Raw genomic sequence first — 72,089 nt, forward strand, 5'->3', positions numbered from 1 at the left:
GATTCTATGTGAAATTCTGCTCCAAACACTACTTTTCAGTTCTAATACTATCCCCGTGAAACGAAACAGTAACCGTTTATACATTTCAAAAACCAATTACGCCAAAGCAAAATTTCTAAGAATACTTAGTTGTGATAAATTTGATTTTGAAAACCTTGAGCGTTTTTGATTTTTTTTTAAATAATTGATCAAAAACGCGATTCGCGCATTCCGCTACATTTTACCTTAACAGATGATACTCGTACAACTAGGACGGTGTTCATAGAGTACTCAAACACAATACATGAGCGTATACGGGCAAACGTAATAACATTTGATTTATCTATATTTGGTAGTTGATAACAGTAGAGTGCTTTAACCACATCTACCAGTAATTTAGCGTCCCTGCAAAGAATTTAACTGTTACTTAGTTTTACCTTTCTCATATAGAAAGGCTATGCAATCACTGTGAAAATCGACTTTCGAACGGAGCCTCGGAGACCCATAGTGCTATATACCATTCGACTCAGCTCGACGAACTGAGCAAATGTCTGTGTGTGTTTATGTGTGTGTGTATGTAACAAAAATATGCACTCACTTTTCTCAGAGATGGCTGAACCGATTTTCACAAACGAAGATTCAAATGAAAGGTCTTATAGTCCCATAGCCTGCTATTGAATTTCATTCCGATCCGACTTCCGATTCCGGAGATATAGGATGATATGTACCAAAAAAGTGAAAAAAATATGCACTCACTTTTTTCAGAGACGGCTGAACCGATTTTCACAAACTAAGATTCAAATAAAAGGTATTATGGTCCCATAGCTTGCTATTGAATTTCATTTGAATGCGACTTCCGGTTCCGGAGTTATATGGTAATAGGTGAAAATTTGAGAAAAAGTTTACACTCAATTATCTCTGGAACAACTCAACCGATTTTTGCAAACTAAAATTAAAATGAAAGGTTTAGGAAATATGCTAAAAATTTGTGGAACATTTTATCAGGATCCGACTTCCGGTTTCGGAACTAAAGCGTGATAAGTGGAAAATTACCAATTTTATAAGTATTTTTTCACGAACGATGGTTAAAAACAGGTACAAATCCCTTCAAACTGCCTGATAAATTCTTTTAGTTTGCAGAGTTTGTTAGTTTGTGGGCATAACTTAATTCGGCACTACAGGTCCCCTCTTTTCCTGTTCCGAGAGCACCGAGAGTGGAGAAGAAAAACTCCTTAAACTAAATTCACTTCGATTTCTCTGCGATGCTTGAACCGATTTTGACAAATCTTGATTTGAATTAAAGTTCATACTGTTTTTAAAGCTACTGTGAAATTTCATCCGGATCCGACTTCCGGTTCCGCAGTTGCAGGGCGATGAGTGTCAAAGTTTTCAAATCGCCATATAGAGTGACAATATGTACAACACCGAAAGAAGAAGAAAACACAAAACGAATAAGGCGTGCTTTGTTCTATTTCGTACACGTTGTGTAGTGATGTCAATAATAATAAAATAATAATAATAGTTATAGTAATAATAATAATAATAATAATAATAATAATAATAATAATAATAATAATAATAATAATAATAATAATAATAATAATAATAATAATAATAATAATAATAATAATAATAATAATAATAATAATAATAATAATAATAATAATAATAATAATAATAATAATAATAATAATAATAATAATAATAATAATAATAATAATAATAATAATAATAATAATAATAATAATAATAATAATAATAATAATAATAATAATAATAATAATAATAATAATAATAATAATAATAATAATAATAATAATAATAATAATAATAATAATAATAATAATAATAATAATAATAATAATAATAATAATAATAATAATAATAATAATAATAATATTAATAATAATAATAATAATAATAATAATAATAATAATAATAATAATAATAATAATAATAATAATAATAATAATAATAATAATAATAATAATAATAATAATAATAATAATAATAATAAAAATAATAATAATAATAATAATAATAATAATAATAATAATAATAATAATAATAATAATAATAATAATAATAATAATAATAATAATAATAATAATAATAATAATAATAATAATAATAATAATAATAATAATAATAATAATAATAATAATAATAATAATAATAATAATAATAATAATAATAATAATAATAATAATAATAATAATAATAATAATAATAATAATAATAATAATAATAATAATAATAATAATAATAATAATAATAATAATAATAATAATAATAATAATAATAATAATAATAATAATAATAATAATAATAATAAAAATAATAATAATAATAATAATAATAATAATAATAATAATAATAATAATAATAATAATAATAATAATAATAATAATAAAAATAATAATAATAATAATAATAATAATAATAATAATAATAATAATAATAATAATAATAATAATAATAATAATAATAATAATAATAATAATAATAATAATAATAATAATAATAATAATAATAATAATAATAATAATAATAATAATAATAATAATAATACTAATAATAATTTAACTACGTTCAAAACTGTTCCAATTTGTAGATCATATTTGTTGGTAGTAAACGAACCAACTTTGGCTTTTCCGTTTATCTGCATCCGGTCTCGGAAGAATTGGAAATAGTGATAAAAAACTGCAAAAAGGATCTCACTGACATTTCTTGGAGATGGCCAAATCGATTTTCACAAACTGATAAGTTCAAAAGAAAAGTGTTACACTTTCTTACAGAATTCCTTAATTTGTTGTGGATACTACTTTCGGTTCCGGAACTACAGGGTAAACAGATTTTATAGAGTTTGTTAGATTAGGTTCGAACAAACTTTTCTTATTTCTATTCAATAAACAGTTGTTTTTGCGAATTTCACGGTTATATTTATGATGTAATGAGTTATATGAGAAAGGCATCATTACACCACTAGGTGGATTAAAATTGTTTTTTTTTCTGATGGTCGCTAACTGTAGCATGTTACATAGTTTAGTCCAATAATTGCAACCAGGTCAGCGCGTTGTGAGGAAAGAGAATTTGAAAATTTACACTTGATTCTTCAACTTCTACTTCATCTTCGGTGTCGCTTATATTTCATTCGTTGTCTTCCTCGGCATCGTGATTGTAAATTCTGTTAGAACGCAACGATGGGTCTATTCCCATTGGTGTCGTTTTTTGCCTGTCAGATGAGCTTTTGTGGCGAGTTGAAGATTGTGTTTCCGGGTATTTGTTGTATGATTTATCAAAAGGCTTGAAATTTTTGTTGGAATTAGGGTGTTGCTCGAACGTTGCTTGGGTGTGTGTTTTAATTTTCTCTGCATTTTGGAATCTACACAAGAATGCATAGGCATCCTCTAAATCAGCGGTTTGAGCATATCCGAAATATGATTTACGGAGTCCATCTATAAAAGCAGCCAAACATTCTTGTTCTAGAAACTGGTTTATTGCTTCCCAGTGTGTCAACTAGATTTGATTTTACTTCGTTAAAGATATCATGTTAACCATAATTTCTTTCGTACGTTTGTAATAAATGTGTAAAGATTCGATCATTTTCAATGACCAGAGTTGTGTTTGGTAAGTCGTAACGTTATTGCGATCACCATAAGCACTGTGTAACATGTCTGCTACCTCCTCGAAGGTAGTAGAGTTTCCATTTACACATATCATGTCTTGGGCTTTGCCTTCGACTTTGGTTATCACCACCTATTCGTACACGGCAAATAGATCCGGTTGGCATAAATTTAAAGCTCCTGTGGCTGTGTGTAGCCAATGAGTCAATTGTTTTATATTCCCGTCGAATGATGGAATCATCCGAATTGAATCAGTGATTCTAAAGAAGTCAGTGCGGCGTTCCTCCATTGCGGAGACTTGCCGTTGTTGGTGTTGCAGTTGTTGCTGCTGCTGTTGTGAAGTGGTATTCTCCATTTGGAGAGCTCCAATTCTTTGCTCCAAGCTTTGAATTTTAACAAAGATGGCTTGTAAATTAATATTTTCCATTTCAGAGAACTTTAAGACTCTTACTTTTCGAATTGGGTTGAATTTGAGCATGAAATTGTAGTAAAAGAAAGGGAAGGATTACTCACGATTCCTCATTCTTGAAGGATTGAAATTCACCGCCTTAGTGTGTTGAAATCATCTAATTGGTTGACACGAATCGCCTACGGGATGATGGATGACGTGCGATGATCCTAGATGGAACTCCTTAGCCGGTCAGCCAATTGTGCGTATGGAATACTAGTTTGTTAGTTGTTTTATTCAAGTATTTTTAAAAATCAGCACAACTCACGTTAAATTTGATTTTAGCAATTGAACTTTCATAACTCTCGAGTCGAACTAACTAGGTTGTCTTGCCTGAATGTTCATTAGACCTGACTATCTAAGTACCTGTCCAAGCATATATATATATATATATATATATATATATATATATATATATATATATATATATATATATATATATATATATATATATATATATATATATATATATATATATATATATATATATATATATATATATATATATATATATATATATATATATATATATATATATCTATATATATATATATATATATATATATATATATATCTATATATATATATATATATATATATATATATATATATATATATTATATATATATATATATATATATATATATATATATATATATATATATATATATATATATATATATATATATCTATATATATATAGATATATATATATATATATATATATATATATATATATATATATATATATATATATATATATATATATATATATATATATATTATATATATATATATATATATATATATATATATATATATATATATATATATATATATATATATATATATACTATATATATATAACAGTTCGGCTGAAAAGTTCGTATCGTTTAATAGAAACACACAGTTTTTTTGCCAAAATTCGTTTTTATTATTCAACATAATTGCCATCAGAGGCGATACAGCGATTATAGAGATCTTCCAACTTTTCGATACCATTTTTGTAGTACGATTTGTCCTTTGCCTCAAAATAGGCCTCAGTTTCAGCGATTACCTCTTCATTGCTTCTAATTTTTTTACTAGCGAGCATTCTCTTGAGGTCTGAGAACAGGAAAAAGTCACTGGGGGTCAAATCTGGAGAATACGGTGGATGAGGGAGCAATTCGAAGCCCAATTCGTTCAATTTAAGCATGATTTTCATCGACTTCTGACACGGTGCATTGTCTTGATGAAACAAAACTTTTTTCTTCTTCAAATGGGTCCGTTTTTTTAAATTTCGTCCTTCAAACGCTCACTGTTGATGGTTTTTCCCTTTTCAAGGTAGTCGATGAAAATTATACCATGCGAATCAGAAAATACAGACGCCATAACCTTACCAGCCGATTGTTGAGTCTTTCCACGCTTTGGGTTCGGTTCATCGCCTGCAGTCCACTCAGCTGACTGTCGATTGGACTCCGGAGTGAAGTGATGGAGCCATGTTTCGTCCATTGTTATATATCGACGAAAAAAATCGGTTTTATTCGATATAACAGCTCCAAACACTGCTCAGAATCATCAATTCGTTGTTGTTTTGATCGATTGTGAGCTCACGCGGCACCCATTTTGCACAAAGCTTTCTCATATCCAAATATTCGTGAATAATATGTTCAACATGTTCCTTTGATATCTTTAGGGTGTCAGCTATCTCAATCAACTTCACTTTACGGTCATTGAAAATCATTTTGTGAATTTTTTTCACGTTTTCATCGGTAACAGCCTCTTTTGGACGTCCACTGCGTTCATCGTCTTCGGTGCTCATATGACCAGTACGAAATTTTGCAAACCACTTACGAATTGTTGCTTCGCCCGGTGCAGAGTCTGGATAACACTCATCAAGCCATTTTTGGTATCGGCGGCACTTTTTTCCATCAAAAAGTAGTGTTTCATCAACACACGAAATTCCATTTTTTCCATTTTTTTTCACAATAACAAAAGTAGCTTCACTCAAAATGCAATATCTCACAAACTTATAATCAGACAGCTGTCAAATTTATACACTTATCTTTTGAAGGTTGGTACTAACTGAAAATGGTATGGATTTAATTGTAGTGGTGCCCTCTCATAGAAACGATACGAACTTTTCAGCCGATCTGTTATATATATATATATATATATATATATATATATATATATATATATATATATATATATATATATATATATAATATATATATATATATATATATATACATATAAATATATATATATATATATATATATATATATATATATATATATATATATATATATATATATATATATATATATATATATATATATATATATATACATATATATATATATATATATATATATATATATATATATATATATATATATATATATATATATATATATATATATATATATATATATATATATATATATATATATATATATATATATATATATATATATATATATGCCCGGGTGGTAGTTCAATGCATAGGGCGCTGGTTTACAAGCCAGTTGTCGTATGTTTGAGCCCCGACCTGGACGGATTCTTAGTATCAGTAGGATCCATAGTACTAGCCATGCAATGATTCTGTACACTACGAATCGGCTGCGAAGTCTGTTGAAACAGAAAGGTCAAATTCCACGGAAGGAATGTAATGCCAGGACTTTGCTTATATATATATATATATATATATATATATATATATATATATATATATATATATATATATATATATATATATGTATATATATATATATATATATATATATATATATATATATATATATATATATATATATATATATATATATATATATATATGTATATATATATATATATATATATATATATATATATATATATATATATATATATATATATATATATATATATATATATATATATATTTATATATATTGCATAGTTTAGTGACACTAAAATAATATCCAAGGGGGGACGCTTAGAACAATGTGCCGTGCCAATCACACATTAACACAACGCGTTGTTGCATATTGGCACTTTCGTTTTCATACAGTTGCGACAAACAAAAGGCTCAGTTTTGACAAGTAACTGTTTTCATCGTATTACTTGCTCTTCTAATCATTGATAGGTATGCCAACGGTAAAATAAACAAAAGTGAATAAATTTTTTCTCTCTTTTTGCATCAAAGTTTGCAATGGATGAAGTAAATTTTTATTTAATTAAATCTCGATATCTCGATATAAACAGAATGATCCAACAGGTTTTGACTTTCAAATACCTCGGCGTGTGGTTTGATTCCAAATGCACGTGGGGATGACACATTAGTTATCTGAAACAAAATGCCAACAAAGAGTAAATTTTCTTCGCACAATAACAGGATCTTGGTGGGGTGCTCATCCGGAAGATTTAATAAAATTGTATCAGACAACGATACTTTCAGTGATGGAATATGGATGCGTTTGCTTTCGTTCCGCTGCAAACTCTCATATTATCAAACTAGAACGAATTCAGTATCGTTGTTTGCGAATTTCTTTAGGATGCATGCTTTCGACACATACAATGAGTCTTGAAGTTCTGGCAGTACTTCTTCCATTGAAAAATCGTTTTCGGGAGCATTCATCGCGACTGCATATAAGATGTGAGGTACTGAATAACCTCGTTATTAATAACTTCGAAAGGCTAGTTGAGATTTAATCTCAAATTCATGACAGTACCCATCAAGATATATTCCTATCAGTGACAGCCTCCTAAATGTCCCTGACTCAACTCTATTTTTCGACACTTCCATGCAGTGCAAAGTGCGAGGAATACCGGAACACCTACGCTCGATGGAAATCCCAAAAATATTAACAAGTAAGTTCAGGCTCTGAGAAAATATTTTACACCGACGGATAACGAATTGAAGAGGCTACTGGGTTTGGGATATTCAACAATAACGTTTCGGCTTCATCTAGGCTTCAGGAACCAACATCTGTTCATATAGCAGAGGTAGCAGCAGTTCTTTATAGTTTGAGTGTAATCGTCACATTATCTCCAAACCATTATTTTCTCTCCAAAGATAGTCTGAGTGCAATTGAAGCCATTCGCTCAAACGCTGCTGGCAAAAATGAACCGTTTTTCTTGGACAAAATAAAACAGTGTCTGAACGGAATATTGAATAATAATTATCAAATCACAATAGTTTGGGTCCTGGCTCATTGCTCCATGCCAGACTATAAAATAGCCGAACGTGCTGCTGTTGAGGGTGAAATTTAAGCGATTGCTTTCAACGATTTCTATAGCGCGTGTTGAGAAAGAACACTTGCCAGCTGGAAAGCTTTTTGGAATATAGATGATCTGGGTCGGTGGATGCAGTAAATTATTCCTAGAATATTGACAAAGGCATGGTTCAGAGGACTGGATGTGAGTAGGGACTTCATTCGTGTGATGTCAAGACTCATGTCCGATTACTAGACGTTAGATGCACATCTCCTTCGAATTGGACTTTCCGAGACTAATCATCGTGCTTGTGGCGAAGGTTCTCGCGATATTGATCATGTCGTTTGGACATGCGTGGAGTATCGTGATGTCAGATCTCAACTAATAAATTCCTTGCGTACCCAAGGTAGACTATCCAATGTCCCAGTTCGCGACATTCTTGCTTGTCGTGACCTTCCTTACATGAGACTTCTTTAACCTTTCTTTGAGGGGCGGGTAGGGTCTAACACTTTTGAAAAATCATTCATTATTTTCTTTATATTTGCTTATAGTAAAACATTTGAAGAATTTTCTGTGAAATTCTCAAGCATATTGGAACGAAACTCTGGAAATTATGGACTTTTATCTATGGCTATCTCATTCTACGAAGAAGCAAGAGCTCGGCGCACATGCCCAAGATTTCTGTTTCGAATGACTTCAAAACTTGTCAAAACATTCTTGAAATGTTTCGTTATAATAAATAATAAAAGAACAAATATGATTTTTTGAAAATGTTAGACCCTACGGGCTCCCTGGAGTATTTTTTTTTTATTATAGAGGTTTTAACATTGTGGTCATTTGTCTCTTCGGGCTAAAAAAGTTTTCTAACCCTATGTGCTGGGTTTGCAATCGAACCCAGGTGGGCAGCGTGAAAGGCATCGACTTACCCATCACGCTATACCCGTTCCCCAGGAGTAATTAATTGTTTCCATTTATTTTATAGACAAAAACCTTTAAACGCATTTTTCCCGAAAGCAGGTTTTGAAAGTCCGTATCCATCGTCATTCAAAAACTACTTCACCAGTTTGATTTCAAATTTTGCACACACTTTCTACATATAAAAACCAGACCCCAACGATTTCCTTTTCGTTGTTTGTTACTTTGGTTTATAGCTAAGAAATGGCGATTTATTTTTGTAAAAAATAGAAGTTTTCACTTTGAACAATAACCAAAACTTAAAAAAAATTAAAAAAAAATCAAACAGAAACGTTGGGGTCTAGAAAAACTTCTACTCTAACTATGCTGCTTTGATTTGTTCACTTCTGATTAGTCTGCGCTGAGATACAGTGGACACCGCAAATCATGATTTTTGAGAAGCGTTCTCAAAAACACCTCTTCACCGACTTATTTTTCAAAATTTTTCCTCGAAAAAAATACAAAATGTTGTTCGAATGATGCTTTTTATCATGCAAAACATTTGAATTTTTTCTGAAATCATTCTGATAAAAATTCGCAAAAATGATGATTTTTTTCATCGTTTAGACCAAACAAACAACCCCAAAAAAAAATAGACCAAACAAAGTTGAAAATTTTTCGTGTGGCGATTATGATAATGGATGAAAATTTAGAACAACGTGCGTATATCAAATTTTGTGTTGCAAATGGATTTAAGTGTTCCGAAACGTTGATAATGTTAGAAAAGGCCTTTGGTGAATATTTTATTTAAAAGATATTTTATTCAGGCCTACTTGCGTACAAGCTTCACGTGGCCGATTTAGCTGAGTTTTCAGATAATTTTTTTTGTATTGGATCTCGTTGTCACCCTTTTGTTAGGGGGAGAGGAGCTTCCAATTTCCTCCTGCGAGGATTGGGGGGCAGTTTGTTCGTGGTTCGTCTCGTCATCCATTGCCGTGGTATTGTTGTTGATTTCGTTAGCAACGTTGCTGTAGATGCGCCTTGTTGTACATTGTTTGCAGTTGCTGGTTGGTTGGATAGTAAGCTGTTAACTGCAGCTGGTGTACTTTGTTCTATAGAGGTTACGTTGGATGGTTTCGTTGAAGGGGATACTTCCCTGTTGTTGGTGACTGTCACAGGTGTACTGGGGTTTCGATAGAGAGAATCTCTCCGTATTGGGACATAGTTGCGCGAATATAAGGATCGGGGACGCATGAGGGTAGATCATGCACACGCACTTCTATAGCACTATCTTCCATATATACTGGAATGTTGTACTTGATATATTCATGCTCCACATAGTGCACATTATTATTGTCTTTAGCGAATTGAATTGCCTCCAACTCTTTATAGAACTGGATAAAAACAACATTATTGGTCTTATTGCATTGAAGTAAATGCACACGTTTAATGTCAAGATGCATTTGCTCCTTAAGCAAACCTTCAAGTTCTCGTATCGAAGGTCGAATTTTGCACTGTCTGAAGTCAACAATAATTGTATTCTTTCGTGCCGGCGGTAGCTTTTGTTCGTTTGGTTCACTCATTTCGAGATCGTTCTATTGTTCACTACACAATACTGTACTTGATTTCTTCTGTCCCGAACGTAAGCGGTTTTGGTTTATCGATACAATACAACGAGATTTATTATAACAATGGGATGCTGTATGTCCCAATTTTTTTCAATTGGTGCAGTTCATGACCCGCGGTACAAAAAGGCGAACAGGTGTACGAACTCGGTCCAGGAGTACGTAGTTAGCAAAGCGGAGCCTGCGAAAGTCACCCGATACGAGTCTGATGAGTCGATCCTCAGCGGTCGATACTGACCGCAATTGCTTGCAATCCAATATCTTAAAACTCTTGAATAGGGGGTTTTTTAAACCGCCTACTCCATGCTCAAGAACGTCTACGCAAGTCAGACTCGAATCAGTGATCGCTCCGTCTATCTCTACTTCGCGAGCTGAAACAAACGATGTTCCCGCGTGAAGAACTCACATTGAACAATTTCGTTAGCCTGTTTTACACTGGCTAACAAGATCCTAAGTTTGTCTTGGCGTACTTTTTTAATTTTTTGTGTTGTAGAATATCGCAAGGCCAGGTCTGTTCAATTTTTTCCGTTCAATTTGGTTCGGATGTAAACCGCGTACGGTCCGGCGGGAAGTGCAAGCGGGGTAATTTTTAACACGAGATTTATTGCCATCAGATGATTCAATTTCGTCATCTAAAGAAGGTCAGGCAATTTGGAACCATTTGTGATGGCACGGAAAAAGTCTGTGTGGGCAAAGATTTGAAGGAAAAAAAATCTAGTAGTATTGAACAACAGGGAAAAAATACCTAGCTTCATCTCTCAAAGGACAAACGGCCGACAAGACGCGGTCCTAGGCAATCGGTGAATATTACTGTTCAATAAAGTGCAAAAAAGCCTCCTTGAGGACAAAGAACTTTTATGCAGTCGCTTGCTGCACAATACAATGAAACTACGCTGTCTAATGTATTTGTAAACAACATAGCAGCAGTGCCCACGGATTAATTCGAATTATCACTCGACCGCACTAATCAGACAGTAGAATACGAAATAACCTTAAAAACGGAATAAAACAATTCACCGCACGATTGGAGAAACACGAATTTACCTCCGATCGACCCGATAGTTACAGTATAACTGAAATGGAATACATTGATAGAGTTTTTTTTTCGGGTAGTGAGTATGTGCCGGACTCATTAGTTCAAGCAGTTGAAGAACTGCCAGAAATACCGGTTCAAACCCATTCCGCAGAATTTAGAAACTATACTGCAACCAATAATTTTTTAACAATAGGTAAAGTTCTAAAGTATTTTCGTCAATATATTAATTTATAGCTTCAAAATTGCCTGATAAATCTTTTCAAAGTTAATAGCCGATTTGTCATCAAGCCCTCTCGTGCAATCGGAATTGCACTTGGCTGTTCTCTGTGTGAAGTTACCTTCCTATCCTAACACGATGAGTTTGTCGACAAAATCTAAAGTGTAGAATTTGTTGGTTTGTATTTTGCTTTTCTCATATAGAAAGGTTATGCAATCACTGTGAAAATCGACTTCTGAACCGAGGCCCGGAGGGCCGAGTTTCATATACCATTCAACTCAGTTCGTCGAGATCACAAAATGTCTGTGTGTGTATGTGTGTATGTATGTATGTGTGTGTAATAAATAATTTCACTCAATTTTCTCAGAGATGGCTAAGCCGATTTTCACAAACTTGGATTCAAATGAAAGGTCTTGAGGTCCTATACAAAGTTCCTGAGTTTGATATGGATCCGACATTCGGTTCCGGAATTACAGGGTGATATGCACCAAAAATATATGGGCGCTGGTCTTACAAGCCAGTTGTCGTATGTTCGAGCCCCAATCTGGAAGGATTCTTAGTGTCAGTAGAATCCATAGCACTAGCCATGCAATGATTAGGTACACTAAGAATTGGCTGCGAAGTCTGTTGAAACAGAAAGGATAAATTCCACAAAAGGAATGTAATGCCAAGACTTCGCTTTGCTTTGCACCCAAAAATGGAAAAAAATTAGTCACACACGTTTCACAAAGATGGCTGTGCCGATTTTCACAAACTTAGATTTAAATGAAAGGTCTTATAGCCTTATACAATTTTCCTGAATTTTATTTGGATTCCACTTCCTCTTCCGGAATTACAAGCAAATATGTGAAAATTTATGAAAAAATATGCAACTAGTTTTCTCGGAAATTTCTTGACCAATTTTCACAAACTAAGAAGCAAATAAAAGGTCTAGAAATTCTTTAAAAAATCTCCAAAAAGTTTATCCAGATCCGACTTCCGGTTCCGGTATTACATTTAGTGCGATTGGTGAATATTTCCAATTTCAAGAGTATTTTTTCACAAGCGATGGCGGAACGAGGTGCACATTTTCATAAAACTTACTGCTAAATTGATCTAGTTGACGGATCTTATTAGTTAGTGATTATATAAAACTACTTTGGGACTACTAGTATCCGGTTTCCGCTTCCTAAAGCACCGGTAATAGTAAAGAAAATCTCCAAAAACGGAGCTTTCGTCGATTTCTCAGCAACGGTTAAGCCGTTTTTTACGATTCAATATTCAAATTAAAGCTCTCGTTGTCTTTAAATATACTGTGCAATTTCATCCTGATCCGACTTCCGGTTCCGAAATTATAGAGCGATGAGTGTCAAAACATTTAAATTCAAAATGATGATGCAGGGTAACGAGTATAGCGTGATGGGTAAGTCGATGCATTTCACGCTGCTCATTTGGGTTCGATTCCCAACTCCGCACATAGGGTCAGAAATCTTTTCTGGCCCGAAGAGGTGAATGATAACAATGTTAAAACCTCTACAATCGAAAAAAATGACCATGCAAAACTGGTACGCGAGGGTACGTACGGCTTTGCTCCATGTTTTGTTCAATTTCGTATAGCGTGCAGGGTTGCCACATTAAAAATTTATATTTTTCAGGTGAAAAATATGTAAATTTGTAATCCTTTTATTCCATTTGTACCTATTTGTTAGTGTTATTACAAGATCATGATACGATGCTTTTCAATAAAAGTGCACTTATTGCCTTTGTCATATAGAAAGTTTATACAATCACTTGAAAAATTAACCCGAAAGGCTAAGTATATAAGTATATAATTCGACACAGTTCATCGAGCTGAGCAATGTATGTGGGTGTGTGAGTATGTGTCAAATAATGTCACTCATAAAAATAATAATGTCAAATAATGTCTCGTAGTCCTGTAAGTTGCTATTGAATTTCTTCAAGATTTATCTTAAAACTGATTCAATTTGTAGACTATATTAGTTACTTACTAAACGAACCGACTTTGGTTATACTGGTTCCAAGTTCCTAGTTCCAGAAGTAGTAGTCAAAATGTTTAAAACGAGACTCACTCAATTTTCACATAAATTGATCGATTTCCACAAACAGACTCAAATAAAAGTTAATACAGTGTTATAGGTTGCTGTTTGATTTCATCCGGGTTCGACTTCCGGTTTAAGAACTATAGGGTGAAGTGTGTTTAATCATTTAGTGCGACGATGGAAAATAAAGAAAAATTCTTATCAACTTGACATAACTGTTAACAATTTGAAAAAGTTATGTTAGTTTATACCCAAAGTAAGGTCCTTATTTTATTCAAGATTGAATAAAAAATTTCTTCACTAAATCTTCTGGTGATATTTTTGAAAATATTAGTAATATGAAAAAGGCATAAGAGAGCAATTCCTTTAGTACATTTTATTTAAATATACTTCTTCGTATCAGCAACACAAAGCGATACAATCGATATAGCAATTACAAGTTCAAATAATGCGATATCTCTCCAAATTGAAACGGAAAATCACTATCTGAATGCATGAAGGACATCTTAATAAAAGATTGTGCTGGTACGTTTTCTTAAGTATAAATATCTAGTGCAATTAGACAATGTTTCCCAATATAATAAAGTCCAGTAAACTATTTCCTTATATTCTTAAGGTCACATAATGATTGCATGGAAATGAGATAAGTCAACTCTGTTCTGATAGGTGATTTGAATAGTTTCAATGTTTACAATTTGTTCTTGTAGCTGTGTTTCTTTCAGCACACAAATATCATTACTTTATCCCTCTCCACTCACGAATATTACCATATGAAAATATATTGCTTCTTCAATACTTTTACATTCATTTTCCCTGCCTTCTATCCACGGTCACTTTATGATAAACTTTTTGTCGTGAATACGACTTACTTTACTATGAGAGGCTGGGGTCCACTAGGAGATTGATAGTACCTATTAGCTCTCTCCGGACAGTACCAGCCTAGATGCCGTGTGGAATCCGGCGGAAAAAAATGAACCAAGAATAGATCCACTGGGTTCCTGCTTCCATGTCGTAAAAGGCGACAATTGCAGGAGTTTCTTCTTCCTTTCAGTTATCTGATATTTTCAATGTTTCACTTCTGATTACTCTATTTTACTAAATTATCTCTTTATTCAACCTATCAATTTCCGCTTCGGTGAAAAGTTTTATTTGGAATGTTTTCTTCTTCCATGTTATTGATTGTCTTTCAGGATTATAAATTGCATGATAAAAATCATCTATTGCGCAAATCCGTTGATATTACAAAGTTAATAACAGAGATAACATATATCGGTATATTGAATACATAGTAAAAAACACTTGATATTAATATTTCAAACAATAAATTAATATTTTTCTCGGTAGCCGGCTGCCCAGATCAAATAATATACCCAATTTATAATTTTAATACATAATTAAAATAATAAAGCGGAAATAATAAAGAATCAAGACGCGCGTGAAATCTGTTGACCTTTATTTGGTGATTTAAAATGATTTTATAACAACTGTTTAGAATATGTCAATGCAATGAATCAACTATTTTGTCTAAATCCTATTCACTCGTTTATTTTGTATCACGTAATTTCATTTTTTAAAAATAGGTTTTTATTCTTTACGCGATAGTATTGCAATTTTTTCAACTATTTTGTCTAAATCCTATTCACTCGTTTATTTTGTATCACGTAATTTCATTTATAAAAAATAGGTTTTTATTCTTTACGCGATAGTATTGCAATTTTTTCTTCAGTTTCCTCGAATAAGAGCTGTAAATCAAGACTTTCCGGGACTTCAATATAGGATATTGTTGAAACGTTCACTCGGGAAGTCAGTGAGTATAGTGGTGCATCCGAACATCTTGAAACCGGAACATACTGAGTCGCGCGCGAAACCAATACTGAATTTTACTAACAAATATCCTTCTCCCGTGACACTTGTGGAGTGCGCAGTAGTATATACGGCCTCTAGTAACAACAAGTGTTGGACTAACATCCCTTCCCATTCCTTAGACGATCTACGTTCTGGGCCTGGCCGGCGCCGGTACTAATCAATGAATTCTGGGATTACCAGAAGATGTACATTGAAGGATGATTCACCAGTCCCGGGTCGGATCATCTAGAAACTCCCTGTACAATTTCAGCTAATCCCGATCAGTAACGGAGTAGCAACCAGGGGTGGTCGCTCAAGCTCAAGCTCAATACGACTTACTTTACTATGGGGCGCCTTTTCAATACTTACCCTCTGGGAGAGTGATAATTTTTTTTTGGTTAATATCTCTTGTTGTATCTAACGAGTCAACATAATTTTTGCTACATGCCATCGGAAATATGATCAAAATTTTATGATGAAATTTTCAGTTGGGTGACATAATCTCAAATAATTCAAAATTAAACTTTTTTGAAATGTTTGGTATAAACGAGTATCAAAGAGAATAATTCATAAGGCGCGTTTGCCTTACTCGTATTTTGAAAGCTTATAGCTCAGTGATCTGTGAATGGATTTATATAATCTAACTACCTATAGAATCGAAATTTTTCAACTTGAACGTGTATTGCAACAACATTGAAGTTTTTCAATAGTACACTATTAAAAAACCTGTCTGATTGGACCCATGACAGCACCAGCCAATATGAACGCGTCGTATCTGATTCTGTACAAGAGCATCCATATAAAAGTTTAGTAGTTCATTTTTCCTACCATTTGCTGAGCAACGGTTGGCCAAACAAGACACACAACGAGAGCAGCATCGAGGACCATACGAAATGCAGTTCCAGCCGGGCCGGCTACACAACTATATTACACCATAAGGGATCAGTCGTCATGGAAGCGCTGCTCAGTTATGTTGTGGGAGAGCAATACGCTGGCATGAAGGTGAACGCCAGACGGGTCCCGGCACCATGTCAGAAGCGAACCACACTAAAAGCCTGCCAACTGAAGCCATCAGTGTACACACCAAGAACCATCTCAGATCTAAATGCAGATCTTGTTGATTGTGACAATTCAACACAATTTTTAGTGCCACAGATTATCATTAAGAGTTCATTGAACTTTCAATATTTCCTACCAAAACATTCATCAAGACGAAAGTTAAAATAGTTTGCTCCGTCACTTACACTTTCAATTACGAATGCCATGCGAAACAGAGTTGCCACATATACAAATTAATCTGTATTTTTTTATCGTGAATATTTCTTGTATCTAACGAATCAACATAAGTTGTGCTACATGCCATCTGAGATATGATCGCAATTTTATGATGAAATTCTCAATTCCATGGAATAATCTCAAATAATTCAAAATTAAACTTAAATGTTTGGTATCAATGAATATCGAAGAGGAAATCACGTGACGCGTGTTTGCCTTTCTCGTATTTTGAAAGCTCGTAGCTCAATGATCTGCAATAGTATTTATATAATCTAACTAAAACTCGTGTATAGCAACAGCATTGAAGTATTTCAATAGTACACTATTGGAAAACCTGTTTCATTTGACCCATGTTAGCACCAGCCAATCAGAACGCGTTCTGAGGAAGAGAACAAAATATCTGCTACTGTACAACAAATCGTTCGAGAAAAATGTTCCGAACAGTGCTTCATATCGTAGTGAATTCCACAATTTGGTCCTTCCAAAATTAAATAATCGACATCAAAATTCTATAAGTGACTATTTGTGTGACCGTTGGAACCGCCCATTTGTGAAAGAGCTACAAACTAAATCGTGTAAAAAGAAATCTCTTGAGTAAAATTGATTCAGTTTGGCATCATCCGCACTGCGAGCGGATGTGTTGGGGTACGTGCACAAAGCCAGTTTCACTTCAAACACTACAAACAAGAGCTGCTGGTCGTTTGCATTGGAGCAAAATACAACGAAAAGTGAACCTTGGGGAACATTAGCAAAATCAGCTCTTCTAATAATTCCAAATGTTTTCTAAAGAACTATCAGAATAACTTATCTGTTCAAATATGCTAATCGGAAGTGAATATAATTAGTTTAGTGCAGATCTATAGTCTGATAGATTCTTATTAGAAAAAATTTGAATTTTTTTCTCGGTTATTTTTTGTATTGAAAATTAATTCGCTGTTGCTGGCAATTTTATATTCTCGTAAAAATACGCCAATTATAGGATTTGAATATAGATTCTTCAAAACAAGATAACATTAAATTAATTGATTTCATGAGCAAGTATATCAAGTTGGACATGAAATTTCTTTCACAAGCTACTACGCTTGGAGGCACATGTATTAATCTCGTATTTGCTAAAAATATCAATATATAAAGAAAAAGATATATTTCATATTTTTCACATCATATGCCTATTGTATCTTTGATCAACCCAATGAATTATTTTTTTCTTCATTAGAAGATTATAATCGATTGAAAACGCTATACCTTCATAAAAGGTTCTTCTCTGAATCATCATTATTAAATTATAAACAACTATAAAAAATACTTGATAATATTTAATTGTGTGGCAGATGTTTGATGTAACTTATCCATACTTTAGTGTAGGTGCATCGTTTCAAATTCTAGCAGTGAAGAAGGGGATTGCTTGTACTATTCACACAATCGATCAACTAACTAATATTCGGAAGTGTGTCAGTTTTATTTGTATTCACGACATCGAGTTATGGCTCTGACATTACCCACCCGTACTTTTTTCTGTCCTTCAATAGTACTGTGTGTTTCCTTCCATGATGAATACATGAATTATTTTATTTTTTTTACAGCACTACTTCACCAGGGAGAAGATATCTCATCACCTACTACCAATGGAAAACGAACTGATGTGGACCATGTGTTTTTGCGATTTGGACGAAAACATTAGGTTTTTTTTAACGATGCAGTTACTGATAGAATGCTTTCAATTATTTGGTATCTATAGCACTGAGTGTAGCTTAATATTCGAAAGATAGGAAAAATGCAGATGTATATTCCATTCCCAAAAGTTGTTACCAAATAACTAATAAGGATTCAAATAAACCATGCAACTGAACTCAATGTGTAATGTCAATCTACTCTAAAATCATCATTATTAAATTATAAACAACTATAAAAAATACTTGATAATATTTAATTGTGTGGCAGATGTTTGATGTAACTTATCCATACTTTAGTGTAGGTGCATCGTTTCAAATTCTAGCAGTGAAGAAGGGGATTGCTTGTACTATTCACACAATCGATCAACTAACTAATATTCTGAAGTGTGTCAGTTTTATTTGTATTCACGACATCGAGTTATGGCTCTGACATTACCCACCCGTACTTTTTTCTGTCCTTCAATAGTACTGTGTGTTTCCTTCCATGATGAATACATGAATTATTTTATTTTTTTTTACAGCGCTACTTCACCAGGGAGAAGATATCTCATCACCTACTACCAATGGAAAACGAACTGATGTGGACCATGTGTTTTTGCGATTTGGACGAAAACATTAGGTGTTTTTAACGATGCAGTTACTGATAGAATGCTTTCAATTATTTGGTATCTATAGCACTGAGTGTAGCTTAATATTCGAAAGATAGGAAAAATGCAGATGTATATTCCATTCCCAAAAGTTGTTACCAAAAAACTAATAAGGAATCAAATAAACCATGCAACTGAACTCAATGTGTAATGTCAATCTACTCTAAACTTTTATTTTACACTCTTTCAAAATATACTATAGCATGGTTGAATAATTTAATGATAATTCTAAGCTTTCCATTAGCTGCTTCTTCAAAGTTTTTTGGAATGTATAGCATATCCAGTCTTTTACAAGTATCGACCGGTAAGATACTGCGATATATTTTCATCCATTTAGGTGAAACAATGGATTGCTGACATCAACACAGTTTCAAGATATATGTTGTTATCAGTAACTCACCGACAGACCAAATTGTAAAGAATTGAAATAAGACGGGTTGGAAATGATGATGACGTGAACACGAATAAAACTAATTTTTTTTTATAAATACGTTTATTTCTTAAGCAGTTTACCTAAGTTTTTCTTCGCCGTAGCATCACTTTTACATAGAATTCTAATCCTAATATAATTCTAACATAGTCACAACGATTTGAATTTGATAAAACATATTCCTCTTATATTTTAAATATCGTATTCAAGAATTTCGTCATTTATTATGGAATCTACTCATGAATATTTAAACCAAACGATTAACTGCTTTTATTTATAAAATAAACTGTTATTTTTACACATTTTGTGGATAATTTCATTAACTGTTTCGAGTTTGATTGTATCAGTACATCATTTCTATTCAAATGTAACTATTGGATGAGCTAACATATTTGATGCAGTTGGAGTCAGAACTAAGTATTAAAAGTGCCAATTATTAAATTGAAACTCCAATTGTCTTTATGAAACGATAAAGAAGGAATTTATTAGTTGAAATCTGACATCACAATACTCCACGCATGTCGCCACAAACACAATGATTAGTCTCGGAAAGCCCAATTCGAAGGAGATTTACATCTAGCGTAAAGTGATTAAACATTAGTCTGGACATCACACGAATGAAATCACTACTCACATCCAGCCCCCTGATCTATGCGTTTGTCGATATTTTAGGAATAGTTTAGTAAATCCACTGACCCAGATCATCCTTATCCCATAAGTATGTTGTTTGGCGAGACGCGCTATAGAATTCCTTGTGAGTTTTCGGTCGCTCATAAATTTCACCCTCAATAGCACCACAATCGGCTAAAATGTCGCAGTCGATGCTGAACAGTCGTTCGCACCGCACGAGAAATTGCTTTTGGCTCCTGAAAAATTTTTCCGACTCCAAAGCATTCCGTACTGAGCTTTCAGCTTTTCTCCCGAAAGTAAAAGTCTTATTTCAAATCGAACGAAGATGAGAATGTCAAATCCTGGTTGATGGATTGGAAGATTACGAACGTTTTCTTCGGTATTTGTCCAAGAAACTTCACCAAATTTATTCATATGAAATAAAATCAATCAGACCCTTCAAGGCTGTCTGGCTTATCAAATGATTAAAGCATTGAAAAAATTAAAAATGAACCAAAAGAATTACTTGGTTTTTCCCTTTCCCCAGTAATACTTATGAAAAAAAGCGAATGGTATTTCCACACCACGCTCTGGGATTTCCCATGAGCTTTATCTAACACACTTCAATTGAAGTGATGTAAACAATTTAGAAAAAGTACGTTTCATTTTCCACATAAAACTCATTGGGAACATTATAAATAGCATAATGGTATTGCAAACTTAACGCACAGTCGTCGTTGCCAAGGCTTCGGGCATGGTACCAAAAACTGTCATATGGACATACGGTGTTTGAATTGGGGTGAATCGCATTCGAAAGACTTCTGTCTAATGAATGAAATCAGTGAATAGCCTATATACCCGAATGGCCTAAATTGCCGAGCAGTCCGAGCGGCGTGCGTCGAGGATTGGAGGGGTGTTTTCTTTTCCACATTCAGAAAATAATAGATTTTTTTCTTCTGGTCTTCTTTAAACTTTTATTTATTTCTCTTTTTTTTTTGTTTACGATTATAGAGGTTTTATTCTGAAGGTCATTCACCTCTTCGGGCCAGTAAAGCTTTCTGACCATATGTGCGGGGTTGGGGATCGAACCCAGGTGGGCTGTGTGAGAGGCATGGACTAACCCATAACGCTATACCCGTTCCCGATTTATTTCTCTTAAGTCGCAATTAAGACTTTCGCACAGTGGTAGCAGACTGCATAATGGCAGAAAAATCTTCACAGCAACCTATTATCACTTGTTATCTTTTCTCGGTAACACTAAAGTGGATCTACGCTTTCTATGCTGTATGTTTTGTTCACGAAAAATAGCTATTATCCCTCAGTGACTGTTTCTTCTTCCACTTGCTACCATTAGGCTATGTGTTGACAAATCCGATATTTAATTTTATTTATCACTATTCAAAATCTACTTTCATGCCTTTCTGTCAGCCACATTTAGCAGATTTTTTTCTTATTACTATTCAAAACTGTTTTCATGCTTTTCTGTCAGCCACATTTAGCGGATTCTTTTCTTAAACGATATTGTACACGGAATGGCACTACTTGAAAAACGATTATTAACACGACTACGACCTTTTTTTTTAGTGTTAATCGGACAATGAACAATATTTTCATTTCGTCCTAAAATTTCACTGACTACGCTCTAACCTGTGACGACCGTGACTTGCGACTGATTGACCACTGATTGATGGACTACTATCCGTACACTATCCGAAAACTGACTGACTGACTGTCTACGGGTCGAAGCCTGAGACTTACGGATAATTTCCGCGAACTCTCTGAGACAGACTAACTGCTAACTCTTTCCAACTATGGGTTTTTGAACTCCTATCATTTATTTTCGGGTAAAACCCGAAGATTTTAGTACAAACAGAGCTTGCGATTTTAAGTCGGGGGTTCATTCGATTTTCTCCCGAAGTTCTACCGAAGAGCCTAGACTATTGTCACTATACCAGTGGCAGTTACTAGGGTCCGTGAAAAAAATAACTTTGTTTGTACAACATTGCTGCGCTGACTAATGCCCGGAAATGTCCATATTTTATAACAAAGTTTCTACAACAACGTTGCGATGGATACTGCTCATAAATGTCCATGTTTCTCGGAAATGTTCATGCTTCTAAAACAAAGTCTATACACCACGGTTGTGGTAACGCTGATGTGAGAGTTTGCTTGACGAGTTTCCTTCACAACTTCCTACTGTTCTACAATATTGGCAAATTCAAAGAAAAATTGGCTAAGGGCGCTGCATGTCCTTCATTTACTGAGCTTGATGTTACCTGAAGGGTTATCATCAAGTCGACTGCGTTGGTTAACAATAATAAGGTTTTTAGCTGGGTTTTTGTTGTCTTCGTAATTACGGATGCCTAACTTGTTTTTAATTATTTTTTTACACCTTTTTTTCATTTTTCTAACTACGTGAATTACTTTTCCAAACCTTACACTGGTCCTTGTGTTTGTGCTACTCCTTTGACGCCATTCTGTTCCATGGTATGCTTATAGCGTTGCTTTATCTGTGTAGTGATCGAACTGTTGCTACTCTTGGACTCTGGGTAGCGTTTCGACCTTTGAAGTTCGACGTTTGAAGAAATCTCTGAAAATTGACTGAGCCGCTCACTCACTTCAACTATGGGTTTTTAAAGTCCTAACATTTACTTTCGGGTGAAGCTCGAAGCATTTTAGCACAAGCCGAGCTTGTGATTCTAAGTAGAAAGTTCATCCGACTTTCTCCCGAAGTTCTACCAAAAGCCGAGACCACTGTCACTATGTCAGAGGCAGTGGCCAGTGCCCGTGAAAAGATATTTTTGTTGTTACTCGTCGCGTTCACGCTGACGTGAAGGCTTTGGTTTTTGTACAGTAATATACGTAACGCGAATCAATTGTCATCCGAACTTCAAAAACATTGTACCGCTGGCGTTCAAAACCCTAAAAAATGGTATGATGGTTTCCAGTGTTCTCTTATTTCTGTTAGTGTAAATCCTGGTTGTTCTCGAAAACATCCATTGATTGTAAATTTAGTGTATTCGTTGAATGCAATTTTTTTCTCAAGTTATAAAATCGAGGATTGCGACACTTTCTGAACAAACTTATGCGATGATTTATCAAAATCGAATAAATTTTCAACTAGGGAGAAAGATCGAACACACGCTGCAATAGGTTCGTTGGCACCAAACGATGTCCGTTGATCATAGAGCTCGTCGTAAAACCCGGAAGTCGATGAGAGACAGGATCTTTGGAGAGTCGATTTCGCCGTTGATAATCTTCGCCACAAACGCAGCTTGTTGAATCTTCCTTCGTCGTTTCAAAGTGTCAAGACCTAACAGGCGACATCGATCAGGGTACGGTGGCAAATCCAAGGAATTTCGACAGGGAAGATCTCTTAGCGCAAGCCGAATAAATTTTTTCTAAACACGCTCAATCCGCAAGGTCCAAACGAGTTGATATGGACTCCATACAAAACTGGCATTTTCCAGCAATGCAATGGTTGCACTAAGGAACAGTATAACGCATTCAAACAATGTGGATCCTTGAAATCTCTGCTGATTTTAGCCACGAATCCGAGTTGATTCGTTGCCTTAGATATTAAAGCAGAACGATGCCGATTAAATGTGAGTTTTGCATCCAATACAACACCAAGGTCGTTAACACGGTCAACTCTTGTAAGTGTTTGTCCATCAATATTTTAGTCGAAGATTAATGGCGAAGTATTCGGTGAAATGACATTTGGCAATGCTGATCACAAGATGGTTTCGTCGACACCATGCGACAAATTCAACTAGCAGTTCCTGAAGATGGACGCAGTCCCCATAATTACGATGTAGCAGTCATGTTTGTCATTATTCAAATAAGTCATCCGTCGCTTGAAATAATTCCCTTCCGTGTAAAAAGTTAAGCATCTCTAATCAGATGAAGAATGAACACCAGCGGCAAATCTACATTTCTTTGCGCATTCAAACTTTTTCTCTTCTTTATATAACCGATCGGTCTCACTATAGTCCTCTTTCGCGTAGTCTTATCAATGCTGGCCAGATAACGATTTGAACGCAAAAAGGGTATTGGCACGAGATGGTTGAATGCATACGATTCGGGAGGGAAAAAGCTAACGAATCTTAAAACTATTGTCCAAGAAGTTCGGTTTTCAAAAATACGAATCTTACTTCGGTAAAATTACGTACTTCAGGTTAGCTACGACTGAAATTCGTCATTCTGAGGGTTTTAGGGAAAATGTCTAATCCATCGTGGAAGAGTGCGTGTTTTTACTTTTGTTCCGCGGTACGTGTTAGAAGGTACTAAATTCAAACATGAGATGTCTTTAAAATTTAGTAATGGTTCTGTTCTTAGGTGTTGTGTTTAATATCAGCAGTAGGAAGTGCGGGAAAATATCGTGTGCTTTGAAAGGAAATTTTAAGAAAGGTAATTTACAATGGTGCGATTTAATCACGAGACAATAAGATAACAACGTCATGCGTCGCAATCTAAGCAGGTAGCAGCAAAGAAAGCTGTAAGTACGCTATAATTAAATCCATGCGCATGGTTAAAAGGGGGTAGCCTAGACACCCACCTAAAAGTGAGCTTTTAATCCAGTATTATGGCACCTTATCGAAGATAGCTAGATATTCACCCGCACACAGTTAGGTACCAATTAGTATAGGTAACACAGAGATGGAAACCTAGGTTAGAATTACGAATTGCTAAAGTCAACTTAATAAATACGAAAATGTTTCTGCTCTTTCGATAAATGATGTGTTTATGTTATTCAGTAAGATAGTCGCTATAGTTAAAGAGATGTTACTGGTTTGAGAAGGTGTTCGCGTTGCAGTAATTGTGTAGTTTTGTGGTTTACTCCGAGTTGGACTACTTGGGTATCTTAGTCCCACCACTCGCGTTTAGGGTTCTGAGTGGACTATTTCCTCCAGTGATGATACGCGCGAGTTGATGTTCTTAGGTTGTCTGAATAGAGAAACGAATTTCTTGGGTTTTTTCGCGGTATAGTTAATGGTTGAACTAACTTTCGGATCGGTTGTGTTTGCCAGATTATTCCCCTAAACTCTTCTATAACGACCCGCCCTGAGGCTGGGTTTCTGGTCGGGCAACCCTAGGCACGACAAGTGGTCCTCGAAAGAGGTGGCGCTTAAACCATTTGCTCGGATAGATGGAGCGATTAGACAGACTGATATTGGTATCATCGTCGTGCACGCTACATTTTGGCGCCCAACGTGGGGCCATGTTATCTGGAAATTAGTTTAGTTAGATTAGTTTTGGCTTTCAAGTTCGGAAATAGGTTTATACTACGGATATATATATAAGATACATAAACGTTTTTGCCTTTCTCATATAAAAAGGCTATGCAATCACTGTGAAAATCGACTTTTTAACCGAGGCCCGGAGGGCCGAGTGTCATTTACCATTTGACTCAGCTCGGCGAACTGAGCAAATGTCTCTCTGTGTGTGTGTGTGTGTGTGTGTGTGTGTGTGTGTGTGTGTGTGTGTGTGTGTGTGTGTGTGTGTGTGTGTGTGTGTAGCCGTCCGCGCGTGTGTGTGTGTATATGTGTGTGTGTGTGTGTGTGTGTGTGTGTGTGTATGTAACACAAATATGCACTCACTTTTCTCAGAGATGGCTGAACCGATTTTCACAAACAAAGATTCAATTGGAAGGTCTTATAGTCCCATAGCCTGCTATTGAATTTCATTCCGATCCGAATTCCGGTTCCGGAGATATAGGATGATATGTACCAAAAAAATTAAAAAAATATGCACCCACTTTTTTCAGAGATGGCGTAACCGATTTTCACAAACTAAGATTCAAATAAATGGTATTATGGTCCCATAGTTTGTTATTGAATTTCATTTGAATGTGACTTCCGGTTCCGGAGTTATATGATGATATGTGAAAATTTAAGAAAAAGTTTACACTCAATTATCTGTGAAACAACTCAACCGATTTTCGCAAACTAAGATTCAAATGAAAGGTCTTAAAATATCCTGAAAATTTGTAGAACATTTTATCTGGATCCGACTTCCAGTTCCGGAACTAAAGCGTTATAAGTGGCAAACTACCAATCTTATTAGTATTTTTCCATGAACGATAGTTAAAAACAGGTACATATCCCATAAAACTGTCTGATACATTCTTCTAGTTTGCAGAGCTTGTTAGTTTGTGGACATGAAAACTTAATTCGGCACTTCTGGTCCCCTCTTTTCCGGTTCCGATAGCACCGAAAGTGGAGAAGAAAAACTTATAAAACTAAATTCACCTCGATTTCTCTGCGATGCTTGAACCGATTTTAAAGCTACTGTGAAATTTCATCTTAATCCGACTGCCGGCTCCGCAGTTACAGGGCGATGAGTGTCAAAATTTTCAAATCGCCATATAGAGTGACAATATGTACAACACCGATAGAAGAAGAAAAAACAAAACGAACAAGGCGTGCTTTGTTTTATTTCGTACACGTTGTGTAGTGATGTTAATAATAATATTAATAATAATAATACTAATAATAATAATAATAATAATAATAATAATAATAATAATAATAATAATAATAATAATAATAATAATAATAATAATAATAATAATAATAATAATAATAATAATAATAATAATAATAATAATAATAATAATAATAATAATAATAATTATTATTATTATTATTATTATTATTATTATTATTATTATTATTATAATAATAAAAATAATCTAATTACATTTTTTATGCTGCTGATTCACGCTGTTTAGATTGACTAACATATGCAGAAGTAATAGAAACGCAGGTTCGTTTCATTTGTTGGATTTCGTTTAATTGGTTTAATCGAAACAGAGCATGAGATAGTAAGTATAGGTTTAACTACGTTCATAACTGTTCCAATTTGTAGGTCATATTTACTGGTAGCAAACGAACCAACTTCGGCTATTCCGTTTATCTGAATCCGGTTTCGGAAGAATTGGAAATAGTGATTAAAAACTGCAAAAAAGATCTCGCTCACTTTTCTTGGATCGATTTTCACAAACTTATAAGTTCAAAAGAAAAGTCTTACAGTTTCATACGGAATTCCTTAATTTGTTGTGTATACTACTTTCGGTTCCGGAACTACAGGGTAATTAGGATTCATAGAGTTTGTGGGATTAGGTCCGAGCAAATTTTCCTATTTCCATTCAATAAACAGTTGTTTTTGCGAATTTCACGGTTATACAGGGTGATTTTTTAAGAGCTTGAGAACTTTTTTAAACAATAAAACGCATAAAATTTGCAAAATCTCATCGGTTCTTTATTTTAAACGTTAGATTGGTACATGACATTTACTTTTTGAAGATAATTTCATTTAAATGTTGACCGCGGCTGCGTCTTAGGTGGTCCATTCGGAAAGTTCAATTTTGGGCAACTTTTTCGAGCATTTCGGCCGGAATGCTATAGTTAAAGAGATGTTACTGGTTTGAGAAGGTGTTCGCGTTGCAGTAATTGTGTAGTTTTGTGGTTTACTCCGAGTTGGACTACTTGGGTATCTTAGTCCCACCACTCGCGTTTAGGGTTCTGAGTGGACTATTTCCTCCAGTGATGATACGCGCGAGTTGATGTTCTTAGGTTGTCTGAATAGAGAAACGAATTTCTTGGGTTTTTTCGCGGTATAGTTAATGGTTGAACTAACTTTCGGATCGGTTGTGTTTGCCAGATTATTCCCCTAAACTCTTCTATAACGACCCGCCCTGAGGCTGGGTTTCTGGTCGGGCAACCCTAGGCACGACAAGTGGTCCTCGAAAGAGGTGGCGCTTAAACCATTTGCTCGGATAGATGGAGCGATTAGACAGACTGATATTGGTATCATCGTCGTGCACGCTACATTTTGGCGCCCAACGTGGGGCCATGTTATCTGGAAATTAGTTTAGTTAGATTAGTTTTGGCTTTCAAGTTCGGAAATAGGTTTATACTACGGATATATATATATAAGATACATAAACGTTTTTGCCTTTCTCATATAAAAAGGCTATGCAATCACTGTGAAAATCGACTTTTTAACCGAGGCCCGGAGGGCCGAGTGTCATTTACCATTTGACTCAGCTCGGCGAACTGAGCAAATGTCTCTCTCTCTGTGTGTGTGTGTGTGTGTGTGTGTGTGTGTGTGTGTGTGTGTGTGTGTGTGTGTGTGTGTGTGTGTGTGTGTGTGTGTGTAACACAAATATGCACTCACTTTTCTCAGAGATGGCTGAACCGATTTTCACAAACAAAGATTCAATTGGAAGGTCTTATAGTCCCATAGCCTGCTATTGAATTTCATTCCGATCCGAATTCCGGTTCCGGAGATATAGGATGATATGTACCAAAAAAATTAAAAAAATATGCACCCACTTTTTTTAGAGATGGCGTAACCGATTTTCACAAACTAAGATTCAAATAAATGGTATTATGGTCCCATAGTTTGTTATTGAATTTCATTTGAATGTGACTTCCGGTTCCGGAGTTATATGATGATATGTGAAAATTTAAGAAAAAGTTTACACTCAATTATCTGTGAAACAACTCAACCGATTTTCGCAAACTAAGATTCAAATGAAAGGTCTTAAAATATCCTGAAAATTTGTAGAACATTTTATCTGGATCCGACTTCCAGTTCCGGAACTAAAGCGTTATAAGTGGCAAACTACCAATCTTATTAGTATTTTTCCATGAACGATAGTTAAAAACAGGTACATATCCCATAAAACTGTCTGATACATTCTTCTAGTTTGCAGAGCTTGTTAGTTTGTGGACATGAAAACTTAATTCGGCACTACTGGTCCCCTCTTTTCCGGTTCCGATAGCACCGAAAGTGGAGAAGAAAAACTTATAAAACTAAATTCACCTCGATTTCTCTGCGATGCTTGAACCGATTTTAACAAATCTTGATTTGAATTAAAGTTTATACTGTCTTTAAAGCTACTGTGAAATTTCATCTTAATCCGACTGCCGGCTCCGCAGTTACAGGGCGATGAGTGTCAAAATTTTCAAATCGCCATATAGAGTGACAATATGTACAACACCGATAGAAGAAGAAAAAACAAAACGAACAAGGCGTGCTTTGTTTTATTTCGTACACGTTGTGTAGTGATGTTAATAATAATATTAATAATAATAATACTAATAATAATAATAATAATAATAATAATAATAATAATAATAATAATAATAATAATAATAATAATAATAATAATAATAATAATAATAATAATAATAATAATAATTATTATTATTATTATTATTATTATTATTATTATTATTATTATTATTATTATTATTATTATTATTATTATTATAATAATAAAAATAATCTAATTACATTTTTTATGCTGCTGATTCACGCTGTTTAGATTGACTAACATATGCAGAAGTAATAGAAACGCAGGTTCGTTTCATTTGTTGGATTTCGTTTAATTGGTTTAATCGAAACAGAGCATGAGATAGTAAGTATAGGTTTAACTACGTTCATAACTGTTCCAATTTGTAGGTCATATTTACTGGTAGCAAACGAACCAACTTCGGCTATTCCGTTTATCTGAATCCGGTTTCGGAAGAATTGGAAATAGTGATTAAAAACTGCAAAAAAGATCTCGCTCACTTTTCTTGGATCGATTTTCACAAACTTATAGATTCAAAAGAAAAGTCTTACAGTTTCATACGGAATTCCTTAATTTGTTGTGTATACTACTTTCGGTTCCGGAACTACAGGGTAATTAGGATTCATAGAGTTTGTGGGATTAGGTCCGAGCAAATTTTCCTATTTCCATTCAATAAACAGTTGTTTTTGCGAATTTCACGGTTATACAGGGTGATTTTTTAAGAGCTTGAGAACTTTTTTAAACAATAAAACGCATAAAATTTGCAATTTCTCATCGGTTCTTTATTTTAAACGTTAGATTGGTACATGACATTTACTTTTTGAAGATAATTTCATTTAAATGTTGACCGCGGCTGCGTCTTAGGTGGTCCATTCGGAAAGTCCAATTTTGGGCAACTTTTTCGAGCATTTCGGCCGGAATAGCCCGAATTTCTTCGGAAATGTTGTCTTCCAAAGCTGGAATAGTTACTGGCTTATTTTTGTAGACTTTAGACTTCACGTAGCCCCACAAAAAATAGTCTAAAGGCGTCAAATCGCATGATCTTGGTGGCCAACTTACCGGTCCATTTCTTGAGATGAATTGTTCTCCGAAGTTTTCCCTCAAAATGGCCATAGAATCGCGAGCTGTGTGGCATGTAGCGCCATCTTGTTGAAACCACATGTCAACCAAGTTCAGTTCTTCCATTTTTGGCAACAAAAAGTTTGTTAGCATCGAACGATAGCGATCGCCATTCACTGTAACGTTGCGTCCAACAGCATCTTTGAAAAAAATACGGTCCAATGATTCCACCAGCGTACAAACCACACCAAACAGTGCATTTTTCGGGATGCATGGGCAGTTCTTGAACGGCTTCTGGTTGCTCTTCACTCCAAATGCGGCAATTTTGCTTATTTACGTAGCCATTCAACCAGAAATGAGCCTCATCGCTGAACAAAATTTGTCGATAAAAAAGCGGACTTTCCGAATGGACCACCTAAGACGCAGCCGCGGTCAACATTTAAATGAAATTATCTTCAAAAAGTAAATGTCATGTACCAATCTAACGTTTAAAATAAAGAACCGATGAGATTTTGCAAATTTTATGCGTTTTATTGTTTAAAAAAGTTCTCAAGCTCTTAAAAAATCACCCTGTATTTATGATGTAATGAGTAATATGAGAAAGGCAGCATTACACCACTAGCTGGATTAAAATAGGTTATTTAGATTCAAAGTTGTATTTGCTATAGTTGATTTGAGTATCACTCATCGAGTTTCTGGAGCGTGGTAATTGTTGAGATGAAATATTTGTTGTACGGCAGCTAAAGTGTAATCGTGGTGGTTGTGTGTAGTGTATAGCGTAGTCATATTTAAAAATTTATTGGCGGTAATGGTTTACGAATTTCCGAATGCTTGTCATTTGGTAGATGAGGAGGTGAATTATGAGTTGAAAATTCGGGGAAAAGATGACGAGACAAGATTTAATTTAGAGACCAAACAATGGTTTCTACAAAAGTTATTCTTGAAGGATTCACTGATTCGTCGGGATTATTCCATTAATTTGACAATATATCAGGAATATCCAGGTATCCTAGAACGGGTAAGGTATTTTAAAATGAAATTAGATCAACGGGTAGATAAAATCATTGTTTCTCAACTCCAACATTACTTACTCCGGGTCGAGAGGTGTCGAACCTCTGATCGGAAATCAATATGGATGAGAAATATACTCGTTGATTTCATAGAGCTCATGCTAGAAAAATCTCGAGGCAAACGTGTTTCCAGATATCTTGAGAGTCATGTGCTAAATCAAGAAACAAGTGAGCGTTCTTTACCCCATACAGAAGATGTAGATATACATGAAGAACGTAAGCTACCGCTTTATTAATCCAAAGGAGATTTGGTGGTAGATAATGATTTAGGAGTTAGACAGCCACTGCTAAACCAAATAGCCGGGTTAGAAATAAACATCGCGGTGGTTGACCTAGCCAATCAAGGGATTGCAGCAATAAGCAAGGAAGAAATTTCCAATAACTCAGATGAAGATTGTGGAAGAAATGCATGTTATTCGTGCTCCCTGGTTTACACCAGTTACTGCGAAAATAAATCTGGGTTAGATTTCGATAGGAAGAGTAACCGCGAGTCTGACGACAATCAGTTGCATGCCAACTCTAACAGACATTCTGCTTTGATCGAGGTTGGGGATGAGAGTTTCGGGAATGCAAGAGTTCGCCCTAAAGATGGAAGCTCTTTCCCTACTCGGTACCTGAAGCCTTAGAGATAAGGAACGGAAGTTGGAGGCGTCTTGATACTCAAATGGGATCGATGCAGTCACTCACTAAAATTGTTGAATATAATTTGGCCACATTGTTCCTAATGATAGCGGATTGTAATATTGGCAAGACATACTTTGTTTTTGAGAAACTTATTTCAACGTATCGGGAAAGAGCCTTTTTTCGAACGGACGGGAATGTTGTCGTCCCCGAAACTCACTTACGAAACGCAGGAATGAGAGAGACTTTTGATGTATTTACGCAATTTTCAGATCACGCTAAATATTAGAGGGAATCCCTTGGGTACTTTTGTTTTCACTTGAGAATACCCAGTTCACCCAGTCTCTTCTCCTTAATGTATACATTTTTGCCTTTCTCATATAGAAAGGTTATGCAATCCCTGTGAAAACCGACTTTTGAACCGAGGCCCGGAGGGCCGAGTGTCATATACCATTCGACTCAGTTCGTCGAGTACGCAAAATGTCTGTGTGTGTGTATGTGTGTGAGCGCGTATGTGTGTATGTAAAGTTTTTTGCACTAACTTTTCTCGGAGATGGCTGAACCGATTTTCACAAACTTAGATTCAAATGAAAGGTCTTGTGATCCCATACAAAATTCCTGAATATTATTCGAATCCGACTTCCGGTTCCGGAGTTATGGGGTAAAATGGGCAAACATTTGTGAAAATAAGGCACTAACTTTTCTCAGAGATGGCTGAACCGATTTTCACAAACTTGGATTCAAATGAAAGGTCTTCTAGTCCCATACAAAATTACTGAATATTGTTTGGATCCGACCTCCGGTTCCGGAGTTATGGGGTAAAATGTGCAAAAAAAATGAAAATATGTGTTCTAGCTTTTCACATAGATGGTGCGACCGATTTTCATAAACTTAGATTCAAATGAAAGGTCCTGTGGTCCCATACGTAATTCATGAATTTCAACTGGATTACACTTCCGGATCCGGAAATATAGTATAAAGTGTGCTAAAAATTGTATACCATCACTGAAAAGGACGAAAAACCGTAAAAAGTATTCTAAATCGACCTGAAATCTTCTCCAATTAATAGTTTTTTATCAGCAGACGGTCAAAAAAACCGATTTCGGTTATTGTCTTAGGAATCGAAGAAAATTATTTTGAAGAATACCACAGTATTATATATGATAGTATGATTGATATGAGAAAGGCATCATTACACCACTAGATGGATTAAAACAGGTTTTTGGATTTTGTTTTATAGCTATGTACCCACTAGTGAGGCAACGAAACATCTAAGGATGTACGAAAACAATTAAAGAAAACTCATGTTTTTTCCAGCACATAGTGAGTAGAGACAAATGCACCATGATGCGCAAGCTCTGGTTGCCTAAACTACCTCCAACCATGTAACGTGTACCCCACAACAACATTTATTTACTGGGGACGTGTGGTTGGTTCCGTTTAATTGGACTTCTGGAATGGGAAATCAACCCTACTTGTTAGTTGTTATTGCGCGTATAGCCTATCCCCTCGACCAGAAAGCAAAGCGAGTTCTTGGCGTTAGCCGGAACGATGAGCTATTAATAACAGATACTCCGAGCCAATGAGGCGGTGAAGAGGAGTACCAGCAATGAGAAACTTAGCGAGAGTTCAAGATCAGGGATGCTCGAATGATGACCGTACGAGACTCGGATGACCTTCACAAGGTCGATGACGAGCAAACACAAGTCAATCGAGTTAGCAGTAACAAGTAATAATAAGGAAAGTTTTCGTATTCCGAAAGAAATCCGCGGTTTGAGGACAGGTGGGACTGCCTGTCGGGATTAGTCGGTATTCTTTTCCGAGACCGAGATAGAAGACGTGTTGTGCTATTCACAATCAACCCAACATTTGTAAATATTTCCCTTTCGGTATAAATAATGTTAGTGTTTCTACACTACATCGAGTTCTAATTCTAAGTTAGTACCTAGCTCTGTAATTTATAAGATATGGCCTGCTACTTAGAACTAGATATTTATATTATTTATTTATATTGTCGTGAATACGACTTTACTATGGGGCGCCTTTTCAAAATTTACCCTCTGGAAGAGTGATAAGTTTTTGATTGTGAATATCTCTTGTTATACTTAACGCAACAACATAATTTTTTCTCCATGCTATCAGCCTTAATATTATGTCACCATTTGATTGGAAATATTTCTATGCATTGATTTGAATGTTCATAGCCATGTATTTTTAATTGTATAGCATTGAAACAATGATTAATAGCTAGCAGTGTCCTATTTTCTATCCAAAAAATCTCCGGCATACCGGATTTCCCTACCATAGTCGACGGTTTTGAAGAAGTAAGCGATATATCAAAGGGAAAGCTTTTGAGTGCATAAGATTAATTTCTAATTTATATAAGATGAACTCGATTGATAATGAGAAAAAGTTTATCACTTCAATCGAAATCGCAGAAAGGTAGAGAACGGCTATAAAAATAACTGCTTGCATACAAAACTTGAATACAAGCTTGGCGAAAAGTAGCTTAAATATCGATATTCGTATCGTAATCATGTACAAACATATAATTGCATACATTTGGGCTTTTGGGGCAGCAGGGACTATGTCTAAGGGCTTGACGACCCCTCCCCCGGCAACTGCGAGTTGTAGAGCTTGTCTAGGATGCGGTGGGGTTTGGCATTGGGCTCTGCTAATCCTCTACAAAAAGCTGCATGTATCCGCAAGCAAGTCCTACTAAAGCGATCGTGTGCCGCTCAAAGTGCACAAGCCCAGCGGGAGTGCCAACTCGGCACGTTAGGACTAACGCCAGTGAGGTCCTAACTATGGCATACTGGCTACCACACCATCCATGGATACGATACGGTAGATCGGAATATATAGAGAAACTAGAGCTGACAGCTGCGGTATTCTACTCCTTCAGTAAAGCAGGGTGGAACCGGCTTGAAATGGCGAGTAGGCTAATGCCGCAGCTGCCTTCCGTCCCATAAAACTGTGGCAGGCCTTATGGCATGCCGTCTCACTTTCAACCACCTGGTTGGGATGACTGGGTGGAAGTAGGTTCAGATGCCCTTTTCCTGATTTGCGCTGATCCGGCTCTGAGCGTAAAGCCAACCCTCGCATGGCCTCACTGACCCGCATAGGTAACAATGGGATCATGATAGCGACTACTTTCGGCTGGGTTTGACGGTAGCCACAAGGGGGACCCATACAATACAAAATGAGTACAACACCATCAACATCGGCGTCGAGTAGGGAGATAAACCCTTTCGCAAGAGGGGGTTTGAGGAGGTCTTCATCCAGAACGGGTGCGAGAGAGGAGAGCGAGGCAGTAGCTGAGGAGACGAGTGACAGCAATGTCCACGTCAAACCAGTGAACCAGCCTGAGTCCCAGGAGCAAGGGAAGGAAGTAATCAAGCCGAGTATGACAGCGGTCATAGAACAACTCGACGCGATTATTGAATTCGCGCAGGAGAAATCCAACATCAGCAAGGAGCTGAAGGCGAACCTGCTGAAGCTACGTAAGGCCGTGAACGTAGCTAAAAGGGACCAAGAGGCGTTGATAGTGCGGCTAGAGGGTGGCGGAAAGTCGGAGAAGTGTTCTCAAACAGAGCCCTTCACCTACGATACCGACAAAAAACAGGAGGCGGTCGATTATGCGCTCCGGCTCACGATTGAGCGGAATAAACAGCGACGGAAACGCGCCAGGGATTCTCCAAGAAGTAAACGCCTGACTCCCAAGGCAAAAACAGCAAAGACCATGGCGAAAATGATGGGGCGAAGGAACGTGGCGAGGGGCTCAACCCAAACCTCGGCACTCGAACCCCGGATCCGAGCTATGTAAGCGAACCCGGCGAGAATCCATGGGTGAAGGTCGCCTAGAAAAAAAGGGTCCAAAAAGATGCTGGGCCCATTCCCGTGAGGAGGGCTAGGGACAAAGGAGAGGCTTTGTTGGTTAAGGCCGACAAAGAAAAGTACGCCGATCTGCTCAAGGCCATGCGGAGCGAGGCAAAGCTAGCCGAGCTTGGCAAAGAGGTTCGCAGCATCCGTCGTACGAAGACGGGAGAGATGCTGCTCGAGCTTAAAAAGGGAGCTCAGGGCGGAACGGAGCTTGTTGCGCTTGCCCAACAAGTCCTGGGCGATACGGCCGAAGTTAGAGCCCTGCGTAACGAGGTTGCACTCCAGTGCAAACGGTTGGATGAAATCGCCACCGCAGAAGAACTTGCCATGGCCATCAAGGAGCAAGGAGGTGTGGATGTCTCACGGGAATCCATCCGCATGAGGAAAGGACCACAGGGCACCCAGATAGCTACATTTAAGCTATCGGCCACGGATGCTAATAAGGTCCTCAAAGTGGGCAGGCTAAAGGTCGGATGTTCGGTATGCCCAGTGACCGCTTACCAACCGCCGGCGGTCGACATGTGCTTCAGGTGTTTCGAACCTGACCACAAGTCGTGGAACTGCAACGGCCCAGACCGGAGCAACCTCTGCAAGCGTTGCGGCGGCGAGGGGCACAAGGCGTATGCATGCGAAAGAACGCCACGTTGCGTGCTATGCGCGAGCAAGAAGAAGGCCACGAACTACGTCATGGGCGGACCTACTTGTTCAACAATTGGAGGGAGTAAAACAATATGCAAGTAGTACAGCTGAACCTAAATCACTGTGCAGCTGGCCAGCAATTGTTGCACCAGTCAGTGACGGAATGGGGCATTGATGTCGCGATTCTCTCGGATCCCTATCACACACCGGTAGATAACGGGAACTGGGTGTCTGACGAATCCAAGACGGTGGCGATCTTGACGAGTGGTCGGTACCCAGTGCAAGAGGTGGTGAAAACACAAGCGGAGGGAGTAGCCATAGCTAAGGTAAACTAAGTTTACTATTGTAGCTGCTACGCTCCACCGAGATGGTCAATAGACCAGTTCACTCGGATGGTCGACATGTTGACCGCAGACCTGGTGGGTCGGAAGCCGGTGGTGATAGCCGGAGACTTCAACGCCTGGGCAACGGCTTGGGGCAGCCGCTTCACCAATAGGAGAGGACAGACGTTACTGGAGGCCCTCGCCAAGTTGGACGTCGTGTTAGCGAATGATGGACTAAAAAGTACCTTTCAGCGGAACGGAGTCGAGTCGTTTATCGACCTGACTTTCTGTAGTCCCGGCCTAGCTGGAGATCTTAATTGGAGAGTTGATGATGGCTACACCCATAGCGACCATATAGCCATTCGCTACACGATCGGCCAATTGGCGAGAAGCACAAGGAGGAGTAATACTCCCAAAACTCTAGCGTGCAAGGCGGCTAACTTCGACCGCGAAACGTTTTGCGCTGCCCTTGAATTGGAGGATGGTGATGGCCAAAACGAGAGGCGCGCTAGCACCCCCTGAACGTAGTCCGGCGAGGTTGAAGGAAATCATAACGGTTCTCTTTCCCCACCACGACACGTCCCCCTGGCAGCCAGCTCCGCTACCAGCGAATGAAGTCGTAAAGGTGACGAGCGAGGAGTTGCTCACTGCGGCGAGATCGCTCGATACAAAGAAAGCCCCGGGGCCAGACGGTATCTCGAACGTGGCTCTAAAGGCGGCTATAATGACAAAACCGGACATGTTCAGGGAGGTCATAGAGAGATGTCTGGACGAGCGTATGTTCCCAGACATTTGGAAAAACAAAGGTTGGTACTATTACCGAAACCTGGGAAACCCCCAGGGGATCCTTCGGCGTATAGACCAATCTGTCTGATAGACACTGTGGGTAAGCTTCTTGAGAAAATCATCCTCAACAGGCTAGCCCCCTTCATAGAGGAGGCAGGAGGACTGTCCAGTCAACAGTACGGGTTCCGCAGAGGCAGGTCGACGGCGGACGCCATAACAGCGGTGGTAACCACGGCGGAGGTAGCTATACAGCGCAAACGACGAGGGATCCGCTACTGCGCGGTAGTAACGCTAGACGTCAAGAACGCGTTCAATAGTGCTTGCTGGGCAGACAATGCTGATTCCCTACTTCGACTAGGAGTACCGGAAGGGCTGTACAAGATTCTGGAAAGCTACTTCCAGAACCGAGTATTGCTCTACGAGACCGACGAAGGTACACGTAGCACTCCAATCACGGCTGGAGTACCACAGGGATCTATCTTGGGCCCGATCCTGTGGAATATAATGTACGATGGAGTACTGAGGTTGAGGCTCTCTCCGGGTGTCAAGATAGTCGGGTTCGCGGACGACGTCACGCTGACAGTCTACGGCGAATCCATCGAAGAGGTCGAACTGAGTACATCACACTCAATCTGCTTGGTGGAGGACTGGCTGCGTAGCAGGAAACTGCATCTCGCGCACCACAAAACAGAAGTGATGGTGGTAAACAACCGCCAATCGGAACAGGAGGCGCTGGTACATGCCGGAGATTGCGTGATCCCCTCCAAGAGATCACTGAAGCAATTGGGTGTGATGCTCGACGACAAACTCAGTTTCAGCAAGCACGTTGAATACGCCTGCAAGCGCGCATCAACAGCGATCGCGGCGCTCTCCCGTTTGATGGCCAACAGCTCGCCTGTGCGCTCCAGTAAACGAAGGTTACTGGCAGGAGTGGCAGTTTCGATCCTCAGGTACGGCAGCCCGATATGGGCGTCGGTACTAAATGTGGAACGTAACGCACAGATGCTGGAGAGTACGCATAGACTGATGTGTCTCGAGCTGGTTAGATGGACCTCACGGAGAAGTGAACTTCGGCCTGACGCAATTCCTCACAGGCCACGGGTGCTTCAGATGGTACCTCCACAGGTTCGGCCACGCGACATCCCCTGTATGTCCTGGCTGCCCAGACGAGATCGAGACGGCTGAACACGTCTTGTTCGCATGTTCCCGTTTCGCGACTCAAAGGAGTGAGCTACTGGAGGCATGCGGCAGGGACACCACACCGGAAAACCTGATCCAGAGAATGTGCCACTGCGTAAAGAACTGGAACGCAGTGTCGACCGCGGCATCCCAAATTGCGGGCATATTGCAGCGGAAATGGAGTGCGGATCAACAACAGGTCAGCCGCGTACCGTAGCAGGCTCAAGAGGGATCAGCGAATAAACGTCGGTCCGAGAGAACCTTCTTCGTCGGGAAGCTCTTCGTCGGAGTAGTCTAGATCCATCGTCGGGGACTAGACAAGTAGTACGTAAAACTGCTAGGATCGTCGGGGCGCCAGTGAACCGGAAGCTATCCTCCAACCGGAATCACTGGATCGACCCAGGCATCCTCTCGGTCGGGCGTTGACGGGTATCGAAGGCGTCGGTTTCGGGAGGGCCTCCTTCGTCGGGGAACTCTCCGTCGGTGTAGGCTAGATCCTTCGGCGAGGGCTAGTCGAGTAGCCGCCACATCACCGATTCGAGTCGTCGAGGCGCCAGCGAACCGGAAGCCATGCTCCAACCGGAATCGCGGGACCGACCTCGGCACTCCATCGGGTGTCCCGTGTGGTGTAAGAGACTCGGTGTCGGGAGATTCTCCTTTGCCGGAGAAATCTCCGTCGGAGTAGTCTAGATCCTTCGTCGGGAACTAGACGAGTAAATCGTGGTGTAATACCGCTAGGATCGTCAGGGCGCCAGTGAACCGGAAGCTATCCTCCAACCGGAATCACTGGACCGACCCAGGCATCCTCTCGGTCGGGCGTAGACAGGAATCGAAAGCGTCGGTTTCGGGAGGGCCTCCTTCGTCGGGGAACTCTCCGTCGGTGTAGGCTAGATCCTTCGGCGGGGGATAGTCGAGTAGCCGCCATAACACCGATTCGAGTCGTCGAGGCGCCAGCGAACCGGAAGCCATGCTCCAACCGGAATCGCGGGACCGACCTCGGCACTCCATCGGGTGTCCCGTGTGGTGTAAGAGACTCGGTGTCGGGAGATTCTCCTGCGCCGGGGAACTCTCCGTCGGAGTAGTCTAGATCCTTCGTCGGGGACTAGATGAGTAGATCGTCGCGTGGTACCGATAGGATCGTCTGAGCGCCAGTGAACCAGAAGTCACGCTCCAACCGGACTCATTGGATCGACTTAGGCATCCTTTCGGTCGGGTCGTAGACGCGTACCGTAAGCGTCGGTTCGGGAGGACATCCTTCGTCGGGGAACCCTCCGTCGGTGTAGACTAGATCTTTTGGCGGAGACTAGTCGAGTAGTTCCGCGACGTAGCATCAGTTTTGGGTCGTCGAGGCGCCAGTGAACCGGAAGTTACCCTCCAGCCGGCATCACTGGACCGACCTCGTCATCCAACTGGTCGATCCCTCGAGAGCAGGATGCTGATCCCCATTCTGCATAAATCTGGGGAGGGTGCTGTGAGCACCAATAACCTTCCACCCCGAAGTATTACCTAGCGGTGATGCCGGGGAGGTAGGGTTGGAGATCCAAGGTGTTTTAGTGGGTAGTTCCAATCAACAGTTGGGTAGTCCTGTGAAGAGTCCCACACTCCGTGCGTAAATGCATTTCACCTTGTAAAAAAAATACATTTGGGCTTTCCGTGTGGTGTAAGAGACTCGGTGTCGAGAGATTTTCCTTCGCCGGGGAAATCTCCGTCGGAGTAGTATGGATCCTTTGTCGGGGACTAGACGAGTAAATCGTGGCGTAATACCGCTAGGATCGTCAGGGCGCCAGTGAACCGGAAGCTATCCTCCAACCGGAATCACTGGACCGACCCAGGCATCCTCTCGGTCGGGCGTTAACGGGAATCGAAAGCGTCGGTTTCGGGAGGGCCTTCTTCGTCGGGGAACTCTCCGTCGGTGTAGGCTAGATTCTTCGGCGGGGGCTTGTCGAGTAGCCGCCACAACACCGATTCGAGTCGTCGAGGCGCCAGCGAACCGGAAGCCATGCTCCAACCGGAATCGCGGGACCGACCTCGGCACTCCATCGGGTGTCCCGTGTGGTGTATGTGACTCGGTGTCGGGAGATTCTCCTGCGCCGGGGAACTCTCCGTCGGAGTAGTCTAGATCCCTTGTCGGGGACTAGATGAGTAGATCGTCGCGTGGTACCGCTAGGATCGTCTGAGCGCCAGTGAACCGGAAGTCACGCTCCAACCGGAATCATTGGATCGACTTAGGCATCCTTTCGGTCGGGTCGTAGACGCGTACCGTAAGCGTCGGTTCGGGAGGACTTCCCTCGTCGGGGAACCCTCCGTCGGTGTAGACTAGATCTTTTGGCGGAGACTAGTCGAGTAGTTCCGCGACGTAGCATCGGTTTTGGGTCGTCGAGGCGCCAGTGAACCGGAAGTTACCCTCCAGCCGGCATCACTGGACCGACGTCGTCATCCAACTGGTCGATCCCTCGAGAGCAGGATGCTGATCCCCATTCTGGATAATTCTGGGGAGGGTGCTGTGAGTACCAATAGCCTTCCACCCCGAAGTAATACCTAGCGGTGGTGCCGGGGAGGTAGGGTTGGAGATCCAAGGTGTTTTAGTGGGTAGTTCCAATCAACAGTTGGGTAGTCCTGTGGAGAGTCCTACACTCCTTGCGTAAATGCATTTCACCTTGTAAAAAAATACATTTGGGCTGTTAATGTAATTTCGTCGGCTACAAAACAAATTCAAATCACAACAAATAGAGTCTATATTCTGGGTTCGCAGACTCTCGTGCATTTGCGGATTCAAAACTGTGACGATTAATTGAAAATGTCGATAATTAGAAATTTTGGTTGCCTTGTTCCACATCAATGGCTCGAACAACCCCAGATTCCGTTCCAGATCAAAGATTCAGAATTTAAAACTATGACTCTGAAACTGAATCAGGATTTTGAAAATGGTTTCCAATTCAGTTCCTTATTCAGGGGTTCGAATCCAGAGATATGATTTAGGATTTTTCAGAATTCATGAACAAAATTCAAGATATGAATTTTAGATCTGGATTCTGAAACTAAATATTAGGTCTGAACGCCGAACATTCATTTAAAAACTGAATTCAAAACTTTAATTCCTGAATTAAATTTCAGAATTTAATACATCAATTCAGTCTCAGCATTCATTTCCAGAATTCAGAACCTACATGTTGGAACTAAATTGTGGACATGATTTCTAGAATTAGATGCTGGAACTGAATTTAGTTCTTATATTAAGACTTGGAATTCAAGTTCAGAATTTAGTTCTACCTATAACGCAATTTGGATAATTCTAAAAATAATTTCAGTTCCTTACTTCTAGAACTATATTTATGACCTGGATTTTTGATCTAGATTCAGAAAATTTGCAGCTGAATTCAGAGCGAAAATTTGCAGCTGAATTCGGAGCGTTTAACAATTATAAACATTGGACAAATTACGCCAAGCGATTTTTTAGAACCACTCAAATATTTCCAAAGGATTTTGAGTATTTCTACTAGTATCTAAATCTACAAAACTATTTGTTCGGTCATTTAGGGGTTAGCCAAATTTTGTGCTAGGGCACATAACCGTTTTTATTATTTTTACGTTTCGTCTTTGACTCATCAGTGCACAGCAGTTCAAATTGAACTGCTTAGTGCTAAATTCGGCAGTACAATTTGAACCGCTAAGCAGACGTAAAGTTTCTGCTACTTACAGAACACTTTTTGTTTTGCATCGAAAGCGTCGGTTCGGGAGGACTTCCCTCGTCGGGGAACCCTCCGTCGGTGTAGACTAGATCTTTTGGCGGAGACTAGTCGAGTAGTTCCGCGACGTAGCATCGGTTTTGGGTCGTCGAGGCGCCAGTGAACCGGAAGTTACCCTCCAGCCGGCATCACTGGACCGACGTCGTCATCCAACTGGTCGATCCCTCGAGAGCAGGATGCTGATCCCCATTCTGCATAATTCTGGGGAGGGTGCTGTGAGTACCAATAGCCTTCCACCCCGAAGTAATACCTAGCGGTGGTGCCGGGGAGGTAGGGTTGGAGATCCAAGGTGTTTTAGTGGGTAGTTCCAATCAACAGTTGGGTAGTCCTGTGGAGAGTCCTACACTCCTTGCGTAAATGCATTTCACCTTGTAAAAAAATACATTTGGGCTGTTAATGTAATTTCGTCGGCTACAAAACAAATTCAAATCACAACAAATAGAGTCTATATTCTGGGTTCGCAGACTCTCGTGCATTTGCGGATTCAAAACTGTGACGATTAATTGAAAATGTCGATAATTAGAAATTTTGGTTGCCTTGTTCCACATCAATGGCTCGAACAACCCTAGATTCCGTTCCAGATCAAAGATTCAGAATTTAAAACTATGACTCTGAAACTGAATCAGGATTTTGAAAATGGTTTCCAATTCAGTTCCTTATTCAGGGATTCGAATCCAGAGATATGATTTAGGATTTTTCAGAATTCATGAACAAAATTCAAGATATGAATTTTAGATCTGGATTCTGAAACTAAATATTAGGTCTGAACGCCGAACATTCATTTAAAAACTGAATTCAAAACTTTAATTCCTGAATTAAATTTCAGAATTTAATACATCAATTCAGTCTCAGCATTCATTTCCAGAATTCAGAACCTACATGTTGGAACTAAATTGTGGACATGATTTCTAGAATTAGATGCTGGAACTGAATTTAGTTCTTATATTAAGACTTGGAATTCAAGTTCAGAATTTAGTTCTACCTATAACGCAATTTGGATAATTCTAAAAATAATTTCAGTTCCTTACTTCTAGAACTATATTTATGACCTGGATTTTTGATCTAGATTCAGAAAATTTGCAGCTGAATTCAGAGCGAAAATTTGCAGCTGAATTCGGAGCGTTTAACAATTATAAACATTGGACAAATTACGCCAAGCGATTTTTTAGAACCACTCAAATATTTCCAAAGGATTTTGAGTATTTCTACTAGTATCTAAATCTACAAAACTATTTGTTCGGTCATTTAGGGGTTAGCCAAATTTTGTGCTAGGGCACATAACCGTTTTTATTATTTTTACGTTTCGTCTTTGACTCATCAGTGCACAGCAGTTCAAATTGAACTGCTTAGTGCTAAATTCGGCAGTACAATTTGAACCGCTAAGCAGACGTAAAGTTTCTGCTACTTACAGAACACTTTTTGTTTTGCAACGAAGTGCAATGTCTTTTCTGACGTGCCGAACGAAAACGTGGTTTCGACTATTTCTGGCCGATGCAGGTGTGGTCATTTAGGGGTTAGCCAAATTTTGTGCTAGGGCACATAACCGTTTTTATTATTTTTACGTTTCGTCTTTGACTCATCAGTGCACAGCAGTTCAAATTGAACTGCTTAGTGCTAAATTCGGCAGTTCAATTTGAATCGCTAAGCAGACGTAAAGTTTCTGCTACTTACAGAACACTTCGATGCAAAACAAAAAGTGTTCTGTAAGTAGCAGAAACTTTACGTCTGCTTAGCGGTTCAAATTGAACAGCCGAATTTAGCACTAAGCAGTTCAATTTGAACTGCTGTGCACTGATGAGTCAAAGACGAAACGTAAAAATAATAAAAACGGTTATGTGCCCTAGCACAAAATTTGGCTAACCCCTAAATGACCATACCTGCATCGGCCAGAAATAGTCGAAAACACGTTTTCGTTCGGCACGTCAGAAAAGACATTGCACTTCGTTGCAAAACAAAAAGTGTTCTGTAAGTAGCAGAAACTTTACGTCTGCTTAGCGGTTCAAATTGAACTGCCGAATTTAGTACTAAGCAGTTCAATTTGAACTGCTGTGCACTGATGAGTCAAAGACGAAACGTAAAAATAATATTTGTTCGGTGTTATTTAATTGTATGGTAGAATATGTTTGCCGTCAATTAGTCGTACTGTAGTATACTTGCATCGTAAAAATTCTGGAAGCGAAGCAATGAAAGTTGCAAAATATACACAATCTAATACGAATAATTATCTCTATCCGGAAGTGAGAAAGAAATATGTCAGTTTTATTCGTATTCACGTCCTCCAGTTATGTCTGTGACATTACCCATCCGCCTTTTTCTTGATATTATTTATATTTTTTTTTGCACAATTATTCATAATAAGATACGCATGATGTTTACGCATTGCGTAAGTTATGGATGGCAATATCTGCTCGAAAAGGTAATACTGTTGGCTCTTTCCACCAGCAGTTCAATTAGTAATCCATCTCAGTATCCGAGCTAAGAAACCGATCGTTATCGCACTTTAGCTCTCTACCCATCTTCCCGCTTAGTTTAGAAAATTTTTCACGTTTTTTGCTTCGCCGGTTTAAGTGACGGTGTACAATATTGAACACACTTTACCCTATAATTCCGGAACCGGAAGTCGGATCCGGATGAAATTGAGGAATTTCGTATGGGACCGGGAGACCTTTCACTTGAATCTAAGTTTGTGGAAATCGGTCAAACCATCGCTGAGAAAAGTGAGTGAGATCCATTTTGGTACATATGACAACTATTTCTGGTGCTTCTGGAACCGGATACCGGGAACCAGGATAGCCGGAATCGGTTTGTTTAGTTGCCTACTTATAATGACTATCGATTTGTGTAGTTTTGAGACCAGTTTAGAAAAATTTTCACGTTTTTTGCTTCGCCGGTTTAAGTGATGGTGTACAATATTGAACACACTTTACCCTATAATTCCGGAACCGGAAGTCGGATCTGGGTGAAATTCAGGAATTCCGTATGGGATCACGAGGCCTTTCATTTGAATCTAAGTTTGTAGAAATCGGTCAAACCATCGCTGAGAAAAGTGAGTGAGATCCATTTTGGTATATACGACCACTATTTCTGGTACTTCCGGAACCGGATACCGGGAACCAGGATAGCCGGAATCGGTTTGTTTAGTTGCCTACTGATAATGACTATCGATTTGTGTAGTTTTGAGACCAGTTTAGAAAAATTTTCACGCTTTTTGTTTCGCCGGTTTAAGTGATGGTGTACAATATTGAACACACTTTACCCTAAAATTCCGGAACCGGAAGTCGGATCCGGATGAAATTCAGGAATTCCGTATGGGACCTTTAGACCTTTCATTTGAATCTAATTTTGTGGAAATCGGTCAAACCATCGCTGAGAAAAGTGAGTGAGATCCATTTTGGTATATATGACCACTACTTCTGGTACTGCCGGAACCGGATACCGGGAACCAGGATAGCCGGAATCGGTTTGTTTAGTTGCCTACTGATAATGACTATCGATTTGTGTAGTTTTAAGACAAGTTTAGAAAAATTTTCACGTATTTTGCTTCGCCGGTTTAAGTGACGGTGTGCAATATTGAACACACTTTACCCTATAATTCCGGAAATTCAGGAATTCCGTATGGGACCACGAGACCTTTCATTTGAATCCTAGATTGTCAAAATCGGTTCAGCCATCTCCGAGAAAACCTAGTGAGATTATTTGACACATACACACACACATACACACACACACAGACATTGCTCAGCTCGATGAACTGAGTCGAATGGTGTATGACAATTTTCACTAGTCGGTTTTTCAAGTGATTGCATAACCTTTCTAAATGAGAAAGGCAAAAACGAAACTATTAGAAATGGTGAAAAAACTGAAGTGTTAAACTAAAAAAAACTATCTTAAGGTGAAATGTAGCGGAATGCGAAAATCGCGTTTTTGATCAATTACTCAAAAACTAGACCGATTTTCGAAAAACCAAAAACACTTAAGTTTTAGAAATCAAATTTATCATAACTAAGTATTCTTAGAATTTTGAAATTTTGCTTTGCCGAGCCGTAATTGGTTTTTGAAATGTATAAACGGTCACTGTTCCGTCCCACGGGGATGATTTTAGAACTGAAAAGTAGTGTTTGTAGCAGAATTTCACAAAGAATCTGAAAATGCAACTCAAAATTATAAAATTTTAGCTAAAACAACCGAAAATTGAAAAAGTTTACATAAACTTTTTTGCATTTTTTTTATTGCTTGCGCGCTGCTGTTTCGTATTGAGGTGGTGTGAGAAATGCACGGTGGGCACGGTGGCATTATATCGTGAGCAAAAATACATATAAAATTATGACGCGAATTTATGCAGCATTGGGTTTTGTGTTAAAATAGAAACGAGTTGAATACAATAAAATGGGTATTGTAAGAAATTGTTTATTTTCTAAGTAACTGTCATTTATAATGCTAATAATGTCCAATTCTGTTGAGTTCAATGCATTGATGTTGCTGAAGCAATAAAGCCTGGCTGTGTGATATCGTATAACAGGTATTATTTTAGATTGTAGCAAGCTACTGAATGAAATGAATACAAGCCAAGTATTATCGTTCATTAACATGATATACAAACAAAGTGATAAACATTGAGGGTAAGCTTCGAGCCAGTCAGCATGGAAAACTTATTGGAATTCATTGGTTTTTCAATTATTATGAATACAATGAATCAACGCTTGATTTTGCTTTCAAAATCGATTGAATAATAAAGAACTACGAAATAATTTTATATTCAATTTCGATCCCCAAATATGTGCTTGAGAAAAGATTCACTAAATAATTTTAACTGCATGGTATGATGAACTATTAGTTATAATTGGAATGTATTAAAAATGTAATCTATGAAATTATTATTTGATGATTTCTGGCACCGGAGGCCAGAGGCTGTTTGGTTAATGTTAATGGTAGTTTATGGTACTGTAAAGTTTGTTCATTTCAATCTAAGTTCTCACAACCCAAGCTAGTGATGTCCGAGAAAATGTGCCGCTTTTTATGATTGCACACACATGAGTCGGCGTCTTTGGCTTGGTTTGAAATTTCTTCGGCTGTGTATGTGAATATTTCATCATACCGGTTGCACAAACTATGCTTTGAGTGCAAGTGTTAGTAGATCAGGGCCGCTTTTACACAGGCCCCGGGTCAATCGACCAAAAAAATAAATTAAATGATATAACCAGGACCTTTTTTGCTCTCATCACTTGTTCTCGGGGGTTCTCACACAAATATTGCTTGAGCCCGGACCCATTGAAACGTGAAAGCGGCCCTGTAGTAGATGGATTTTTATTCTTGAAACAAGACGCACAAAAGGAAACAGACAGTTCGTCATTTCGCATTCAGCAATTCAGTTGGTCAATACATATACATATAACCTCATGTTAGTCACTCATAATTACTCATGATTTATAGCTCTAGTGTAAGAGTAATCACTAACAATAACAATTGAATTAGGATATATTCAAAGTGTGAAGAATTGAAAAATCCATTACGTCCAGTCTTTTTTACAAGCCAATATAACGAGAGCTAAGCCCACTGCGCTCAATCATTGTAAAAAGTTCTTGTTTCCATGTGTCCGTTTTTCGTGGTATGCTTTGCGCGACGGTTCGTTCAACTGAAGCGGATGAAATTTTGGGCGCATTTTATGGCGCTACATTTCACCTTAAGTGATGAAATACAACAATCGTGACCAGTGATTTCCCAGTGCTATATCGACATGAGCAGAGCGTCGCCCTATTGTGCTATTTATCTGCATTCACTATTGTTAGCAGCGTTGTGCTTGATTTGGGCGCGTGGTTTGAGCGTCGCAGCGTGGCGTGGCTTGGGTTTTCATTGTTATACGGCAAGACTCTGAGTACAATTTACATGTTTTTTTGAGGACTAGGAACCCTCAAGCGTTTGAGGATAACATAACGAAATAGTTTGTCGCGAGATATATTTAATACTTTGGCAATTTAGTGTGCACGTGCTTTTTCGATCACATTATTCTAAATAACACATCGTTCAGGATGGATAAAACTCTCAAAAAGCTTATAAAAAAGGAGCGTTTCTGTGCAGATTCACTACAAATCATTGATCGAATGATTTGCGAATACTCAGAAGAGTCAGATAGGAATAAATTGGACACGTGGATGGACAGGTTAGATGCCATTTTTAATCAGTATGAGGATATTAGGCTTGAGATAACCCGGTGAACGACCGCAACTAGATTAAAACCGGGTATAAATGAACGATATATAAAAAAAGGCTTGAGATAGATATGATAGAAGATGATAAAGCAGAACTAAACCACCCGGATGGTGAAATTGATAATGATGGTTCTATACTTCATGATCGGAGTCCAAATTCTCGTGAAGAATTCGAGATGACATATCTACAGTTAAAAGCGTTTCTACAATTGGAATTGCGTAAAAACACATGTCCCTTAGATCAGATAAATGTTAACCGTGTTGAGCGATTACCAACAGCCCCGCCATCTCAATTAAGAGTGAAACTACCGGAAATTAAACTCCCTTTTTTGATGGATCCATCAAAGAATGGCCTACTTTCCGTGACTCCTTCAAATCAGTAATTGATTCCACTCAGCAACTCAGTAATGTAGATAAATTTCCGTATTTGATTTCGTCATTGTCCAAGGAAGCAAAACGCGTAGTTGAGGCGATTGATGTAACTTCCGAAAATTATTTCGTGTCATGGAAGATGCTGCAAAGACGTTACGAAAACAAATATTTAATTGTTAAATCGTACGAAGATTCACTTTTTGCGGTAGAGCCGATGAAGAAAGAGTGTCAGGAGTCATTGAATCGCCTGGTTGATGAATTTGACAGAAATTTAATGATGTTAGAAAAGGTTGGTGAAGAAAGGGAGAGCTGTAGCTAATTGGTCATGTTTATGTTGAGTTCTCGTCTCGATCCTTCAACAATTCGTCATTGGGAAACTTATCTCAAATCAACAGACGTTCCCACGTATGATGAACTGGCAGAATTTTTACGGGGCCACGGCCGTATTCTTCAGTCCGTAGCAACCACTAAAATTCGTTCGGTTAATGCTCATCGTTCGACTGCTTCGACTACTCGTAATACATTTAATAGGTTGAACTCAACTTTATCTGCAATCTCGCCTCCTCAGAAGTCCTGTCCGTTCTGCAAACTTACCGTTCATTCACCATTTAACTGTGAAACGTTTCGAAAAGTGACCGCAACCCAGCGTTTTGATGCTGTTAAAAAGAATGCACTGTGTATAAATTGCCTTTCGCCAACGCATGTAGTGAAGAATTGTTCAAGTAAAACTTGTCGAGTGTGTAACCAGAAACACCATACTATGCTACATCAACGAACCAACATGTCGAATAGTCAATCGAACCAATCTTCAGTTAACAAACCACCTGCGGTATGCTCACAACCTTCATCCTCTTCTACAGCTTCCATGAAGCTATCACCTGCTTCTCAAACACGCAGTCCAGTACAGTCTGCTGAGAACCAAGCCCCGACAGTCTCCGCTCTATCTACCAACTACCTATCGTTGCCTTCTGAAATCGAACGTGAAAAGGTCCCTTCGACAGTGTTACTTTCAACGGCTCTTGTAAAGGTGTTTGATTCTTGTGGAAGTTTTCTATGGGCTCGCGCTCTTCTTGGCTCTGGATCTCAATTGAATTTCGTATCGGAGCAACTTATTCAGAAACTTAACCGGAAACGTGTGAGAGAGTTTGTTCCAATCAGCGGCATTGGACACTGCTTTACGGCGTCGAAAAATTCAACCACCGTTCGCCTTCAGTCTCATAGTACTGATTTTGAAGCATGTTGGAAATTCCACGTTCTTTCCAGGATTACAACGGAACTACCTTCTCAAACAGTTGATGGAGTTCAAATTGATTGGCCTTCAGAAATCGTACTGGCCGATCCTTCATTCAATCAGCGCGGTCCTATTGACCTGATATTCGGAGTGGAGAGCTTTTATGATATTTTGCGGGAAGGGCAAATAAAAACCTACCCGAACAAACCAGTGTTGCAGAACACCGCTCTAGGATGGGTGGTATCGGGAAGAGCTTGCCTAGCTGCTTTATCATCGACTGTTAACCTTGCGCATATTTGTGCAACATCGTCCATAGAAGAACCATTATCTCGTTTTTGGGAGATTGAATCTTGCCAAATAAAGAGCAATCTATCAGTAGAGGAGTCCGCGTGTGAGGAACATTTCGCTAAAACCACTACATGGGATCCTTCCGACCGATTCGTCGTAGCATTGCCAAAGCGAAACTCGATGATTTCAAGATTAGGTAACTCCAAGGAAATTGCTACTCATCGTTTTCTCTCTCTCGAATGACGTCTCAACTCAAACTCTCATCTAAAAGAAGCCTATTCAGCCTTCATCAACGAGTACGCCTATCTCGGACACATGAAACTGATTGATGACTCTGCTGAAGCTGAATTGAATTCCCCAACCTATTATTTACCTCATCATTGCGTCGTTCGACCAGATAGTATCACCACGAAACTTCGCGTTGTCTTCGATGCTTCATGCGCTACGGACACAGGAGTGTCTTTAAATGACTCACTGTTGGTGGGTCCACTCGTGCAAGATGACCTGTTCGCAATTGTATTAAGATTTCGTCTGTCTCAATTTGCTATCATCTCTGACATTGAGAAGATGTACCGTCAAATTCTCGTTTGTGATGCTGATCAACCACTGCAGCGAATTTTATGGAGAGACTCCCCTATGCAACCTATTCGCAGCTACCAGCTCACAACCGTTACTTACGGTACCTCATCAGCACCTTATCTTGCGACAAAGACCCTTCAAAAACTAGCAGAAATTAGCTCGGAAGGTTTTCCCGCTGCAGCAAATGCCATTAGACGTGACTTCTACATGGACGACATGCTCACTGGTGTCGATAGCGTAGAAGAAGGTCATGAACTTTACGAACAGTTAACACAAGTAATGCAATCTGCAGGTTTTCAACTCCGTAAATGGGCCTCAAATGATCCCGCAATTCTCGAGGTCATTCCGCCTTACTTAGAGACGAACGGACAGTCTTCGATTTCCACTTACCAGTAGCACCCATAAAAACACTAGGACTGCAGTGGGATACAACGACAGATATGTTTCTGTTTGAAGCTCTGAAACACAGCAACCAGCTACCAATTACTAAACGAGTGGTTTTATCGGATATCGCACGTCTTTTCGACCCGTTGGGACAAGTTGGTCCTGTGGTCGTTCAAGTCAAACTGTTTATGCAAGAACTTTGGCGAGAAGGTAGTAACTGGGATGACTCGCTTAGTGATTCCCGTCAGCGCAAATGGTTGGAATTTCGCAATGATCTGCAAGCTCTTTCGTTAATGAAAATTCCTCGATGGGTTGTATCGACATCGTCCTAGCCTGGCTCGCTGCTTGTCCATCGAGTTGGAGAACGTTCGTAGCAAATAGAACTTCTGAGATCCAAAGAATCACAATCAATGGCATCTGGGCGCACGTTCCGGGTACGGAAAATCCAGCTGATGTCATCTCAAGAGGGATGTCTCCGCAACAATTACATGATTTCTCACTATGGTGGCGTGGACCACCTTGGTTGTCACAACCATCTCGATTTTGGCCAACATTAGTACGAACTTCTGCAGATGCTCTATCCTCTGAACAGTTAGAGGAACGTACCATCTCATTACCAGTTAGGATACACCCACCTGATGACCTATTTCTGCTGTATTCATCATTTAATAAATTAATACGTGTCGTCGCCTGGATCCACAGATTCAGTTTCAACTCAAATATTCGCAATCAATCGAGCAGGGAAACAGGATTTCTTTCGGTGTTGGAGTTAAAACAGACCACCCATTATCTGGTTAAACTGGTTCAACAGGAAAGGTTCGCTGAGGATCTTATGGAAATATCTCGCAATGGACAGGTTAAACAAAATTCTCGTTTAAAAACACTAACTCCAGTGCTGTCAGATGGTGTATTGCGTGTCGGTGACCGGTTACGCCATACTCCAGTTACTTACGATCAGCGACATCACATCATCCTGCCAGATAAGCACCCGTTTACCGAACTTCTAGTAGAACATTATCACCGAAAGCTCTTGCACGCTGGCCCTCAGTTGCTGATATCCAGCATTCGTGAAAAATTCTGGCCGCTTCGCATACGAAATCTAGCTCAAGTGGTTCAGTCATGCGTTAGTTGTTTTCGTGTCAAACCCAAAATTCTGCAACAAATAATGGGCGAACTTCCACCAAAACGGGTGACACCGGCATTTCCATTTCTCTGCACGGGTTTAGATTATTGCGGACCATTTTACTACCGTCCAGCGCGCCGAGCTACTTCAGTAAAATGCTTTGTTGCTATCTTCGTATGTCTCGTTACAAAAGCTGTACACGAGTGTTGCAAATTTATCATCGAGCTCCTTTATCGCTGCATTGAAACGGTTCGTGGCAAGGCGAGGGAAACCTAGCATGATTGAATGTGATAATGCGACTAATTTCAAAGCGGCCAAACGAGAGTTGGATGAACTTGCTAAATTATTTGCCTCTCAACAACATCAAGAACTAGTAACTCGTAGTTGTTCGATGGAAGGAATTACATTTAAATTTATTCCTCCTAGATCCCCCAATTTTGGTGGACTCTGGGAGGCAGCCGTCAAATCAATGAAGAAACATCTACTTAGTACAATCGGAAATGTTATTTTATACCAAGATGAATTTCATACGTTACTCACCCAAATTGAAAACTGCCTCAACTCACGTCCACTCACGCAACTTAACTCAGACCCCAACGACCTGGAAGTACTAACTCCGGGCCACTTTCTGGTGCACCGACCGCTAGTTGCTATTCCAGAGCCGAGTCTCGAAGGCGTACCATCCAACCGATTAGATCGATGGCAGCAAACACAGGAATACGTCAGTCGAATTTGGAAGCAGTGGCAATCGGAATACCTATCTGGACTGCAACCTCGTACCCAATGGACTCAACAACGAAATAATGTTTCTGTGGGAACCATGGTCTTGCTGAAGGAGGACAATCTCCCGCCACTGAAATGGAGATTTGGACGCGTGGTTCAAGTTTTTTAGGGCGAGGACGGCAACATAAGAGTAGTCACCGTTAGGACTAAAGATGGCAAATTTCGGCGCGGAATTTCCAACATCTGCGTACTGCCTGTTTGAAACCTTTCAAAATCCGACAGTGGATAAGCCACTGAACCACATGAAAGAAAGTAGTATCTTTCCAACAATCGCAGTGTGTATAACTGCGCAACGGCGGGAGGTCATAAGGCCTCCCATTTGTGTAAGTCTTTGTAATTTAATGAATTTGCAACAAGTTTCTGAATTTTTCATCCTCCATAATGCTGCGCGATAATGACGTCGACTTTCACCCACAACCACAAGCCATCTACGCATCAGCTATCTTTTCGAAGACCTATGGTTGTTGTTACACATGGCAACAGACCAGATGGAAGGCAGTTTGACTCTACAACGATCTATTGAAGGAAGTCTGGTCGACCAAGCTACCACCAATATAGTGATGTCACATACCTCAAAGCACAAGGACGCTCAGTTACTTGATGCCAACGACCATCGTCCTTTATGGGACCCGTGGAGGCCGGATGCCTCCAACCCAGTTAAGTGTTGTTTTTTCTGGCATTTATAGTTTAAAAAGCCTTCTATTTTTGTTGCAGCGTCATAATCCAGTCAACTTGACGATCACATAAAGAAGACTGGACGATCAGGACCGATTTATTTCATCATATCGTCTGGACATCACGTGTACAACTGATAAGAGAGAATAAGCCCATACGCCGAGTGAAGCAGATCGACGGTACCTTGCAACAGGAATGAACGACGACGATCATTATTATCAAGCAATGGAAGCGAAGAAGATATCCAGTGAAGCAAAAGCGCAGAAAACACCCAGTGGAGCAAGAGGAAATTGGTTTAGATAAATTTTGTACAAAGATTGAAGTTGAATATTAAGTAAGTTAAGCTTGTAGTAATAGTTGAAATGAAGTTAGCATTACAAAGACAGCAATAAAAGTGAAGATATAGGAATAGTAGTGATAATGTTAAAAAGCCGCCTTTTTAACGATGGCCGGCTTATGTTTACGCATCGCGTAAGTTATGGATGGCAATATCTGCTCGAAAAAGGTAATACTGTTGGCTCTTTCCACCAGCAGTTCAATTAGTAATCCATCTCAGTATCCGAACTAAGAAACCGATCGTTATCGCACTTGAGATCTCTACCCATTAAAAGTGTATAGCAAAAGCATTGAAGTATTTCAATAGTACACTATTGAAAAAACTGTCTCATTTGACCTATGTCAACACCAGCCAATCAGTACGCGTTCTGAGGAAGAGAACAAAATATCTGTTGCTGTACAACAAATCGTTCGAGAAAAATGTTTCGAAAAGTTGTGAATATCGTAGTGAGTTCCTCAATTTGGTCCTTCTGAATGATAGAAACGAATCCCTACAGCATGTTGATAGTTTCTTTCAATAAATCATGCAAATCCGAAACAAAATAATCGACATTCCGACAAGAGCGATTACGTCACAGCTGCCAGTCATTTGCACTGATGAAAAAATAACGGTGGAGAGCATTACACAAAATCAGCCGTTCTAATGGCTCAAAAGTTTTCTAAAGAACTATTAGGATTTGTTGTTCGCAAATCGAAGGTAAATATCCTCAGTTTAGTGCAAACCTAGAACAGCTTGGTTAGATTTGTGCACTTTTCACTGTGTGAAATTCACAGTAATCGAGATCAAGTGAAGCCTTTTTTGTTTTTGCGAAAAATGTTCCAGAGTTTAATGTCGTAGAGAATTACGCAATTTGACCCTTCTGAATGCTAGAAACGAATCCCTATAGCATATTGATAGTTTCGTTCAATAAATTTGGCCTATTGTATCATTGATCAACCTAGTGAATTAATGTTTTCTTTAATGGAATATTATAATCGGTTGTAAACGCTACACCTACACCAACAATATCAGTATCGCACAGTTCAGCCTGGAATTAGATGACGGAAGTCAGCGGCATCCATCGGAATTCGAATTCAACTCATCACTCTCCATCACAAACGCTTTCATAAAAGGTTCTTTTCAGAGCCACCATTATTTTATTATAAAGAACTATACTGGTTATTTCATAATATTTGTGTTTCAGAATGTTAAATGTAACTAATCTGTACTTTAGTTAAGGTGCATCGTTTCAAATTCTACATACAATTTCATACAATTGATCAACTATTTGATATTCGGAAGTAGTAGAAACATGTCAGTTGTTTTCGTATTCACGACTTCCAGTTATGTCTCTGACATTACCCACTCGCCTTTTTTTTTCGGCATGTATATTTTTTTTTTCTTTTGCATGCTCGTGATTTTTTTTCTGTGATATTTTTTTTTCATTCTCTTCTTTACACATGTTTTGTGTGCATGTATATTGTTTTGCATAAAACTTATTTAGTTTCAAAAGATTTTTTTTGGTAGTTTAGTTTGTCTAAGTACCAAGTTACTAAATATTTACCCTGATCTATAGTGTTTACATCCAACACTATTTACATAGAGACTTGCTAATAATCGCTGGGTCACTGTAGCACTGCATTTCTCGTGACCATTTTTCCTCCAGGTCCGGTTGCTCCTGAAAATCAAATAATTCTACTAGATTCTGTTCAAACACTTACCTGTTGTTGGAGTAAAACTCTCACTGTCGGTATCCAAAGGTTTCTTCAAAACATCTCCGTTTTAGTTACGTCCCGGAAGCGATGTCCACATACGTTTACACCAAAGTAAATAAAAGTATTAATAACTTTTCCGTCTACTTAATCTACCGTTTCGGAATATTTATGGACCTATTTCAGATTTCTTACCTGTAGAATTTAAGGAATTTAATTCCTTTCAACACAACACCACACTTCACTTCAATTAAACTGTTTACTTTATTTGACATTTCGTTTCGTTGCTAGGTTGGTGGTTCATTGTGTGCGTGTAATGCATGAAGCTTTTGGAGCTTTTTTATGGCAGGGTATTATTATGCTTTCTTTATGTTTCATTTTGGCCGAAACAGATTCGGTGTTAGAAACATAATGTTGGTAAACGACTGGACAATGCGTAATTCAGGCCCCAGTGTGGCTCTTAGCCTCTTGTCCTGTAACTCTTATCCCTACCTCCCCGCGGTGCCGGCTGGGGTACGAGCAACCATAGGAAAGATCGGGTAACCAACCCCGGTGGGACCTTGGTCGTATGCTGACAGGGAAGGGGGTCCTCTTTAGAGGATGTCGAAGCGTATATACTCCATGTTAGAAGCGGCTTCAAACAGCGTCTCTTCTGGTATCCAGCGGCTGAGTATGAAATGCTGCATCCCGTCCAGCTAAATCCAAGGTGGCAACCCCACCAACGGGATCGTCCTAGTGCTAGTTGGGACATAAAACAGAGCAAGCACGATGATCCTTCAGCGAGACAGGGGGTTGGCGTAGGCCTAATAAGCCGCCTGTAAAACATCTATTACGAATAATACAGGAGAGAATACGACCAGGAACAATCGGCATAACCCACGCGACGAAATAAGGACTACGATTGGAAACTTGGAACATGGAACTGCAAGTCGCTAGGTTTCGCAGGCTACGACAGGATACGACGAACTAAATCCTCGCAGCTTCGATGTTGTAGCGCTGCAGGAGCTTTGTTGGATGGAACAGAAGGTGTAGAAAAGTGGACATCGAGCGGCTACCTTCTACCAAAGCTGTGGCACAACGAACGAGCTGGGAACTGGCTGCTGGACAAGATGCGTCAGCGAGTGATTGGGTGGCAGCCGATCAACGCTAGGATGTATAAGTTGAGAATTAAAGGCCAATTTTTCAATTACAGATTGTAACAAAGCTAACGGGAGACCTAACCAACAGACCGAAAACCAAATCGACCACGTTTTGATCGACGGAAAATTTTTCTCGGACATCAACAATGTTCGCACCTACCGCAATGCGAATATAGATTCGGACCACTACTTGGTTGCTGTATGCATGCGCTCAAAACTTTCGACGGTGGCTATCAAACGTCGAAGCCGAACATCGCGTGGCTCCAGGATGCTGGTGTAGCTCAAGATTACGCGCAGCAGTTCGCAGTGGCACTACCAACGGAAGAGCAGCTAGGTGCATCTACTCTTGAAGATGACTGGAGAGACATCTGTTCTGCCATAGGTAGCACTGCATCAGCAACGCTAGGTACGGCGGATCCGAACGTAAGGAACGACTGGGTCGACGACGAATGTGAGCAATTAGTGGCCGAGAAGAATGCAGCTTGGGCGAGCAAGCTGCAACACCGGACAAGAGCAAACGAGGAGCGATACAGACAGGTGCGGAACAGACTAAACTCGGTATTCCGTAGAAAAAAGAGCCAACAGGAAGACCGAGATCGCGAAGCGATGGAACAGCTCTTTCATGCTAATGACACAAGGAAGTTCTACGAGATGGTGAACCGTTCGCGCAGAGGCCATGTGCCACCGGCCGATATGTGCAAGGACACCAACGGGGATCTTCTCACGAACTACTGTGAGGTGATCAAGAGGTGGCGGGAGTATTTCGACGAGCACCTCAATGGCTATGTGACGGAATACGAAAAAGGCGGCGCAGTAACGAACTTGGGAACGCGTGCGAGGGACGATAGACTGCCGGTCCCAGACATCCAAGAAGTGGAGGAGGTGGTGAGCTGGTTGAAAAATAATAAGGCCGCTGAGGTTGACCAACTACCAAGCGAGCTACTAAAACACGGTGGTAATGAACTAGTGAAAGCACTGCACTGGGTCGTTACCAAGATCTGGGAGGACGAGCTTTTACCGGAAGCTTTTATGGAAGAAATCGTGTGTCCCATCTACAAAAAGGGCGATAAGCTGGATTGCTGCAATAACCGCGCGATAACTCTGCTGAACGCCGGCTACAAGGTACTCTCAGAAATCTTATGCTGTCGACTTTCACCGATTGCAAGCGAATTCGTGGGACAATATCAGGCAGGATTTATGGGCGAACACGCTACCACGGACCAAGTGTTCGCCATCCACCAGGTGTTGTAAAAGTGCCGCGAATACAATGTGCCCACACATCACTTATTCATCGATTTCAAATCAGCCTACGACACAATCGATCGAGAACAGCTATGGAAATTCATGCACGACTACGGATGCCCGGACAAACTGACACGATTGGTCAAGGCTACGATGGATCGAGTGATGTGCGTTGTTCGAGTGTCGGTGATAAACTCGATTCCCTTCGAAACTCGCAGAAGGCTACGGCAAGGTGATGGCCTTTCGTCTCTGCTATTCAACATTGCTTTGGTGTTGTTGCCAACAAATTCTTAGGAGTCTTGGATAGCAAAGTTTTCTTTACCTTTTAACTCAGCTCAAAGCTGCAAGAAATATATTTTATTTACCGCCAATTCATTATTTATAAATCTTACATTTAGTCTCCGAATTCACTTTTTTATCGACAACAAATTCAATTTCCAAATAACGTTTCAGATATGCAATACATTTTAAGTAAATTATTTCTAATATTTAAAGATTTAAATAAATTCACATTTTAGCTCTCCTTCAACTAGTTCACGGTTTTAATCATCGTGATACATTATTTTCTTCTTCTTTTGTGTTCGCCTTTATTTACCCTGACTGACAATCTAATGCAATGACAATCTAAGCAGTGATGACCCGAGCAAATAAATACTCTTGTAACATTCTCCCCCCTATGATACCGCAACCTCTTGTACGGTGTCATCTACGTCGAGATCTAGTACCGCCAGCTTTACTGTCTTTGTAGAATTCCATTCGTAGTTTGTACATCTGCTCGTCGAACAGTGCCGTCGCCGCCAGGATACGTACGTAAAACACGCCCTCTAAACCAATGATTTCTAATTTTCTCATCAGCTATCATCACTAGATCGCCTTCTTGAATTGGCCGAGTGTCATGGAACCATTTTGTTCTTCTCGTTATGGTAGGTAAGTATTCCTTAATCCATCGACGCCCAAACCTATCCCGAATATGCTGAATCATATTCCAGCTACTCCTTAGTGCAGCTCGTTCATCTACTGGATCCTTAACCGGTTGTCGAACTCCATCAGAACTCATCATCAAAAAGTGATTTGGACTCAACGCTTGTTGATCTGCATGTTCTAATGGAACAAAGGTCAGCGGACGTGAATTGACCATATGTTCAGTTTCAATTAGTAACGTCACAAAAGATTTTTCGTCTAATTTTCGTTCGCTGGGAATTAGGCCCAAGGTAGCCTCTACTGAACGGACCATCCTTTCCCAACATCCACCCATGTGGGGTGCACCAGGAGGGTTGAAACGCCACTGAGTGTGGGTGTTAGTGAAAGTGCTGCTCATATCAGTGTTGATTCTGGTAATTTCAGCGACTAATTCTCTGCTTGCACCGAGAAAGTTTGTGCCATTACCACTATGAATTTCTTGAGGTGCTCCACGTCGCGCAATAAAACGTCGTATAGCCTTCTTGCAAGAATCAGTAGACAAATCGGCTGCAACCTTCAAGTGAACCGCTCTGATTGTGAGGCAGGTAAAGAGGGCGACCCAACGTTTCACAGAATTTCGTCCAATTTTGATCAAATATGGACCGAAATAATCGAGCTTCACGAAAGTGAATGGACGAAGAAATGGTGTTAACCTTATTCTCGGCAAAGGTCCCATTTTAGGTGCAACTGGGGTCGATTTGTATACACGACACCACATGCACTTTCTTCTCACCAAACGAACAAGAACTCGCAATCTGGAAATTGTGAATCGTTGTTGTTCGCTGAGGCGTAACCCTTCAGTCCAGCAGTTATATCTTGGCGTGCTAATTTAGCTCGCCAAGCTCTAACTGTTGGCAGATTAGCTCAGCTTGTGATTTAGTTGACAGTTCGGAACTGACAGAAGAGGCCTCTTCGAATCAGCTGTAGCGAAATCTTGACTAGTGCTACCAGCCTCTCCACTAATGCCAACTTGTGACAGGAGATTATGAGAGGGGGCGCGTTTTAGCCGATTGTAGGCAGTATAAACTTGAATCGCCACGGTTTCCGGCCAGAGTCCAACCAAACGTGGAAAATGGCTTTGAACTAAACCCAACCTATTTCAGTGGGCAGAGGTTGGAAAATGCGTTTTGATGCAAGTTCATACAACACTAAAATCAGCAAGTCTTGATTTGCTCCAGACTAGAGCCAAAGCACAACTTGCGACAGTGTCGAACTTGAAGAACTAAATGTGATAATCACTACACGCGAGGATACACACACGGTGGTCACTAGTGGTATACTGATTTATTAACAATTTCTTAAAACTATTTATAATGAAAAGAAGTGTTGCATAAAATTAGAATGTCGCGCAACATATTACTGTTTTCTCTTTCCGTCCTGTATCAAGTCCTGGCGGTTTACCCGCTTCCCTAGCTCATGCATACGCGCGCATCTGGTTTACATAATTCTTTGCCTGGTTCTTATAGCCGGCATTTGTTTACCTCCTACATTGAATCGTCTATAAGGCCCTAGCGCGCAGCTCTGTGAAAGTGATCCTGCCTGTGCGCATATGCTGATCCCTTTCTCAAGTGGAACGGAAAGGTTTTATTACTGTGGCCATAAAGTGAGACCCTAATCTTGAGTAAACATTTTCAGTTTTCTGTTGCTCTGTGCTGAAATGAAGCATCTCTTTTGAGTGATGAAATCTCGGATTTGAATCTGATGAAATGAATGAAATTTGATTTAATTTAAATCTGCTCATGTAATTCGCTAATTTCAAGCCGTGTTGGAACATTCCGGCCCCAGTAATTCTATTACTCTAATAAGGGTGAAAACACGAGACTGAAACTTGCTTTGCTTGCTTGTGGAGAACTGATTCATGTTATAATATAGAAATAAATTTGTAGATTGTAGATTTGAAAATGTCAATATAATATAATGTAAATTTGAATATATCAATATAATTAATTTTACTTAGTTGTTTCAAATAATGCGATTTATATCTTATAACTAACACTTGAACAATATATGTATTGGAGAAAAATATATGTTATGTATTTAATGGAGAAGAATACAAAGTAAATGTGAATATAATAGCTCATAATACATGTAATGTAATTCATTTAATGTTTATAAAGTTCATTTAATTTGTATCTGATTCGTTGGTTGCCTCCGCTTCTCGATACGATGGTCTAATGATGTCTGCGTTGAGACTTCGTAGTTGTTTGATCGGGTAGACGTTGCCTGACGTTACTACTTCTAATAGGGGTGCGTTTGGTGTTGGAACAGTTGATTGCTGCGAAGACTCGTCCCGCTGCTGATATTTCATGGAACTTCGATGAGACAGGAACGCTGTGATAGAGTCCCAAAATGAAGCGAGCAATTGCCACCCGAAGCCGTAGATCTCGTACAGAATTTTTCCGTGCATTATAGTATCAACGAGAAACTTGACAATCTTCGAATTCGGTGTCCTCGCATTTGTTATTGAGATTCACGTCCCATGTTATATATCCTTCTTCGGAATCTAAACAACGACCCAAGGAATATTGACAAATTAAACCTTGTCGTAATTGAATTTGGTCGTTATCCAAGTCGACTCTCGCTGTATATTCGTATAAGGATATCTCGTACCTATAGTACACTAGAGCTTTAGTCCATGTATATTCAGCTGTGCGATAAGTTTCGCCCGTACAGCTGCTACCGCTGACGTGTCCGGCTATTAATGTTTCGCCTCGCGTAGTCGCGTTTACTTTTGCTTCATTTATGTTTATATTGTGGGTCAGCGATACTGAGTTGAGAGCATGAGCTCTTTGACAGCTTTCAGCCGTAAATTCTTTAACTATATATGCAAAGCCTCGCTCATAATCTGAAGTATGCGAGTGCATTCCACAGTGCCTTATTTCTCTTTTAATTATAACTTTGCACTGGTATATTTTTGCGATAGATCTAGCATTTCTCTGAAGGACTTGAATAGACACTTCGCTAGTGGTAATATTATCTGCGGGTGGTAAGCATGCAGCTACATCCAACAGTGAGTAGCTTGTTATATTTATTTCCGGATTTGCACAATCATACGCAATCAATCCTTTGGTCGACGAAGCGGGTAATTTTCCAAATACGCCGCATAACAATCCAATACAGATGATCGTGATGATATGAAGTGATAGCCCGTAAACAGGTCTAAATATTTTTGGGGCGGGTTTTTTGTTCTTCGCTGAGCGTAAATTCTCTTCTCGGAGCTCCTTGGCTTTTTTCCGGACACGGTCCATGTCAATCTCGTCTTTGGTTCCCCACTTAGGAAACTCCCATTCACGTGGTCTTTTCTGCGGGCGAATACAACCGACGAAATGTTTTTCTTTGGAGTTGCTTGATATGGTTTTTGCTATAGTTCGCTTATTGCTGGTAGATTGTGACAGTGCTCGCTTCAACGGGAATCGTGGAGGAGAAGACACCTCCACTGTGGCTGGTGAAGCTCGAGGTTTCTTTCGTTTAGAGATGATTCTCGCTGTTGTTGAAGAACTTGTCGTTGCTGTTACTGATGAACTCGTCGTTGATGTCGCTGCTGCTACTGATGAACTCGTCGATGTTGTCTCTGCTGCTGCTGGAGGCAACCCATTACTTGTTAAATTTTCTAAAATTGAACTCAAATTTTTAATATAATAAATTGATGATATATGAGTTCTAGCCGCATAAACATCAGGGCTTGTTTTCAATTTATAGTTTATCAAAAGACGAGACATATGTGTCTCGGGTAGTATTATTTTGGCATTTCGCCCAGTTTTCATAATTCCATCGTCATCTAAAAATGGCTCTAAGTTTGCTATAGGACTACTAGAGTCCACTTGTTCATTATTTTTCAAACTAATTATCTCCTTACTAAAGGCTCTTTCCTGAGCAGCTCGGAATATCAACTCTTTGGCCCTATGCTCGTCTACTATCGATGGAATATTTTTATTATAAACTTGCTTATTCACCTTTGCTTTTAGGGTGTCAACAAATTGCACAACTAATAGTGCTGCCTTTCTAATGGCTTGCCAAGAAGTGGTATATAAAAACAAGGAATGTTTCTTTTCGTTCTTTTTTATTGTATCGCATTTTTCTCGTACATCAAGTACTGCGATTTTTACCGCGGGTCTATGAATTACACCCTTTGCGGTTTTTATTGTAGCGGACCTTACTTGTCCGTCCTTGGCTGTTTGAACGTTTTCTATAATACCTTTCAGCCAAGTTCCTCTGCCGGTAAGAGGATTGTCTTCTGTAACGACAACAACGTCGCCAACTTGAATGGGTCTAATTTTACCCTGCCATTTCCGCCTTTCAATTAAGGTCGGTAAGTATTCATTTCGCCAACGTCTCCATAAATGAAGTTGGCTGTTAACGATAGCTTTAACATTAGTCTGGGACAGATCTACAACATCTGCAATGTAAGCTTCTTCCGGCTCGCTAATCCTCCCGGTTAATAATTGATTGGGAGTTATAAAATGAGAATCCGCATTGTCTAAGGATATCTCGGTCAAAGGTCTATCATTCATCATATCTGCGGCCTTATACAAACATAATCTCAGAGTCTCAACTTTAGGTCTTTTGACTCCGAAAGCTTTTAACATTTCCTTTAGGGATAGCTTAATGATCCTTATTAATCTTTCCCACGCTCCTCCAAAATGCGGACTAAGAGGTGGATTAAATTTCCATGTAAACTCCAATATTACTCCCCTAGATTTCATTTCATTGTTTAATTCTTTTAATGCTTTCTTTAATTCTTTATTGGCACCAACAAAATTGGTACCATTATCGCTCCATAGCTGTCTGGGTCTGGCATGTTTTAATGCCATGAAATTGCCTAAACAACATAAAAATGAATTGGTATCTAAACCTTCTGCGAGCTCTATGTGAACCGCTCTTGATTTCATGCAAGTGAATATGACGCCCCAACGTTTATGCACTTGCCTTCCGACCGCCACTTCAATTGGACCGAAATAATCGACGCCGGTCTCTACGAAAGCGCGAAAAACTCCTCCGACTCGACAATCGGGTAAGGGAGCCATTTGAGATGGTACTGGCTTGGCGGCGTCATTATTACATTTCTTGCAGTCTAGTTTAATCTCACGCAAAGTTGCTCTTCCGTGAGGAATCCAGTATTTCTCCCATAGAGTAGAGAAAACAACGTTATCATTACGATGGAAATTCTTCTCATGGTAATGCTTAACGATCAAGAACGTAATCCGATGTTTCGGCAAAATGATGGGGGTTCTAGTATTAAATGGAACGCAATTTGAGTTAGCGAGCCGACCTCGCGCCCTCAACAGGCCTTTATCATCCAAAAATGGATTACATTTATTCAACTGATTATTTGACGTCGACGTACCGTTCGATAATTCTTTAATTTGTCGGCTATAGACGTCCTGCTGCGCCTTTCTTATCGCGAAATATTCCGCGGTTATTCGATCCTTATAATCGTTGACATAGTCAAACGGTTTATCTAAATTGTGATATATCTTTTTATTCAAATATACCTTATACATGAGCAAGGAAATATATAATAACTGATTCTTTATCAGTCTATCCCACGTCGATATACTATTCTCGCGAAGAAGATCAAGCGTCTCTTCTCCTGCGAACTCGGGTCCTTTTCGAGATTCTACTATTCTTAATGTGTTTGAAGTGTTGGCACAATGAATGTTGAACGGGACAATTTCAACATTCTTTTCTTTTGTGTTTTCGCATATAAACCCTTTCTCAACTGGGTACTGGTCTGGTTGTTCCTTTAAGAAACTAGGTCCTCTAAACCATTTGGAGTTTTTAATTTCTCTTGTTCCCTCATCTGCGGGATTCAACCCCGTGGAAACCCATCTCCATTCATCTATTTTACTGAGACTCAGAATTTCACTAACTCTCAATGATACATATAGCGTATATTTTCTATGCTCTGAGCGTATCCAATTTAGTACTGTCTGAGAGTCAGACCAGTAATATTTCTTTATGGGTATAATTCTCATTTCCTTGGTAATCTGGTCTGTTAAGTTTGCTCCGAGCACTGCGGCTTGAAGCTCGAGTCTATGAATTAAAACCCGCTTAATCGGGGCTACCTTTGCTTTAGCGGCTATTAGCCTTATAACCGCTTTTCCGAATAAATTGCTCTTTGCGTACACACAGGCTGCGTAAGCATTGTCTGACGCATCCACAAATGTGTGTAGTTCCGTTTGTGGATCGGAATCCAATGTTATAGCTCTCGGTATTTTAACTTGTTCGATTTCCTTTATTAATCTTGAAAACGATTGCCATTTCGGCTGCACTGTGGGTGGGATTAAATCGTCCCAACCTAAACTATATTGATGTAGCTCCTGCATGATGAGTTTGCCTTGAATAGTATAATGTGAAATTAAACCTAAGGGGTCAAAAATACTCATCACGAAGGCTAAAACTTCTCTCATCGTTGGTATGGTGTTAGTGTCTAAATGACCAAAATTTCTTTGTTTGTAATTCAATGCGAATCTTAATTCATCTTGTTTAGTGTCCCAGTAAACTCCTAGAACTTTGTCATAAGAGTCCTGATTCTCACCAAACATTTTAATGGTTACATTCTGCTCATTTATTCTTTGCTTTGGTAACCCATTCAAAATTCTTTCCTTATTGGTGATAAATCCACGAATAAGAAATCCAGTTCGATCATGAATTTTAATGACCTGCTTAATTGTTTCCATTGCTTTGGCTTCCGTCGCAAAGCTGTCCAAATAGTCGTCAACATAATGTTGCCGACGTACCGCAACAGCGCCCAATGGGTATTGTCCGGATTGCTGTTCAGCGCTATAGTTTTTTACTGCTTGAGCGCTTGCCGGTGAGCAAGTTGAACCGAATATCATTACTTGCATCACATAAATATCCGGTGATTGTGATGAGTCGCAATCACGCCATAAAAATCGTTGGCTGTGTTGATCTTCCTCGCGAATGCGTACCTGATGGAACATTTCTTTTATATCAGCGCTCACTGCGGTATTGTATTCACGGAAACGTATCAATACGCCAAATAAGGAGGCATTAGCATCCGGCCCCGGAAGCAGAGCCGAGTTAAATGAAATGCCTTGAACTGGGGCAGCTGCATCAAATACCAATCTATGTTTTGCTGGTACTTTATTCTTGTTGGTTACTACGAATTGGGGTAAATAAAACACTCTCTTTGGATTGGCTATTAACTCGCTTGGAGTGAGTTTTCTAGCGTATCCCTTATTAATGTAATCGTTTATTGTGTCCTTCACCCACTGCTTCTTGATTACATCTTTGGCTAGAGTTTTTTCTAGCCCTTCAAGCCTGTGTAAGGCATATTTAAAACTGGACGGAAATTGAAAATCATCCTTCTTCCAGAAGAGACCAATTTCGTACTTCTGATACTTATGGTTGTACTTCATTGTCTCGTTTATTATCTGAGTAGCTCTGACTAGCTCAGATGATTTAACTTCAGGCACTGATTTGTTTACAGGCAATTCTTCCTGTGTTATAAAATCACGCACCATTTGTCTCAGATCTTGTTCCTCTCTAATCATAAAGGAGCATTGATGCTGAAAATATTCGGGTGTATTCCCGTAGACCAACCATCCCAGCGGCGTTTTTAGTGCCATAGGAGTATTTATGTCTCCTTTTCTGTGGCTATTCGCAACCGTCAAACCGGCATGGTCTAAACCAATCAAAATTCTCGGTTTAGCATTGGTATAACTAGATAGAGATACATCCTTGAGATGTTTATATTGTTTCTTCAGAGATTTCATAGGTAGACTCTGAGAAGGTAAATCTAGGGAAGGTATCGTTCTCACACCTTCCATAGTGTATTCTGAAGAGTGCTCCCCCTTTATCTTAAAACTTACTCTTCCGCTATTGACATCAGCGGAATGGTTTTGAGTCCAAACTAACCTTAACGGACTCTTTCTAATTTCTAGACCTAATTCTTGTGCTAATCCTTCTTCAATAATGGATAAGGAAGAGCCTGAATCTAGAAATGCAAATGTTTGTATTTGTATATTTCCACTTGAAATCGTAACAGGTAAGATTTGGTATAATATTTTAGTATCGGCATCGTAGTGTTGATTCAAGGGTTTACTTGGGTTGTCACTATGCAGTAATTTATGGTGTACCTGTGTACAACCATTTACATTGCATGGACCCAACGTTTTACATTTAGTTATCTTGTGACCGGGTTTCAGACAATGATAACACAATTTATTTTTTACTACCATCCAACGAGAAGGTACGGGTAATTGCTGAAATAAATTACAATTCTGTATGTTATGCGTTTTATGATCGCAATATAAACAGTGCCTCTTTTCATTGTCATGTAAGTTCAAATAGGCTTGCTTTTTGGGCATAAATGATTTACCCGCAATATTTTCCCTTTGCCCTATATTTCGCGTTAATCTTAACACGTCGGCTTTGGGTTTTATCCATTCATAAAATTCTTCGAGGCTAGGTTTATAATTTGAATGGAGCTGATCTTCAGTCCATTTTATTTGAATATTGAACGGAAGCTTCCCTACCAACTCTGTTACAAGTCGGTGATCCTGTAAATATTCATCTCCATTTAGAGTACGCATATTGGTTATTAAATTTTCAACTGCTTGTGCAATTGGAATAATTTCACCCTTCACTCTTTTTACTTCCCTTAACAAATTTTCATAGACAAACTCTGATTTACCAAATTCAGACTGGAGCCGCGCCATTATGGCCGGAACGTTTTCCGGATCCAACATGAGCGCTTCGACTCTTCTAAAAGCTTCTCCAGATAATGCACTTTGTAATCTAGTAATATTTTCTAGATTGGAAAAATTTCCTGATATAGTCGTTTCATCAAACATTTTCTTGAAACGAGACCAGTCCCTAGGGTCGCCCTTGAATTCGGGCAGTTTTGCGATTGATTGTCGCTTGACAAGCACTTCTAATGCCATTATTGGCATGTTTGATGCAGTGATTTCATGATTTTTGGCTTTATCTTTTGTAGCCATTTCAAATTTCCTGATCTTTTCATTTTTTAGACTATTTTCGTCCCGTAAAGCATCTAACTCCAATTGAGTTTGCTTAAAAGATCGGATTAACTCTGACATCTTTCGAGATGTAGATTGGCATTTTATACATAGATATGCCTCAGATTTAGAAGGTGCTGATGGCAGCCCTACACAACGAATGTGAAACCACCTATCACATTCGTCGCAGCTTACCATTGGTTGGCTTCCATCGGGATCCGTACAAAGACGGCAGCTACCGTTATTGTTCTCTACGAACACACTCATGCTTATAACTTAAGATACTTGTGTTGCCAATACAAGTACCCGGCACCACTTGTGCACCGTCAAGGAAATTAGCGACGTCTCACTAATCCTTATATTTTTCTTTGTTCAAGACCGTGGGGTCGCTCTGACTTTACTAAAGTCCCCTACGCCTGATAATCGTCAGCATGCCTTTCCTATCAGTCCCGCATGTAAAGGATCTTGAGAATAATAATAAAACTACGGGGCTTTAACTGGATATTATGATCTTTCTTTGACCAACACTGCTATGGGTTTCTTCTCCAGCTAAAGTCCTCCCGTATAGCGAATCGTTTTACTACGATGAGCGTAAAGCCAAGAATTCTAATATTTAGTAATTCAAGATTTAAATTCAAGTCGTCGGCGACTACGCTTGAATACTTTCGCTCCCAGCTGTGGCAACCAAGGCTCAGCCAAGGCTCAATTTAAATATATATTGAAAGGACACTCACCAAACAGCTGTTCCAAAATACAGTAAAAGATGAAACCCTCTTCCTGCTCCTTCAATTACCTAGGAAGTCTTCCACTGCAGCGCGATCAAGGTGTTCATCAAATTCACTTCCTACACTTCCTACAACTCTAATAAAATTTCACTACTACTGGTCCTAACTGACTAAGCTAACTCACAATGTGACGTGTATCTCGCCGGAGCCTCCAATGTTCGCTGAGGCGTAACCCTTCAGTCCAGCAGTTATATCTTGGCGTGCTAATTTAGCTCGCCAAGCTCTAACTGTTGGCAGATTAGCTCAGCTTGTGATTTAGTTGACAGTTCGGAACTGACAGAAGAGGCCTCTTCGAATCAGCTGTAGCGAAATCTTGACTAGTGCTACCAGCCTCTCCACTAATGCCAACTTGTGACAGGAGATTATGAGAGGGGGCGCGTTTTAGCCGATTGTAGGCAGTATAAACTTGAATCGCCACGGTTTCCGGCCAGAGTCCAACCAAACGTGGAAAATGGCTTTGACCTAAACCCAACCTATTTCAGTGGGCAGAGCTTGGAAAATGCGTTTTGATGCAAGTTCATACAACACTAAAATCAGCAAGTCTTGATTTGCTCCAGACTAGAGCCAAAGCACAACTTGCGACAGTGTCGAACTTGAAGAACTAAATGTGATAATCACTACACGCGAGGATACACACACGGTGGTCACTAGTGGTATACTGATTTATTAACAATTTCTTAAAACTATTTATAATGAAAAGAAGTGTTGCATAAAATTAGAATGTCGCGCAACATATTACTGTTTTCTCTTTCCGTCCTGTATCAAGTCCTGGCGGTTTACCCGCTTCCCTAGCTCATGCATACGCGCGCATCTGGTTTACATAATTCTTTGCCTGGTTCTTATAGCCGGCATTTGTTTACCTCCTACATTGAATCGTCTATAAGGCCCTAGCGCGCAGCTCTGTGAAAGAGATCCTGCCTGTGCGCATATGCTGATCCCTTTCTCAAGTGGAACGGAAAGGTTTTATTACTGTGGCCATAAAGTGAGACCCTAATCTTGAGTAAACATTTTCAGTTTTCTGGTGCTCGGTGCTGAAATGAAGCATCTCTTTTGAGTGATGAAATCTCGGATTTGAATCTGATGAAATGAATGAAATTTGATTTAATTTAAATCTGCTCATGTAATTCGCTAATTTCAAGCCGTGTTGGAACAGTTGTCTTAATTCGTTCACCACCGTTTCGTCATTTGCGTGTTGTAGATTCCGATGGTACCAGTCTATCAGTAGTTCAGTTATTCGATGTATTTTGGGAAGAATAATAGGGAATTTTGTATCGAAAGGAATGAAACCTGCTTTTTCACTGCGACTATCGACTCTAAGAATTCCGAATTCATCTAGAGCTGGTGATAGATTCGCTATTTTACTAGACTTTCCCACAAGTTTTCTTCTATTGAGAGGCAAATGAAGATTGGCATTCAATATGGAAATCTCGTCCGGATATGCTTCTGACTGTGCTAAACGCCAAAGACTCCACTCCGCTTTTTGAATATGTTTTCTCGTGAGTCCAACAGCTGGCCAGACCTTTGGTTTGTTTCGTGTGTTCGGAATTCTATGAATTGATGCACGTAGGCAGCACACCGCAGTAGACGTTCCCATTTAGAGAATCTCTCAACTTGAATAACTGGTTTAACGATCAACTTGAATAACTGGTTTAACGACTGCAAATAAATCCTGGTCGTAATTCTTCGCTTGTTTCGAAAGCTTCAATTCGGAAATCGCTCGGCCATTCTTCCTTGTTTTCCTTCAGAAACTCTGGGCATCGATACCACCTACTGTTCGGATCAATTGCTAGACTATTACCCCATTTAGTAGCTTCATCTGCTACATTAAATTTTGTAGGGAGCCATCTCCACTCAGTTACAGTTGATAAACTCAGAATTTCGTTTATTCGAAAAGCTACGTACTGGCGATAACGGCGTAAATCAGATCTTATCCACGCAATTACTGTACTGGAATCACACCAGAAATAAGTCCGACGTATTTGCAAAGAATGCCCTTCTTCGATAGTTTTCCTCAATCGTGGTGTCGAAAGTTGTTGTAGTGGAGCTACTTTGATGATACCAAAGCGCATCGTGCCCGTCCACCATCCTCGATGCGAAAGTACGCCACAGCAGCGAAGGCTTGTTCACTCGAATCTACAAAAATATGCAGTTCCAAAGAATCGTAGCTTTCCGGATTGTAGCCTGGGAAGTAGCAGCGAGGAATTCTGATAGTGTTCAGCTTTCTAATAATTTTTAACCCTTGCTTCCAGCGATAAGATAGGCTGTGGTGTATTTGTTCGTCCCATCCAGTGCTCATACGCCAAACCTCTTGGATAAGAATTTTCCCATGGATAAGGAACGTTGCGACTAGACGGATCATAAATGCTCATAACTACTTTCAGCATCTCTCTCTTCGTA

General features: G+C 39.2%; 2 protein-coding genes across 2 annotated transcripts; both read left to right on the forward strand.

Moving 5' to 3' along the window:
• The first annotated feature begins 34,010 nt into the window (after positions 1-34,010).
• Positions 34,011-51,985, forward strand: LOC131428868 (uncharacterized). Its single transcript, XM_058592927.1, has 3 exons — positions 34,011-34,087; positions 50,755-51,206; positions 51,285-51,985. Exons 1-3 carry the CDS (start codon positions 34,011-34,013, stop codon positions 51,983-51,985), a joined length of 1,230 nt encoding a protein of 409 aa, XP_058448910.1.
• A 1,388-nt stretch (positions 51,986-53,373) lies between these two features.
• Positions 53,374-53,988, forward strand: LOC131428870 (uncharacterized). Its single transcript, XM_058592929.1, has one exon. It carries the CDS (start codon positions 53,374-53,376, stop codon positions 53,986-53,988), a length of 615 nt encoding a protein of 204 aa, XP_058448912.1.
• Positions 53,989-72,089: the final 18,101 nt, after the last annotated feature.

This window comes from Malaya genurostris, chromosome 2 (assembly GCF_030247185.1).
Source record: "Malaya genurostris strain Urasoe2022 chromosome 2, Malgen_1.1, whole genome shotgun sequence".
NCBI classification, from domain to species: domain Eukaryota; kingdom Metazoa; phylum Arthropoda; class Insecta; order Diptera; family Culicidae; genus Malaya; species Malaya genurostris.

Coding starts and splice junctions, on each gene's coding strand:
- LOC131428868 (XM_058592927.1), top strand. CDS start 34,011: ATGACCGTACGAGACTCGGATGACCTTCACAAGGTCGATGACGAGCAA. Junction 34,088..50,754: donor AATCGAGTTAGCAGTAACAA/GTAATAATAAGG, acceptor CGTTCTTTCCAG/GATTACAACGGAACTACCTT. Junction 51,207..51,284: donor CTCGATGATTTCAAGATTAG/GTAACTCCAAGG, acceptor ATCTAAAAGAAG/CCTATTCAGCCTTCATCAAC.
- LOC131428870 (XM_058592929.1), top strand. CDS start 53,374: ATGATTGAATGTGATAATGCGACTAATTTCAAAGCGGCCAAACGAGAG.